This window comes from Cupressus sempervirens, chromosome 5 (assembly GCF_028749045.1).
Source record: "Cupressus sempervirens isolate cs-2001-9-10 chromosome 5, ASM2874904v1, whole genome shotgun sequence".
Taxonomy (NCBI): Eukaryota; Viridiplantae; Streptophyta; class Pinopsida; order Cupressales; family Cupressaceae; genus Cupressus; species Cupressus sempervirens.
The window spans coordinates 425,812,262-425,884,350 of NC_143122.1; positions in this window are offsets into that span (position 1 = coordinate 425,812,262).

A 72,089-nucleotide genomic window follows, 5' to 3' on the forward strand; every position below is an offset into this window, starting at 1 on the left:
TTCACTACACTAAGGAGATAGTCTCAAGTCCCAAATATGATAAAAATACCAGAAGTCATAACCAACATCTAGGTCAAGGAAACACCTGAAAGAAAACTATCTCAAAGGGTACCAAGACACAAGTATCAACTAATCCAAGAGGCAACAAAGACATGTAGGAAATCTACTATGTAAGTGGGCAAGTGTCATCACATGAGCCAACTCTAAGGTTACCATGATAGCCTCTTTGGTCTTTGGCCCCCTAGTCTCTATATGTGGCATTGGTATCCTTTCATACAAATAAGACATACTAAAAAGTAAACTCTAAGGTTACCCTAGTAGTATCTCAAGACTTTGGCCCCCTACTGACTCTATGTGGCACTAATATCTTATTAATTAATTCTAAACCCATTTAATAAAATGTTATCACTTATTAAACAACCTACAATGGGCTACCCATGCAGCCATTTAGGGATTTGGCCTCCATTGGAAGCCACTTCCCAACATGACATATAGATAACCTAACCTAAGCTCAGCAAAAGGAGAAAATCTCATAAGATCATAAAATGCACATCAGTTCTTAAACAAAAAATTAGAAAACATTAAAATATCACTGTTCAAAATCACAAATTTCACCAATACGATCATCTTAATAAGACTGATCCAAAATCTAGTATACATATACCAAACCATGACATCATATGACATTACCAAGAATAAATCATAATAATCACCTCAATCCTAAACAAGCAACTGGAAAGCAATCCAAAGATAATTGATCGAAGACTCAAAGGTTATACAAGAAAAGTCATACCATTCACCTTAGCTCTACACAAGAAATTGGAGAGCACAACAAAATATCTAATCAAACTCATCACAAAAAACATGACACATCATCTTGGTCAACTATAAAAGATCATGTACAAACATCATCACAGAACAAAACCCCCAAGCCTCTGGTAAACATCCTGACTAGTCAAAGTACTAAGTCAAAACTTGAAACCCCTAGTAGAAAACCACACATCACATAAAGTACATACAAAAGTAATTTTCATAATTCATTAGGTTTTGAGAGCACAAAAGTTCAATTTTCACTATGGTTTCAAGTTTTCATTTTTCATTTTCAAGTATTACAGATTCACTAAAGTTTTTAAGTCCATACGAGTCTCAACACTCAACAATTCATAAAAAGTTATTTAAACATTGTTTCATAGATCAATTCATTTTTAAAACACAAGATTCAATATACAACCAAGGTTCTAGTTTCCATCTTCTCAAAGTATTATAATCACCAAGGTTTTAAAATAATAAAATTTTCCTAGTATTATAAGTCATTTTCATATAAAATTGTACCATCAAGCAAAATCCAATTTTACCAATTATTTTTCCAATTCACAAATCACAATTTACTATACAAATACATTTTAATAATAAATTGATTATAGATTTCAATTAAATATTATTAAAATTCAACCAAAATTATTAAATTATTAATGATTATAAATATTTATAAATAAAATAACAATTACCATAATAATATAATTAATAAATTATATTAATTAAATTAATAAAAAAAACTATAATAAAAATGTGTATTAAATTATTTAAAATTTAATAAATTAAAATATTTTTAAAACTATATATAAAAACATTTATTAATTTACAACTTTTAATAAATTTAATTTATAAAAAAATATACTAATTGTTTAAAGGCTCGTTAGCCTATATATAAACTATCACAATAGTTTGTTGTGGCCACAATAAAGAACAACTATGTCAACAATAGTACCTCCTGCCATCGCAATAGTTTTGTTGCCATAACAGTTCTGTTGTATGCATAGTGACACATGGAGGAAAATATTAGAGGATGTGGGGTGTGGTGGCCTACCTCTCACTCACAAATTTTTCATTTTTTATTTTATAAAACAAAACAACTAGGCCCCCCTCCAATATTTTATTTGTTTTCTTTCTATTTAGAAATATAATTACCCAATAATTACCAATTACTATGGTAATCATATTATTAAAAAAAAAATTCAATAAATTTCTAATACAGATCTGATAGAAAAATTATGGATAACTAATCAAATTTTACAACTCAAATCTTGATTTCTTTTCCAAACCTCCATCCCAAATCCACTAAATAAAACAAGGGTTTCAAAACTAAATTTTATTTGTTTATAGATGATTTAGAAATAAAAAATAATAGAATCACAACAACGGTAGGTTTCTTAAATGAAGAATGATAAAATCACATATAAGGGTTTCAAACCAAATATATTTTAAAATAGTTTCAATCAGACACAAAGAAGATATATATTTTTGATGCAAGAATTATTGTGCAAAACTAACGAAATCCTACTTGGATCTGATGCTAAACAACAAATGCACAAAATATGCAAGAATTTTCCTTCCCTTTCGAAAACCCTCTTCTTGAAAGTCGGCTCCTCCAAACTTGTTTGTGGAGAAATGATCTTTGATATCCTAATAAAGAGCTTTCCCCAAATTAGGGCTTCAATTATGCAATCACATAAAACCCTTTTTCATTATTATTTTTATTATTTTAATTTCATGCACAAAATTTATACAATTAAATTAAAATAGACTTTATTAAATTAATGCTTTCTCTCTCTTATTAAATCACAAGACATTCTAAATCAAATATTAAATTAATTTAAATAATAATATTACTTAGAGTTTATTCTTAAAATGAAACTTTAAATAATAATTATTAAATAAAATAAATATAATATGCAAAAATTAAAACTTAATTAAATCATGTAAATTTAATTCTTAAATTTAATTAATTTCTTAATTAATTAAATATAATTAAATTCTAAATTTTCTTTATAAAATTTCCATTAAATTAAATCATAAATTATCTTTTAATTTGATTTAATTATAATTGAAAATCACAATAGACCCACAAGACTAAATACGACAATTCAACTAAAGACAAAAAACATAATAAAACTCTAGGGTCAAAATCACAAATTTATGTCAGTTGATGAATTTAGATGGGTAGAAAACTCAGATACTTGTCCTACTTTCTAGGATAATTGGTTCAAGTTAGGATTTGGACTCAAGAATTATCTCCCTACTTATACCATTGAGATATTGTTGTGATAGGGTACGCTCATCTTAGTAATTTAGGAAAGTTAATACTTGGTACCTGTGATCTACATAAAATCCATGCATGTACATATTCATATATTCCAAACTAAATAGGTAATGGTGGTGAGTGGCACATTGTGTAGATCCCAACTAGCAGGTTTCTATGACTCCCTCCCTCAACCACATCAGAAATGTCAATCATAAAGTAAAACAAACAAGTACACCATACACATACTAGTATGGGCTAAGTATCCATAGATCTGCTTATAAATCATTCCTCTAATTATCATCATGAAATAAGAGAAATCAGTATATAAAATGTATACATGTATCATCATCAAAAGCATAATCTTGAACACATGAAATAACTAAGTAACCCAACACATATATCAACTAAATATGAAATTATTTTAATCTAATCGGGTAACCAAGTACCAATAATCATAAACATAAACAAAAGCTTGTCTAAAAGATTCTAGAAATACTATAGAAAGGTCAACTAGGGGTAGGCATTACAAGGATACTCTTATTAGTTTATTTTGCCTGACCATTTCCTTGTGGATGGTAAGGGAAGGAATATGAAATTTTTATCCCATATTTAGTGCAAATGTTTGTAAATTCTTCTGATCTAAAACACATCCTATTATCAAAAATAATTTTTCTTGGAACACAAAATCTTGTTAATATATTATTCATCAGAAAATCTATAACAACAGTACTAGTATATCTTTTGGTTGGGATAGCTTCAACCCATTTAGTGAAATAGTAAGTAGTGATTAAAATCCAACTGAATCCACTGCTTGACTTATTATTAGTCTCACCTATCAAGTCTATTCCCCACATCTAAAATGGTTCTTGTGCTTGTAATGTCCTAAGGTGAAAAGCTCTATCATATTTTAATTTACCTAAAGACCTTTGACATGCTTCACATTTTTTCACATAGTTACAACAATCTCTAAAACAATGGGGCCGATAATATCTTGCTCTCAAAATCTTCTTTGCAGTAGTTTGAGCACAAAAATTCCCTCCAAAAACTCCTTCATGCAATTGTTTTAGAATAATAGGTCCTTGATAAGTATCAAGGAAGAAATGTAATATGTTATGTCTATTTTTGCAATATAAATCTCCTTCAATAAGAACATATTTTGTTGCATGCAATTTAACTATTCTTTTTTATTTTCACTCTAATTGTCATAGATTTTCATTGTTCTCAAATAATAGACAACATCAATATACCAAGGACAATTTTCTATGCTCAATATGTTTTGATTACGTAAAAACAAGTTTTAAAGGACCCAAAACCTTTAACAAAGTATTAGAGAAATACAAACACAAAAGTTCAGATAACAAAAGGCCTTTGAGAACACAAAGAAAAAGCCATAGAAATAGGAGGCCAAAGTACAACTATGCATAATAAGATAGAAAAATAAAAGCAAAAGGAAAACACCCAGACAGCTATAGGGTCTTCAAAAGGTTTATAGCTTTCATAATATCCAATTTTTTGACTTCCACTCCTTCAATATTCTTGGTGTTGGCCCTTATGTGATTGCTTGGGCCTTGGTCCTCATTCACAATAGGGGAGTCTTGGCCTTTACTCTATTCCATCTTGTTCAATAGGGTATTGAAATTATCAGCCACATTCTTCAAAATAATGCAATTTTAATCTACCAATTTCTTGATTGTATTTTTTATGTTACTCACTCTAGAAACCAGACCATCCATCCTTTTTTCATCTCTTTGCTAAATTGATCAAGGTTCCTATTTTTCATTTTGATTGTTGGCATGTGCTTCATCAAGTTTTTTGCCTCTTCTGCATTGCTAATAACCTCTGATAGCCTATCAATGTGTTGACCTAGCATACGCTCCCCCCTTATTATCTTGTTGAGTTGATCAAAGTCTCTTGATATATCCTGCATTTTCTATTTAAGTGTGCCAATATCCTTTATAATTGATCCCAAGTCACCCATTATGCCCTTTAGGAACCCCTATTCATCCTCTTCCCTTTTATCAAAGTAGTCCTCTTACTCCCCCTATTTGTTTTTATATAGGTTGACCTCCTTGAGATCATTGTCATCTCCTGCATCCTGAGAAATTGCCTTTTTTCTTTTTCATTACATCCTTATAATTAAGGTTTCACCATCAAAGGGGATAGGATCCATTTTCACAACCTTTCTCCTCTTTCTCGAGACCTTTCCCAAGGTTCCTTTCTTCTAAAATTTATTCATCTACTCCTCCTCATAATGACTATCTTGATCCAATTCACTCTCCTTTCCCTTTTTTTCTTCTTGGAAGAGTTTCCCAGATCCCCTTTCTTTTTCTTCTTTAAATCAACCTCATCCACCTCATCCTTAGTATCCATATCAAAGTCCTCAAAATCACTGCCATCAGTCTCATAATCAAGTGATTTCTTACTTTGCCTCAGCCTATCCACCTTTTCTAACTTCACTAGGTTCATTATAAAAACCATTAACCCCTCATGGCATGCATGATCTCCCTCAAGATCATTTTGAAAGTTAAGAATAGAATTACCTAGAGATTGTTTGAGGTAAAAAGGAAAATTTATCCTAACCTTATTCCTAAAATGGTTAACCAACATGAAATGGTGACCATAAATCTTAGTGAAGTTCTCATCTATAGTAAGATACCCAATAATCACAAACATCACAAATCTTCAAGAGCACAAAATAGAACTAGGGCTAAAGTAAGAATTACCTATTTTCACTAGTCTATTACATTCCTTAGTTGAATCTACAAACTCATCAATTGCTTGATCTAAGAGCTTCCTATCTTAGTAGAAGTTGATACCCTCCATATCCAGCCCTATAGCTTTAGCTATGATGTCTTTAAAGACCTCCATTCTTTGATTGACCACCAAAACACTCCCCTCTTTTCATGTCTATATGAAATGCCAAGTTATAAAAGCATTGCTTCCTTTCAATTTTTCCATAAAACTAGTAAAATTCCCTTGCTCCAAAATGTCCCAAATTTTCTTCTTCTTCTTCCACCCTTTGTAACTTGCGGGTTTAATTATTTTTCTCCTTCCTCCCATCTTCTTGTCTCTAATACTAAGTTTCTTTCTTCTTAGAAAAAACCCTTTGTAATAGAAAACCATAGTTGATATTGAAGCCAAGGAAATTAGTGGAAAAATACCCACAATCCATGTGGCATTTATTGGTAATATATTGTCCTTCTTATAATAGCTTGTCGCTTCCCAATTTTGCCCATATAATAATTACCCTTTTCTAGCATATTCATCATTACTAAAACACTTTTGCTTACTTCTAGCTTTGTCATGCTCAATCAATAAACACCCCTCAATAGGTATGATTTCATTGTGGTTTCATATTAACTTTTCATCACTCTTGCATTCCACATTAGCTGCCCGGGTAGCAACTTGGTTCATTTCTCTATAGTTGTGAGTGACAACACAAATTTCAAAGGAATTGATAAGCACAATGGCCTTACCTATAATACTATTTATAGTCCAAGAAGGAATGGTAACTTTCTTAAGACAATTAATTATATTAAGGGAGTCCCCCTCAAGGTATATCTTATTCAAATTCAATTTTTTTGCATAGTTAAGACCATATAGGGCCACACTAGCTTCTGCCACATGATTTGTTTGAGCCTCAATAGGAATGGTCATTCCACCCACTCTATCTCCATTCATATTCCTAATGATGATACCACAACTAGCAATTCATGGGTTTCCCTTTGAGGCCCCATCAAAATTTATCTTATACCAATCCATCGGGTGACAATCCTATCTATAAAGATCCCTAAGGCTAGGACCACTTTGCACCAAACTAATACCATTTAAATTTCAATTCTTCTCAATCATTCTATGCTCAATATGTTATTATCTATTTCCACTTGATTATTTTGTGATGCTTCTAAGTTGGCATCCACCATAAGTTTTTCCAATCCTTGACCTCAAACCAATTTAGTTATTTGAATATTGATGTTAAACTCTTGGATCTGATTAATCCATCTACATCATCTTCTAGTAGTTTCAATCTTGCTAAATATGTATTTAACTGATGCGTTGGGAACATAAGCAATAATGTTAGCACCTACTAAATATGGACAAAAATCTTTAACTTGTTTAACCAAAGCATAAGATTTCTTCTTATTTATATCATAGTTTAACTCATAATTTTGTAGACTCCTACTAAAGAAGGCAATAGGTTGTCCATGCCCTTCTTCATTCTTTTAGAGCATCATAGCAACAGTCGTATGATAAGATGCAAAAGAAAAAACCTGAAAGGGTTTACTAAAATTTGGGGCTTTAAGAAATGATACTTCTTTAATAGCTCTTTTTTATATTTGTAAAAACGTATAAGGCATCATCATCCCAAACTAAATCAGCCCCCTTTTTAACATCTTTGGCATTGGGTTAATAATTTCAAAAAAATTTGATACAAATCTTCTAACAAAGTTGACCTGACCAAAGAATGATTGCATTGCTTTGACTATCTATGGAATTTTTATAGTATCAATGGCCTTTACTCTATAAGTGTCTATTCTAACACCTTCCTTGGAAACTATATCATCTAACAGTTTTCCCTCTATTACTCCATATTGATACTTCTTTGGATTGAGATATACTCCATATTCAAGAGCTCTCTTGAAGATTTTTTCTAAATGATTACAATGATCTCTCGCTTCTTTTTAATAAGCTATCAAATCATCCTAATAAATAGGCAAAATGTGATTAATCAAACCATCGAATGCAACATCCATGGTCCTTTGAAATGTTGCCCATGCATTGGTTAGGTTGAAAGGCATCCTAGCCTATACATATGTCCCCTACGGATTAGTAAATGTCATTTTATATTTTTTAGCCTCTTTAAATTTTAACTAATTATAGCCAGAGAAACTATCCATCATAGATAGAAATTCATTTACTGTAACCTTTTGTAATAGAGCCTCCATATTTGGGAAGGCATAGTTATTCTTTAATGATGATATATTCAAATTCTTGAAATAAACACATAACCTTATATCACCATTCTTTTTTCTAACTGGTACCAAGTTGGAGACCCATCTAGAATATGTTATTGGTTTGATTATTCCAGCATCTCTCAGTCTAATCAATTCTCTTTTTTTTTTAGTGCTAATAATGGGTTTATGGGACACTTCTTTTATCTGAATGGATTAGCATCTAGTTTTAGAAAAAAATCATGTCAAAAGGGATCTTTTCTATGTCCTTTAAGATCATCCTATGTCCAAGAAAAAACATGTTAGTATGTTCTTAGTAAAGAAATCAGAGTTGTTCTAACTTTCTCTGATAATTTTTTAACCAATAAATGCATCTCTTGGAAAACATTCATTTGCTAGATTAATTTTCTCAAATTGATCTTCTATCATGATAGGGATTTGTGTCTTGATCATTTCATGGTCATTGAAAACTCTTTCTAATGTGACCAATCCTTTAGGTATTTTATTAGATTTAAGATGGACTATTTCATTACCCAAAATAGTGTCCTTTCCATACCGACTTTCCACTAATCCATTCTAGTCAATTTCAGTATCTCAATAACTTTCTATACATGTCAAAAAATTTAAAATGTCCCTATCATCTTCAAAAACCTACCAATTATGGAAATTACCTAGTATAGATGGCCTATTTTTTATTTCCACCTAGACTAGATCTTGTAGTGATATATCAATTTATTTAACTGTCATATTAGCCATTAAATCATCTAGAGAATTATCACTCCTATCTATCCCATTGATTGAAAAGTTGTGAAAATGTTCAATTAAATCCCATACATAATTTTTGTATTTTGTTAATCTAGAATATTTGGTTAAAATTTTGGTCCTTGGTATAAAATTAGCTTAGAATCACCAAATACCAATAGTAATTTAATTGTATGATGTTTTGCAATGTCAATTCCTAAAATTAATGTTTCATATTTAACAACATTTTTTGTACATTCAAAGTTAAGCAAGAGTGCATACCTAAAGATTTTACTTGAAGGGGATGTCAAGATTATTCTAGTTCCATTTCCTTCCTTACTACATGCTCCATCAAAATGCAGATGCCATGTTCCTTCATTTTACTCCTACATAAGAATACTAGAATGTCCTATATTCTGGATAGGTCTATTAACATTTATTTGAAAATTGTTTATATTCATTTGAAAAAAAAATTATGTCAGGGTGAAAATGTTCAATGATATATTCAAATCTAGGTTCTTTATCAATTATTATATCCTTACCATTAATAGGAATTTTTGCATAATATAAATCCAATTGTACATGACCCCCAACCAGATTTTACCATACTATAGGAAGCTGAGACATCAACCATAGTTATGTCAATATTATATGAAACATTAGGACAAGAAGGAAACCTAAAGTCAACATTCTTAATAACCCTGATTACTGGGAAAGACCTATTATCCATTGCATAACACTTTCATAAGATATGTCTACTTTTAATCCCAATTCAGTCATAACTTCAGCAGGTATAATAATCATAGCAGCTCCTAAACCTATCATACAATTCCTAACCAACTTATTATTTATAAGAAGAGTTAAGTAAAAGAGGTTAACGTGAGGAATGGTTTCATTTACATTTGTCCCTAAATAAATAATTGGCATGATCCCTTCAACATGATTCTTCCCATGACTTTTATTAGTTTTTGATATAATATTTAGAACTTCCTTGCCATATTAAAGAATTTTTACTATTTATAAGAATGGGATAGAAAATTTTAATTGAGATAGAGCATTAGAAATAAAAGAGTTACTCACTTGTTGCTTACCTATTACCTATTGATCTACCTCTAGTGGTGTTTATTGTAAGGTATTCTAAGAAGGCTTATCCGGTGCAATCCCTTTGTTAAGAGTGGGTTTATCATCTCTTTTTGAGTTTGCATTAATTATCCTATTTCTCAATCTATACTTACTCTTATCCTTTTCAATTGCTGAAATTATGAGAGATTTTCTTTCTTCAATTTCTCTAACTCTTATAATTGGTTCTTCATCTAAGAGAACTTGTTGATCCAAGTATCTCATCATTTGTGTATCAATATCTAACACATTCATCTTTTGAGGAATATTCACCCCAAAAGGGATTTGAGGATAAATTGTTTATTTATGATTCATGTCAAGAATGAAGGTTATCATCACAAACACTCCTAGCCACTAAATTTTTTTATGGAGAATGTGGCATACTATACACTTCACACCATGGACCATTCTTAGCATAATTTTAATTTCTTTGAAGTGGATCTAGAGTATTAGTATTCTTGATAAGTTTACCATCTTTCCATGACATAGTATATGGCATGTCCTCCATCCTATATATTTCTTTATTATAAGGTCTATTGTTTGGTATCAAACAACCTAGGATCTTCTCTTTTTCCAACCCCTACCTATGGCCTTTTTATCATTTTTCATGTTGGAAATTACAATGGCAAAGTAAAATTTGAGAGGGGAAGGGCGGTGAATTAGTACTTCAAAACTTTAAGCATAAAACATTCACCACACATCCATCTCAGAATTTAGCATGTAAACTAAAATAGCTAACTACACATGTTCATCCATAGTATGAAATAAATAACACATAACACAATAAATTTCTTACCTAGAAACCCTCCAATGACAAGGTAAAATTGGAGTGGGGATGAAAACCACAAATCTTCACTACTATAGCTATAAAGTGTAGCCAATTAATGTTAAAATAAGTTTGACCATTAACTATGATCTACCTTGTGAAAGGTTTTCTTTGTTAAAAGATTACAAAGACTATTAGGTCTCACCCTATTAAAGGATTTAAACACCTTGCTAAAAGTGTGCCTTGTTAGAGGACTTTAACTTACAATAACGAAAGCACTTAGTTAATATATTTATGCAAGCCTATTAGGACTACTCTATTAGGAGATTTTCTCTACACCACCTGTTAGAACGATTCAACACCACGATCCTTTGGTTAACACTCTATTACTAGATGTTAGATCTTCTCTTTCCTGATGTATCCTTGATCCTTCTAATCATATATGTCTCCCTTGTCCTCTCTCTACTTTCTTATGTTCTCTTTAACTAATTCTACAATTCATAAAATTATCACAACCTCCATAGACACCATGAATGTTATCTATGCACTTAGCATTTGTCTCTCTTGTGTCTCCTTCTCTTCCTTCATGCATACAAACTATTTAGGGTTTTCTCCTTAATTAAACACAAGTGGTCTAAGGTCAGGAAGGAATCAAAAACTAAGGTTGATCCATATTGTCACTTATAAAATCCCTCAATTTAATTGGTTGCTATTACTACATAGGGATTCATAATATACATCCATCCTTATCTTCTAGAATCGTATACAAAATCATTCAGTTGGCCCAAAAATGGTTTACATAGAAGTTTATGTCATTATAAATAACTATGTCTAGAACTGTTTGGTTGACACTTGAAGTCTCAGATACTTGGCATCCACTATATCTTCAATATTGTAACTTGGCTTCTAAATGACTTAGCACCCACTATTTGCTCAACTCCTGAATCACTTGGCATGTATAGACTACTCAACTCATGAGTGACTTGGTACTAACAATTTTTTCATGACACATACTAGTGCTCGGCACTAACTAGGTATATTACTTGACATGTATTGTCTAGAAACTTATGCTCAACATGCTTTGATCACTCAACTTGCATTAAAATTTTGCTAAATAATGACTAAGTGTTTTGTCACTTTCTTATCAAAACCAATCTGAGATTAACAATTTCCCCCTTTGACATAAGTGGAAAAAACATAATGTCATTCAATACAATATTTATTATGAGCATAACTTGGACAATATATATTTGTGACTTGGTTCACATACAAAATTTCAAAACTTTAAAATTTTGCAAAATGGATGGCTAACAGTCATACCTTATTTCTCCATTACTCAATTATCCCCCTGAGTAAATGTTTCCTTTTTGTATTTGAATCTTATGCTCATGTTGAGTATGTCTTTTGTACCCTATTTCTACATAATTACTCCCCCTTACTCAAAACCTCATAATCCTCCTTTTTTAACACTTATGTCATGGGTGGTACACTAATAGTGTGTTTATCCAAAATGATTTACAGATATCCATTATGATTTTCAACATTGCATCCCAATTATTGCATGCTACCTCTAAAGATTGATATTGAATGTTAAGTCATAATTTGTGGAAAGATGAGAATATTTCTTCATCAAGTCACAACATAGGCTAGTTCCTTGTGAAATACTTCCATGTATGGAGTCAACATGGATTGGATGCTAATCAAGGTATCTTGAATTTTAGAATCTTGTGCTTTCAGCTTGACAAGCCTACCTTGTGTGCATAAAAGTCTTTGAAAATGTGAATGACCTTGACCATGAGATAGTTTTAAGGTATTACCTGTAGTCTTTAGATATCCCTCTAGTTGGTCAACATCCCTTTGAATCTCTTGTGTGAAAATATTCACATCACATAACTTGGTGTAAAGATAGAAAATGTTCTCCAACACGTTCTTTTACACTCTCCATTTTAGTTGCTAAATCAACATGTCATACTTCAATGTCACTAGATATATTTTCAAGTACCTTAGTGTAAAATTTTCTTTAGACCATTCTAAGAGTTTAGTATTGGAATCTAGGTCTTCATCACTAATCTTATCAACAATATTTACCAATTTCTTAATCATTTATTTGTCTTCATTAGTAGCTAGAAGGGTGAAAGCGTGAAGAAAGATATCTTTGATGTCATGAAGCACTTGCTTCTACTTATGCTTCCTTCTTAGCAACTCTTGTTGTCTCTTCCTCTATAGAGAAACCTATATAATTCTTATCTTCTCAATGATGATTGTGTTAAGATCAAACTTTGGTAGTTTAATCACCTCATCTAGGCTTACATCTCCATAAGATATTTCATCTGAGCTCCTTGATGTTTCCACACTTGGCCTGGATATCTACAAGGGTTTAGGATGAGTGCTCAACCTTTGAAGAACTTGACTACTAGTAGGAGTAGTAGAAATTGGTAAGGTAACTAGAGTCTATATGGAAATTTGTTCCTTTGGGGCAATAGTCACCTTCAAATCTTTAGACTTGTCATCTTGTCTCACCTCTATCCACTATGCTTCACCTTGAGTATGTGGAGTAGGTGCAGGACTTGATTCCTAACCTAGTTTAGCTTTAGTTCCATCTTTATCAACTATAACTAAGGCTTGCTTAGTTGAAATTAATAGCACTATAGACAATACAACTTTTTTTGTAGTAATAACACTTTGTTGTTTATTTCTTGCACTTTGGTCTTTTGTCTCTTTTACCTCTATAGCTAGAGGTGGCACATTGGATGTGTCAATTTGTTCTCCTCTACTAATGCCACTTCTACCTTTTCAATTTCATCTGTCTACACCAATACAAGATTTCTGCATAATTATGTTGCTAGGGTGTAATCTCCCAATATATTTTTCAAATCATCATCAACCAAAGGATTGATGTTCTGATCAGAATTATAAGGAGCATCCTTTATTTCTAGTAAGTCCTATTGACTCACTTGGTCTGCATGTGGGGGACTTTTACTCAGCACTTGTACATCTTGTTTCTCTTCTTCAACTGTGGCCTCTTATATTACTACTTCCATAGCACCTCCCATACTACCATCCTTGACTGATACATCTTGTATAGTTTTTGCTATCTCTTGTTCATCTTTCTTAGGGTCTTGCATTTCTTGCTCACCTTTCTCTTTTATAGTAGGAGTGGGTAACCCATAAATATATTTCCAAATGGATATGCTTTTTGTTACCACACCCTCAATATTCTTATTCAAGATATGAAAAGCTCTATATTTAGGGGAAAATTTTAGACTTGTTCTTTTCCATTGCCTTAGTAATCTTCCTTTTGTCTAGTTTTGGCATAACTTGGGCTAGAGTGGATTACCTATTTTGTCTCTCCATTTGAAAGTTATATTTCCATTTTTGCTCATCTCAATCATATAGACTCTTAGGCAATGAGATGGCAATCTTAATAGTCATTGATTTGAATGTAGCCATCATCACATATATAGCTTCCTCAACAATATTTTTTTCAACTTTCCCTAGCTTATCAAAATCAATGTGTGGAAAACGAAATAAATCTACATTTGCTTTTGCATTGTCACACAAATTATCTAAGTCAAAGGAAGGATTATGGCTTACCACCTTGAATTGACTCATGTCATCAAACTATGCTTTCTCATCATCTAACTTGATTGCTAGAGTGTATTTTATTCTTGTGTATGTCTTCTTTGTAGGTTGGCTTGGCTCTATTGACGCAATAGTCCTTTTTCCTTTTGGTTTCTCAACTACCTTAACTTTCTTGGTGGTTGCCCTTGTGCTAGACCTAATAGTAGGTATTGTTGGCTTTTATTGTGAAATTTTTACAAACTTCTTGGTTTTATCCACTTCAAACTCTTTTTCCTTTCTCTTCTTCTTCTCAGTAGGTTTAGGTGGTTCCTCAATTTCTTCTTCCTTGACATCTTCTACATTAACTTCCTCATATTCTCCTTTTCCTTGAGTGAGTTCCAATGGGGCTTGGACTTGTCCATCTTCCTCATCACCTTCATCTTCCACTTCTTCCCATCCTTCAACAAATCTCTCTAGAAGCTTTTCTGCAATTTTGTTCTTCTTCTTAAGAATATTAGATGTTTTCAAGTCAATTGTAATCCTAGACTTGTCCTTATCATAGTTCCCAAATGAGGTGGCACTTTTATCAATTTCTTCTACTAGTAGAGTTGTAATAGCTATAGATGCCTCATCTACATCAATCTCTTATGGCAAGGACTTAAGCCATTCAAGCCTAGGAATAATTTCCTACAAATATTTATAATCTATATCAAATAAGAAGAACACCTCATTATAATGTTTCTCCACTAGTGACATGTGAATCTTTAGTTTATGTTTCATGGATTTCTTAAAATCCTCAAAATAACTAGTCATAACTAACTCAAAATTAAAGGTTCTCTATGAACTCTTCAATCTGAACTATAATAGACCTATTGGTCTTCCAAGAAACTTTTCCAAAAGTTGGAAATGTGTTATGCACATAAAAGAATATATAGACTAGCAAAGAACCAAATTTGAAAGCTACACTCTTTGATTTCCTTATGGCCTCCAAGTTTTTAGATTATTGCTAAAGGTGCAACTTGACAAGGTCATAGGTGTGGTCTCTCTTCACTATCTCATATCCCAAATCTATAGCCATACATGATACATTGTTTAGTCACCTCACATAGTAATATTGATTGGACCTCTTGTTCTATCTTAATAATTCTAACCTATTTAGTTAGGGTAGCATCTTTTCCATCAAATCTACAACTATTGTATCAAACTCACTTGAGTTTCCATTTTCAAACAATTCAATAGTGTCTTCCTCTTGGTAATGAGTGTCATTTTTCTCAATAGCTATCTCTTTCCTTCTCCTCAATGGATGCTATAGTTCTGAACTCTTTCTTGCATGAGTTGGTGTTAGCCAAGTTGGATTTCAATCTTCTAGTTCTCAATAGTCTTTCACAACTTGTAGACTTCCATCTTCAAGATGTTTGCTCCAAAGTTGTGAAGATTTCTTTTTCAAAGAACAAAGCTTTGATACCAATTGTTGAAAATTAAAATGGGAAAGTAAACTCTAAGATGGGGGGTAGGGTGGGGGTGAATCATCACTACAAAAATTTAACCATAAAACATTCATCACACATCCAACACATAATTTAGCATATAGACTAAAATAGCTAACTACACATTTTCATCTAAAGCATGAAACAAATAAAAAACAACAAAATAAATTTGTTACCTAGAAACCCTCCAATGAGAATGTAAAATTGGAGTGGTGGTGACACCCACAAATCTTCACTACTACATCTATAAAGTGTAGCTAATTAAGGTTACAAGAAGTTTGACCATAAACTTTGATCTACTCTATGAAAGGTCTACCATGTTAAAGGCTTACAAAGACTATTACATCTCACCTTGTTAGAGGATTTAAGCACCCTACTAAAAGTATGCCTTGTTAGAGGACTTTAAATTACAATAAAGAAAGCACTCGGTTAAGAGATTTACACAAGCCTATTAGGAGTACTCTATTAGGATATTTTCTCTACATCACCTATTAGAATGATTTAGCACCATGATCCTTCAGTTAGAATTCTATTTCTAGATGTCATATCTTCTCTTTCTTAATGTGTGCTTGATCCTTCTAATTAGATATGTCTCCTCTATCCTCTCTCTACTTTCCTTTGTTCTCTCTAACTAATTTTTTGATACATAAAATTATCACAACCTCCATAGCCACCATGAATTCTCTCTCTACACTTAGCATTCATCTCTCTTGCATCTCCTCTTCCTTCATACATAAATTTTTTTTAAGGTTTGTCTCCTTAAGTAAACACAAGTGGAATAGGGTTAAGTAGGAATCAATGGTTGAGGCTGATCCATATTACTACTTAGACCATCCCTCAATTATATTTTTGCATGTACTACATAGGGATTCATAATATACATCCCTCCTTATCTTCTATAATTGTGAAACAATCATTAAGCCTACCAAAAAATGGTTTACATAGAAGTTTGTACCATTATAAACAACTATATTCAAAATTGTTCACTCAATACTTAAAGCCTTTGATGCTCTACACCCACTATATCTTCAATGTTGTAACTTGGCTTCTAAATGGCTTGACATCCACTATTTACTTAGCTCTTGAATCAATCAACATGTATAGACTGCTTGGCTTATGAGTAACTTAGCACTGACTATCTTCTCAGCACACACTAGTCCTCAATATTGACTAGGTATATTACTTGGCATGTATTGTCTAGCAACTTATGCTTGGCATGCTTTGATCACTCAGCTTGCACTGAAATTTTGCTAAATAATGGTTTAGCAATTTTTCACTACCTTGTCAAAACAAATTTAAGATTAACATTTCAATTGTCATAGACAGTTCGAAGGCTTCTTGCAATGTATTAGGTCTGTGATACCTTATCTCATAATGTATCTTTCTTTAAAAGGTTCTTAAATAAAAATTTACGAGAAAGGAGTCAACAAACCTAATGTCTTGAGGTATCCTATTCAAGACTTTATTGAATCTTTTATTAAATTCAAAAAAAATCTCATTATAATTCTTCTTCATACTGGTTAATTCATGAGACACAAAAGAAGTGTCAGTATGGCTCCCAAATTGATCAAGGAACAAGTCTACAAAATCTTTCCAACTAGTTATATAATTTCTAGGTAACCCTTTGTAACATTTTTCAGCATCATTGGTTAGAGACTGAACAAATAACTTCATGAATACATCTTCATTATGTTCTTCTAATTCTTCAAGCATACTTTTAATATTAGTGACATGCATTTTTGTAGATTGATGACCTTCCCTAAAGAATTTAGGTATAGCGCTCCTTAGGTCATTGGATATAGAATTAGGATATCATGCTATCCCTGAGAAATCTAGTTTCTTATACCATTCTATGTTCATAGGGGTTCTTTCTTATTGGTTATTTTGATTAAAGTTAAACCTCCTCATATTGTTTTGATTATTGTTTTTGTTAACAATATTATTCCTCCATTTGTTCTCGACTCTATCTATTTGGTTCTTATTTCAGCTAAAAAAATAATTCTATTCTTCATTGTTATACAATGGATTTTTATGTATAGTATTGAAAGAGGAATTTTTATTTTGTGAGGATGGGTTTCTTTGGATATTGACCTTTGTCTTTATTCTCTTTTTCTTCAGTATGCTTCAGTGTAGTACTAACATCTCTTCTCAAGCTAGACTTTTTCAATAATTCTTTAGGAACTCTTTTTAATGCCTTTTGAGACCTTCTTGAAGACAATAGAATTTCTAATGCTTCTGTAATCTTTTGAGAATCCTCATTTGTTTCTTCATTATCTTATTCTTCACATGATTCATTGACAATTTGGTGGGCTTCAAATCACCTTGACTTCCATTCAAAAAATTTATTTTCTTCATGTTTAGTATCCATCTAATCTTCATCGCATAAATGTGTTTCTCTATCTACAATTTTTTATAGCCAATTAATAGCATATCCTCTGATTACTTATCTTTTTTTATTCCTAGAGTATATTGTAAATATTTTCCAGAATGCACAGATTTTCTTCCCCACATAAACTTCAAGGATGAATGTTTGTTACTTCTTCTATAAATAATTAAAAACAAAAATAGTAGAGTTGTTATCTTTCTTCAATCAAAATTTTATACTTCAGTAGAGTGCAAAAATATTCTCTTTGAAAAAAAATTTCTTGCCAAGTCTTATGAGTTCTTGCTCCAACAAAGTCACAATTTTACTTTCTCATTTGACTAGTTTGTAAAATTGAAAATCTCTGGGCAACTATACAATGTGAATTGTGAGTGATTCTCCCTAGTAGAGTCTCCAATCTATTGGTGCAATAAATTTTTGGTTGACTTCCTATGAGCTTTCCTACTCAATGTTGCAAAACTCAACACAATTTTATCCAACAAAAAAATTGAATCTTAACTTTATTTGATCTCCACAGTTTAGGCTCTGCAAGAGCTAGGTGGTTGTATCTTAACTTGTTATGAGATAATGATTGTGATTTCATACTTAACAATACTCTTGAGTTGGAAAAATTTCTCAAGGAGAAATTGATTATAATAATAATAATAAATTGTAATAAAGGGGGAGGGTAAAATGTAATGAAAGTGAGCTGACACTTATTATTTACTTTCCACAAAGCTGTCATCAAATTTCAAATTTTTATATGAATAGTGCCTTCCAAATTGGAGAAGAGAGTCAAATTTAATAATTACGGAATAAATCTTATGTCTTGGAGATGGGCATGCCACCATCAACTAATGGGAAGCCAAACTGGGAGATTTTAACAAACCCTGAATAATTGAATTTAAGTTCAAGGTTAAGACCAATTAAACAAAACATATATAAGCTTATGGTTTTTGTGTCCAATAGTTTTCCTCAATTTTTTTTTTGTAAATAGTATAAATCCAATAGAAATTTAAATTTAGAAAATTCAATGACCAATTTCCTATCTTTCATAAAAGAACATATTATATTTTATTAATTCAAAAAATGAGATACACCTAGGTTGTAGCAAGTTATAGTATCTAACTTACATTATAAATCCTATATTCACAATCTATGTATTTCCTTTTCTATCTCTATCTCTTTATCTCTCTATATATACAAGGCCCTGGTATCCTTTCTTATAGAACACAAAAGGGTGCAAAAAGCTTTAGGTCTATACATCCTAACTAACTAAAAACTAACAATAACTTGTAATGGATTAATTACAATTAAAAAGAGATCTCAAAAGAGACTTATAATTCTCTCATCATACCAAGAATTTATTCCAAGTGCTTGGCCACTTTCTCATCTAGTACTTTGACAAGCATATTCAAAGCTTCATCTTTCTTCTCTTCCATTAAGATCTCATGGTAATCACTCTAGTACCAGGAATATGTTGTCCAAAAATCCCATGCAAATGCATACATGTTGTTAATGACATCAAATTGGTCTTCTTCAATTGATGCCAACCCAGGTTGCATGACTGGGTGAGGTAGTACATTCTCATCATGTGATTATACTGGTAAACTAATATCTTCTTCCTTAAGAAAATAAAATGCAAAAACTTGCACAAGAATGTTTTTCTATAAAAGAATAAACTTACCAAATGCCCTTCTATCTATGATCATGGTAGAACAAATTTAATGACCATATTTCCTTTAGATCCTTAGGACAAGACATCCTTAATTAATGTCATACTTGAGAAAAAACTAGACAAATGAAATAAATCCTTGACATAACCTCTTCTGCCAGTTAATTATTGAAATAAATGCTCCTTTTTAATTCTCAAAATTACAGAATGTCAGAGAACCATTAGTATCAAAATTGTGCAATTGGAGACCAAATATATCTTCCTTATCAAATTTGTCAAATTGGAGCACAACTAAATGTCCAGTTCCAAAATTAGTAAATCAAAAAATCATAAGAGACTTATTCCAAAAATCATGAAGTTAGAGTCTGAGAATTTCATATATCCCAAAATCATGAAATCAAAGTATTGTTCAAGGCTAGATCTTGATTTTGCAAAACTTGGCAAGAGCACTCAAATTTTGAGGTTCCATAAAGGGGATCCATGGTCAAAATAGAATTTTTACTAGGGTTGACTCACCCAACCAAAGATAAAAGCATTGATGATTTGCTACAATGATCAGTAGCTTGAAAGTTACACAATGATGCACCAATGAGCTAAGGTACACTACAAATTTTAGCATTTGACAAGATCATTGTGCCAAATCCAAATGGAATACCATCTCTCTAAAATAATAGAGGTTATTATGGATCTTTGCATCACCATCCTTTAGCATTTTTTCTTTAACCAATATCCCTCATGAGCTCTGAGTTACGACCCTTGGAAGATCAATATCCAAATACACTTAAAGCATCTTAGAGACACTTTGATATGTAGTGGTCATGAATGTTATAGGGTCATCGTTGTCAAAACAAGGGTTACTAGGATTGAGTCACCCATCTAGAGCTAACGGTGTTGACTATTTAATGCCACAATTAGCAGTTTGAAAGTTACACAATGTTGCACCAATAAGTTGAGGTACATTGTATGTTTTGGCATTAGGAAAGGTTGTGTCAAATCCAAAAAAAATATGATATCTCTAAACTAAAAGATATTATTGTAGACCTCATCATCACCATCTAGTAGAATTATTCATTTCACTGATAACCCTTACATCCTCTAAGTTATGACCCTTAGAAGATCTATCTCCAAACACACTTAGAGCATCTTAGAGATACTTTAGTATGTAGTGGTCTCAAACATTATAGGGGCATCATGGTCAAAATAGGTGTTTTACTAGGGTTGAATCAACCATCTAGAGCTAATGACACTAAAAATTTGATGCCACAATCAATATTTTGAAAGTTATGCAGTGATACATAATTAAGTTGAGATACACTACATATTTTGGCATCAGGCAAGATTGTTGTGCCAACTCCAAATAGAATATAATCTCTATGAACTAAGAAAGTTTATTGTAGATCTCAAAATCAACATCCTATAGAATTCATCATTTCACAAATATCCCTCATGAGCTCTGAGTTATGACCCAATGAAGATCAATCTCCAAATGCACTTAGAGCATCTTAGAGACACTTCGGTGTGGGGTGGCTGTAAATATTCAAGATCTCTATTTTTAGAATAAGGGTGTCACTAGGGTTCACCTATACATTCATAGCTAATGGTGCTAATGATCATGAACTAGGGTACACTACAATTTTTGATGCAAGGAAGGATAGGGAAAACTAGGGGCAATGGCACACCCATCTCTTTGAACCACCCTACAAGACTTAACACAACATAAGCAAACACAAAGAATAGCAACCAAAAAAGGAAGAAAAATAAAATAATTTAATTGATTCTTCAAATATTCAACATAAATTCCTACCTATAAGGCCTTCTAGGTTACAATCAAATACAAAATACATGCATACACAAAGATCACTAGCAAATCCATACCTTCAAGTTCTGCTCTACAATCCTCTTTAAAATTGCCTTAAAAACTCTTAACTGCCCTAGCTCCTAGCCTAAACACTCTATTTATACTAGCCAAAATGGCTTATAGAAAATTCTATAACATGGAGAAGCCACAATTCAGCTCTCAACAAATATTATATGAAAATAAACCTAACATTAAATACACAAGTCAATACACATTAGCAATTAACTATCTTGAAATTGATGTACGAGAAAAATTGTGATATCTCCTAGCTCTAATTGAGTTAGAACTTTCACTTTGGAATATAGGTATATATCTAGGTTCTTTGGAACCCTTTAAGTGTGAAAATTTTGATTCTTCAAGGAAAATTATGCACCCATTTTGAAAGTTGAGCACATAAAACTATCATGTAGAATTGCCAAAAAATTGATGTTCCAGGAGAATCACCATATCTCTTAACTCATGAGGAGTTAGAACTTGCATTCTAGAAAATAGATAGTAACCTAGGCCCTCTTCAATCCTTGAAGTGTGTATACCTTCATTCATTATGGAAAATTAGTTAAATAGTCTATAATTGGCACCCAGAAACTAGAAAATGCAGTTTCAACAGAATATAGTTTCAGCAGTATGATAAGAACTAAAAACATGCAGGATAGTAATGCAACCCAGGATGCTCCTACATTAGACAACCAATTTTGGAAGAAATTATTCTCTTGAATCATTGAGATTTCACAACCTAAGCTGAATCCAACTTAGATTGAGAAATCCAAGAAGCATCTTCTTCAATCTACTTCTTAGGATAGTCCTTTGATATACCAAATTTGTCATCTGACTTACAATACTTATACAAGTTAGTAATATTGAATATAGTAGATATATCCATGTCATCAAGTAACTCAACTTCATAAGTGTTCCCACTATCAAACTTCTTCAAGATCTTACAAGGTCAAAACTTCTTCATCTTTAGCTTACTATATGTTCTAACTAGAAATCTTCATTTCTTGAAATGGACCATCACCTCATCATCAACTTGAAAATCATGATGTCTTCTAGACTAATTAACATTCTCCTTATACTTCTGATTACTTTGTTCTATCCTTAATGTCACTTTCTTATGTAAAGACTCTATAAAATTAGAAAATTATTCTCCTACATCACTCCTCTTTTCTTCATCAGCAATATCTCTCAAATTTGATACTCCTCTAGGCTGCATTCTAGTAGCAATCTCAAAAGGTGTCTTCCTTGTACTCCTATTCATAGAATTACTATATAAAAATTCAACTTGTGCCAATACCATCTCCCAATTACTTGGTTTATTCCCAACTAAACATCTCAGCAAGTTACCCAAGCTTCTATTCAGAGCCTCTATTTGTTCATTAGTTTGTGGATGGAATGTAGAACAAAACTTCAATTTAGTACCCATCTTCTTCCACAAATTCTTCTCAAAATAGCCCACAAACTTACTATCTCTATTAGAAATAATAATTTTTGGTAATCCATGCAATCTCACAATATCTTTGAAGAAAAGTTCAGTAACATGCTCAGCATTTGATGTCTTCTTACATGGTATAAAATGAGCCATCTTAGAAAATATGTCCACTACAACAAATATGGAACCATACCCCTTCACTGTCTTAGGCATTCCAAGAATGAAATCCATACTAATGTCACTCCAAGGTTTCTTAGGAATAGTAATAGGTGTATACAAACCAATATTCTAACTTACTCCTTTTGCAACTTGACAAACTCCATAGCTCTTTACAAATTTCTAAACATCCTTATACATTTGTGGCCAATAATACTTCTCTTTCAGAAAACTCAATGTCTTATCAATTCCAAAATGTCCAACTAATCTACCACTATGTTTTTCTTAATTAGATTCAACCTCATAGAATTATAAAAATACAATAATACCTTTGAACAACATACCTTATTTAATTAACTACTCATCATACTTACTTATGTGATTTTAGATTTGGTGCTCGACACTCTCTCCATACCTTAGAAAAATTAGGATCAGCATCATACAACTCTTTCATTTCATCAAAAATAAGAATTTCAACCTTCATTTTAGTCAACAAAGAGCATCTTCTACTCAATGCATTAGCAACCTTATTAGTAACTCCAATCTTGTGCTTAATGAAAAATGAAAAATTCTACAAGTACTCAACCCACTTCATATGTCTTTGATTTAATTTATGTTAACTTCCCAAGTATTGTAAAGCTTTATGATCAGTATTTAGCAAAACTCCTTAGGAATCAAATAATGTCTCCACTTCTTTAATTCTTGAACACTAGCATAAAAATCTTGATCATACACAAAATACTTCCTTTTAGAAACATTCAAATTTTTACTAAAGAAGGCAGTAGGCTTACATTCTTGACTTAATATAGCTCCTATTGCATTACCACTTCCCTGGCATTCAAATTAAAATACTTTGTTTCAAAGTCTAAAAACTATTATCGGCTCCATGTGTCCACTTGAATTCTTTTTCATCTCCCCTCATTGGAGCAGTCATAGCATTACAAACAACACTGAAATTATTTATAAAATTCCTATAAAAACTAGCCACCACTCCAAAATTGCTTTAACCTTCTTAGGATCAATCTTCAAAATATTAGCTAAGATCACAAATCCCAAATATACAATCTCCTCTTGCATGAAAGAACACTTTTTTAGATTAATTAACAACTTGTCCTCTTTTAACATCTACAATACTTGTATAATATGCTCAAGATGTTCTTCCTTAGTCTTATTGAATATTAAAATATCATCCAAATAAATAATCACAAAATTACCCAAGAATCTTTTCAAAATTTCATTCATCAACCTCATGAAAGTACTAGGTGCATTAGTCAAACCAAAGGGCATAACCAACCATTTATACAAACCATATTCTGTCTTGAAAGTAGTCTTCTATTCATCACCTTCTTAGATTCTAATTTGATGATATCCACTCTTCAAATAAATCTTTGTAAAGTACTTTGCTCCACTCAAACATTCCGTTATGTCATCCACCCTTGGCATAGGAAACCTATATTTTACTATGATCTTGTTAATAGCTCTAGAATTAGTACACTTTATCCATTCTCCATTCTCTTTAGGTAATAATATAGCAGGTACAACACATGGGCTCAAACTTTCTCTAATCAAATATTTTGGCAACAACTCATGCACTTGTCTATTAAGTTTTTCATTCTTTGCAGGTGTCAATCTATATGGTGCTTTGTTTGGCAAACTAGCTCTAGGAATCAAATCCATACAATGATTTATGCTTCTTACTAGAGGTAAACCATTAGGAATGTCATCAACAACAATATCTTTATATTCATTCAACAATTTAGAAATTCTATTTTGATACCAACTTTTTCTACTTGGTCATTACTACCAACACTTAGTCCTCTAGGAACTATAGCAAAACAAACTTGATTCTTCTTTACTTCCTTTTAAAATTGCTTTCCATTAACCATACAAAATTTTATTATAGTACAACTAACCCCATCCAGACTTTCAATCAAAGGCAACAATGTTTGGTTCTTCCCATTTACCCAAAGAGTATATTGATTCAATCTTCCATCATGTACAACATATCTATCATATTGCTAAGGTCTAGCCAACAAAATATGACAACAATCCTTGGACATAATATCACACAAAACTTCATCAAAGTAATGTCTAATTTTGAAGTTCACAATACATTGCTCACTTACGAATATCTTATACTCATCTTTGATCTATGAAACATGATAAGGTTTGGGATGTTTAAGCCTCTGCAACTGCAACTTTGTAACTAGCTCTTCTGATGCCAAATTTGTTGAATTTCCACTATCAATGATCACCTTGCAATATTTTCCATTCATCTTACATCTGGTCTTGTAAAGACTCCTTCTAAGGACAAGTTCCTCATCACTTCCATTATTACATAAGGTTCTTCTCGCACTCAAATTTTCTCTAGCCTTAGGTCCACTTGGTGAACTCTCAATGTTCTCTTGAATCACAACATCTCTATTGTTCTGCCCACTTTTAGAAGATCTACATTCAAAGGATCTATGCCCTTCTTTACCACATCTAAAACAATTACCATGAAAATCACCTCTAGGATAAGAATTACCTCTTCCTTGATAAGATCTACCTCCTACTTGATAAGATCTACCTCTTCCTTGATAAGATCCAGTACCTCCTTGGTATGAGCTACCACCTTTCCACTTAGTTTTGTCTCTATCCTATACAAAACTTTGAAATCTGCCACCTTCACCATAAGAACTACCTCTACCTCTCTAGAATCTACCACCTCTACCTCTTTTTCTTTGTTCATGCTTCTTTTTCAAGATCTCCTCAACTATCAAGGCATATTGATATGCTTTTTCCACACTTTCCAATTTCAAAAAAGTTATTTCATCTTGAATTCTAGATCTTAGTCCATTTATTTACCTTGCAATTTTTTCAACATCATCATCCACATGTCCATATCTAATGTCCAATTTATAGAATTCCTTAGTATGCTCTTTTACAATCATGTCCTTTTGTTTCAAATTTTGTATCTTTCTCAACAAGCTATCTTGGTGATTAGCAAGAAGGAATTTGTTCTTTACCTCGTTCACTATCTTTATTCAAGTTCTAATCTTCTCCATTCCTCTACTTTGTCTATTAGTTTGGAAATGCTCCCATCATAGTGAAGCATGACCTTTCAACCTGGTAACTACAATCTTCACCTTTCTATTATCAAGAGTGTTTTCATACTCAAACAACTTCTCCATATCTGAGATCTAGTCTAACACAACATTGGTATCTAATTTTCCACCATAAGGAACAACTTCTAGAGTAAGCTTTGAATTTTTCATAGACAACACTCTCAACAATCTTTACTCATCTTGATCTTTTTCAAGTTCTAGATTTAGGTTTGGTGCTACTACTTCATCATCACTTACATCATCAAGTTGTGCTCCTTTGCTCTAGGCTATCTCCACAACATCTAATCTGGTTGCAATTTGTCTCAATTGATCTAATATAGCATTATAAATATTTCATCTACCATGACCCATCTTTATAAATTAGGTTCCTACAAGATCATAACCCTCTACAAGTTATAGGTCAAATCTATAGATCTACCACCCTACAACCAAATCTAAATAAGGGTTGTACATAATACAATCTCCACAAAGGATGAAACTCAAGCTCTGATACCACCCAACACAAGGAATGATATGGAAAACTAGGGCCAATGGCACACCTAGCTCTCTGAACCACCCTGTAAGAGTTAACATAACAAAAGAAAACACAAAGAATAGCAACTGAAGGAGGAAGAAGAGTAAAATACTTTCATTGATTCTTTAAATATTCAACATACATGCCTAGTTTTAAGGCCTTCTATATTATGGCTAGATACAAAATACATTCATACAGAAAGATTAGCAACAAATTCACACTTTCTAGTTTTGCTCTGCAATCCTCTTCAAAACTACCTAAAAAAACTTTTGACTACCCTAACTCCTAGCTTGAACACTCTATTTATACTAGAAAAAATGGCTTATAGATCATTCTAGAAGATGGATAAGCCATAATTCAGCTCTCAACAAATATTAAATGAAAATAAACTTAACATTAAATACACAAGTTGGCTTGCATCAACAATTAACTATCCTAAAATTGATGTCCAAGAAAAATCATGATATCTCCTAGCTTCGATTAAGTTAGAACTCATGCTTTGAATTGTGGATAGATATCTAAGTCCTCTACAACCCCTTATGTGTGAAAAGTCTGATTCATCAAGGGAAAGTGTGCATCTATTCTGAAAGTTGAGCACAGAAAACTGTCGCATAGAACTGCCAAAAAATTGATGTTTTAGGAGAATTGCCATATCTCCTAACTCATGAGGAGTTAGAACTTGAACTCTAGACCATAGATAGTATTGTAGGCCCTCTTCAATATTCAAATTATGAAGTCCTCCATTCATTATGTAAAATTAGTTACATGATCTGCAACAGGAACCCAAAAACTAGAAAATGTAGTTTTAGCAGAACACAGTTTCAGCAACAAGATAAGAATTGAAAACATGCAGGATAGCAGTGCAACTCAGGATGCTCCTGCATCATTTTTGGCATTGAAAAAGATCATGGTTCCAAATCCAAATATAATTTTATCTCTCTAAAATAAGATAATTTATTGTAGACCTTAGCATCACCATCTTGTATAATTCAACCTTTCACCAATATCCCTTACTAGGTCCAATTTATGACCCTCAAAATATTGATCTCTAAAAGCACTTACAAAATCTTAGATACACTTTAGTACGGGATGGTTGCAAATATTCTAAGATATCTATGTTTAGAAAAAGGGTGTGACTAGGGTTTACCTACCTATTTGGAGCTAAGGGCATTGATGATTTGATGCCACAATCAGTAATTTGAAAGTTACATAGAGATGCACCAATGAACTAAAGTACACTACAAGTTTTGGCATAGAGCCAAATCATTGTGCCAAATCCAAAAAAAATGTGATCTCTCTACACTATGTTTTTTTATTGTATACCTTAGAATCATTATCATGTATCATGTGACATTTTAGTAATATCACCCATGTGGTTTGATTTATGACCTTTCGAAGATCAATCTCCAAATGCACTTAGAGAATCTTAGAAACACTTGGGTGTGGGTTGAACACAATTGTTCTAAGCTCACTATGATTAGAATATAGGTATCACTAGGATTCACCCAACCATTCAAGGATAATGGAACTAAAAATTTGGTGCCACAATCAGTAGTTTGAAATTTATGAAGTAATGTACCGATGAACTGAGGTATATTGCAAGTTTTTGTATCGGGTGAGACTACTATGATAGATCCAAATATAATGTAATATCTATGAACTAAGAGAGATTATTGTAGAAATCAACATTACCATCCTATAACATTTGAAATTTCACAAATATACCTAATGAGGTCCAAGTTATGACCCTCAAAATATCATTCTCCAAATGCACTTAACAACATCTTAGAAACACTTTGGTGCAGAATAGATGCAATTATTCTAGGATCTCCATGGTTAGAAAAAGGGTTTCACTAGGGTTCACCCACCCATCTAAGGCTAATGGCGCTAATGCTTTTATGTAAAAATAAGCATTTTAAAAGTTACAAAGTAATGCACCAATGAACTGAGGTATACTGCAAGTTTTGGTATCGTGTGAGATCACAATGCCAAATCCAAAGGCAATGTGATATCTTTGAACTGGGAGAGGTTATTGTAGAACTCAAAATTTCCATCCTATAGAATTTTACATTTCACCAATACCCCTCATGGGATCTAAGCTATGATCCTTAGAGGATCAATCTCCAAAAGTACTTTAGAGCATCTTAGAGACACTTCGGTGCAAGGTGGTCGCAGATGTTCTATGTTCTTTGTGGTTGGAATAGGCATGGCATAGGGTCTAGTTTCCCATCCATAGGTAATGGCACTACTTATTTGATGCCATGATCAACACTTTGAAAGTTATGTAATGATGTATTGATGAACTTGGGTACATTACAAGTTTTTGCATCATGCAAGATCATTGTGCTAGATCCAAGAGGAATGTGATCTCTCTAAACTCAGAGAGGTTATTGTAGACCTTAGCATCACCATCCTATTGTTAGAAAGTAAAGTCTACCAATATAAATAAGAGAGGGGTGAATAATTTATCCAACTATTAAAACACTTATCAACTTTATTATCCTTTAAGCATGTGAACAATATAATCAACAACCATAACAAGATACTCATGCAAAATAACACTAGATATGTTAACTATGGAAACCCTTGATCAAAGGTAAAACCCTAGTAGGGATACTACCCACAAAATTATTTACTAATATAAATGTTTGTTTTTGTAGGATGGACCCTATTAGGAGTCAATAAATACATTCAATACATATCAGTCCTTGTTACGAGACTTTGAATCCTTGTTAGGAGTTGTGCTAACCTTGTTATGAGTTGTAGAAGGCAGATGGACCCACTATACAAATAGCTTTATGGGTAAGATCACTAAACTCACTATCTAAGTGATCTCTATATTATTTATTGTAGAAAAATATAATGAATTATACTTGTACTTCTTTTATCCTCTCAACCAGACTTCCTCTTCTGATCTTGATACTAGATCACCAACTTTGCATTCAATAATCCCTTAGGTTGCTTACTCCCATTTTACATATACTCTTCTTCTATTTGCACACTTCATACTTCACACTCTTCAAACACACTTTCAAACAAGCACACTATTATTCCTCTATACCATATCCTCAAAAGAATTCCTTGAGTCAGCCTTGAGTTTTTCCTAAATTATTATAAAAGGACCTCTTTAAGACAATTAATTATATTACAATTACACAACACTTTTAGCTCACAGTATTTACAACTTCTCATGCATGCAACATTATACCTTGATGTCTTTTGTCGCTATCTAACCTTGCATGTCATGATTCTATCTATGTTAGGAGATACAATACAAACATCAAAAATTGCATCATAGGAAATTTGTTTATGTAATGCTCTATGCAAATCAAGCATATCTCCTACATATCTTCAACTTTCTTCATGTTCACTTAACCACTTTACTAGGACATAATGTAGAGAACATCCTTAATTGTGCTTCATCTAATCTTCAATTCTCCATCCATATGACCTCATTCTCTATTTGCTACTCTCCCAATCTTCATAAACATAATTCTATATTGACATCAATGACAAATAGAGTCATGAATGCAACATGTCAATCATGCTAACAATCTCCCAAATGCTCTAGAAATGATTAGGATAATCCCCAGAGGAATAGCATCAAATTTCATGCAAACAATATCCCCTTTTGCATTGATGGTAACATAGATGAAAAACATCTAAGTTCCAAAAATACCAAATCAAGCTCTGTTGTTGTTGTTGTTCTCATATTTTCAAATCATCTTCATCAATCAAATCTAAAACTCACAAGAATATTGGTCTATCTATATCTCTTTTTTAGGATTAGTATCAGTTGTTCACACTCTGACTCTTAGGAATAACTCTTAGTCTTCTATGCAATATCTCCATAATTAGAGGATCTTCTCTGCCATTCATGTTACTTCTCTCTCCATTCATAGGAGATGTTTTTCATACATTCTCTCCCCCATTGACATAAATAAAAAATTCTTCATTATGTCAATCATCTCCTCCAAGTCTTCAATTAGCTTGAATGTCCAATGAAACTACTCCAGACCAACTACCAAGAGTTCTTGATGAATTTTCTCATTTCAAACACTCCCCCATATAGGAAGCATCAGCATTCAATCCAATCAAACAATAGTTCTATATACCACTAGAATGATGCACTTTTTGCATCATCTACTTAGAAGTAGGTAGTGGAATAACCCAAAGCATACCTCATAATACTCAAATGTATCTGCTTTGTAAAGATATATGTAATATTCTCTTTAGTACTTACATACTCCAATCTAATTTCTTTCTTTGCAACTTTCTCTCTCAAAACATGATACTTAATAGATATATGCTTAGGCTTAGAATACAACACAAGATTCTTAAACATACTCACTATATTTGTGTTATCACAATGCATGAAAAAAGGTTCTGAAAAATCTATCCCACTATACTTCAACATCAGATTCATCCACATAATCTAATTACAATTATTTTTTGCTACTACATACTCTACTTCAACTATACTTTTTGAAATACAATCTTTTTTTGCTCAGCTAAGAAACTAATCTTCCTACTAGGAAAAATGCTCAACCACTAGTGTTTGTTATATCATCCATAGTGCTTTCCCAGTCCACATCAGTATAAGCACATAAAGTGAAATCACTTGATCTAGCATACCATAATCCAAAATCAAGTGTACCATTTAGATATATAAATATCCTCTTTATTGTTACATATTGATATTCTTTAGGATCTACTTGAAATCTTGCTACTATCCTAACTACATTTTTTGTATTTGGTCTGGTGTGAGTCAGATATTCCAAACCTTCAATCATAGATCTATAGTTCTTCTACTCAACTATGGGTGTCTCATCTTTTCTAGATAACTTGTGAATAGTTACCATAGGTGTACCAATAGGCTTACAAATTTCCAAGCCAAATATTTGCAACAAGTCTTTCAAGTACTTAGTTCGTGATATGAAAATACCATCTTTGTTTTGCACAACATATGTTAGTAGTGGTCCTAAACCTTCTAGGGACATATTTTATGATAACATGTATCCATAGGGGTCCCAAGACTCCTAGTGACATATAATAACTGATCATATGGCTCGAGAGGGATCATAGGATAACCTATGACCACTTTCAACATAATCCATGATAACATATGTCCCTAGGGGTCTTGTGAACCTTAAGGACATATTATAACTAATCATATGGGTCGAAAGAGGTCACACAATATCTTATGACACCTTTTGACACATTACATGAAACCATATGTCTCTAATGGTCTTAGGACCCCTGGGGACATTATAATTGATCATATGGGTTGAAAGGGGTCACATGATAATCTATGACCCCTTCAAAAAATTTCATGACAACATATGTCCCTAGGCATCCTACAATCCCTATGGACATATTATTATTGACCTTATGGATCAAAAGGTGCCATAGGATAACCTATGACCTCTTTCAACACTTTTCTTTAAAGAATATATCCCTAGACGTCCTAGGACCCTTAGGGACCTATTTCATTTATTCATATGGGCCATAAGGGGTTAGAGGATAATGTATAACTCCTTTCAACACATTTCATGACAATATCTATCCCTAAGGGTCCTAGGACCCATAAAGACATAATAATTGATCATATGGATCGAAAGGGGTCATAGGATAATCTATGACCCATTTCAACATATCTCATGACCAAAAATTTCCCTTGGGACATATTAAAATTGATCATATGGTTTAAAATGGATTATAGGATAACCTATGACTCCTTTTAACACATTTTATGATAGCATATATCCCTAGGGATCCTAGGACCTCTATGGATGTATTATAATTGACCATATGGGTCGAAAAGGGTCATAGGATAACCTATGACCTCTTTCATTATATTTCATAACAACATATGTCCCTAGGGGTGTTACAACCCTTAAGGACATATTTCATTGATTCATATGGGTTTTAATGGATCATAGGATAGTGTATGACCCCTTTTGACACATTCCATGAAAGCATATGTAACCCTTACGAACATATTATAATTTATCATATGGGTCAAAAGGGGTCATGAGATCATCTATGACCCCTTTAAATAGATTTCATGACAAAATTAGTTTGTAGAGGTCCTAGGAACCCTAAGGACATGTTACAATTGATCATAAAGGGGTCATAGGTTTCAACACTTTTCATGACAACGTATGTCCCTAGGAGTCCTAGCACCCTAGGGACCTATTTCATTTGTTCATATAGATTGAAAGGGGACATAGGATAACCTATGACCCTTTTTGACACATTTAATGACAACATTTTTTGCTAAGGGTTTTAGGACCCCTAGGGGTATATTATAATTGATCATATGGCTCACAAGCAGTTATAAGATAACCTATGACCCCTTTTGACAAATTTTGTGACAAGATATGTCCATAGGGGTCCTAGGACCCCTAGTGACATATAATAACTAATCATGTATTGAAACATGTCATAGGATAACATACAACCCCTTTTGACACATTCTAGAAAAATATGTTCCAAAGGCTCTTATTATACCTAGGGACATATTATAATTGATCATATGAGTCAGAATGGTTCATAGGATAACCTATGCCCACTTTGGACATATTTCATAACAACATATGTCACTAGGGGTCCTAGGACCACTAGGGACATATTATAATTGATCATGTGGATCGAAAGGGGTCATAGATAACCTAAACCCCTTTCAACATATTTTATGAGAACATATGTCCCTAGGACCCTTAGGCACATATTATAATTGACCATATGGGTCTTAAGGGATCATAGAATAAAATATGACCCCTTTCAACATTTTTCATGACAACATATGTCCCTAGGGGTCCTATGACCCCTAGGGACCTATTTCTTTTCTCATATAGGTTGGGAGGGGTCATATTATATGATAACATATGACCTCTTTTGGTACATTTTTTGACAACATATGTCCTACGGGTCTTAGAAGCTTTAAGAACATATTATAATTGATCATATGAGTTGAAAATTTCATGACATCATGTGTCCCTAGGGGTCCTAGGACTCCTAGGGGCCTATTTCTTTTTGTTCATATGGGTCGCAAGGGGTCATAGGTTATCATATGACCTACTTCAACACTTTTCATGATAACATATGTCCATAGGGGTCCTAAGATAGCTAGTGACATATTATAATTGATCATATGAGTTGAAAGGGCTCCCAAGATAACTTATCACCCCTTTCAACACATTTTATGAAAACATATATTCCTAGGGGTCGTGTGACCCGTAGAGACATATTATAATTAATCATATGGGTCAAAAGGGATCATTAGATAACCTATGACCCCTTTAAACATATTTAATGGTAGCATACATCTCTAGGTGTGCTAGGAGCACTAGAGACCTGTTTCATTTGATCTAATAGGTTGTAAAGTGTCATAGGATAATCTATGATCCCTTAGACGCATAGCATGATATCACATACATAAATTATAATTGAGCATATGGGTCAAAAGGGGTCATTGGATAACCCATGATACCATTTGACACATTTCATGACAATATATGTCCCTCATAGTCCTAAAACACCTTTAAACATATTATAATTTATCATATGTGTCAAAAGGGATCATCGGTTAACCTATGACCCCTTTCAACACATTTGATGACACCATATGTACTTAAGGGTCATAGTACCCATAGGGACATATTATAATTGATTAAATGAGTTGAAAGGCGTCATAGGATAACCTATGAATCTTTTCAACATATTTTAAGACAAAATTTATCCTTAGGGGATCGAGAATCTCTAGGGACATATTATAATTGATCATATGGGTCGAAAGGGGTCAGAAGATAATCTATGACCCCTTTCAACACATTTTATGACAACATATCTGCCTAAGTGTATTAGGATCCCTAAAAAAAAAATTCATTTTTTTATATGGCTTCTAAAGGGTCATAGGATAACCTATGACCACTTTTGACACATTAAATAATAACATATGTCCCTATGGGCCATAGGACCCATAAGGATATATTATAATTAATCATATGGATAGAAAGGGGTCATAGAATAACCTATGACCCCTTTTCATACATTTCATGACAACATATATCCCTAAGGGTCCTAGGATCCCTAGGGACATATTATAATTGAGTGTATGGGTCAAAAGGGGTCATAGGTTAACCTGACCTATTTTTACACATTTCATAACAATAGATGTCATAGGGACATTATAATTGATCATTTGAGTCAAAAGGGGTCATAGGATAACATATGACCCTTCCAATACTTTTTATGACAAAATATGTCCTTAGTGGTCATAGGATCTCTATAGACCTATTTCATTTGTTCATATGGATTGTAAGGTAGCATAGGATAACCTATGACCCCTTTCGACACATTTCATGACAACAAATGTCCATAGGGGTCCTAGGACCCCTAGTGACATACTATAATTGATCATATAGATTGAAAGGGGTCATAAGATAACCTACAACCCCTTTCAACACATTTCATGATATGTTCCTAGGGGTCAACATATTATAATTGATCATATGGATCAAAATGGTTCATAGGATAACTTATGACTAGTTTTGACACATTTTATGACAACATATATCCCTAGGCATCTTAGCACTCCTAGGGACCTATTTCATTTGTTCATATGGGTCATAAGAGGTCATAGGATAATCTATGATCTCTTTCAATACTTTTCATGATAACATATGTCCACAAGGGTCATAAGACCCCTAGAGACATGTTATAGTTGATCATATGGGTCAATAGGTGTCATAGAATAACCTTTGACACCTTTCAACACATTTTATGACAATGGATGTCACTAGGGGTCCTAGGACCCCTTGAAAAATTATAATTGATTATATGGGTTAAAAGGGGTCATAAGATAACCAATTCCTCCTTTCATCACATTTCATGACAAAAAACTTTCTTAGGGATCATAGGACCCATAGGGACTTATTATAATTGATTATATTGTTCGAAAGGGGTCATAAGATAAATTATGAGTCATTTTAATACATTCCATGATAACATATGTTGCTAAGGGTTATAGGACCCCTAAGGACCTATTGTAATTGATCATATGGGTCGATAGGGATCATTGGATAACCTATGAGCCCTTTCAACATATTTTATGACAACATATGTCCTGAGGAGTCCTACAACCCTTATGAACTTATTTCATTTGTTCATATGGGTCTTAAGGAGTAATAAGGTAACCTATGACCCCTTTTAACAAATTTTGTGATAAGATATATCCTAGGGATCATATGAACCCTAGGAACATATTATAATTTATCATATGGGTCAAAACGGGTCATATGATAACCCATGACCTCTTTCAATACATTTCATTACAACATATGCCCCTAAGGCTCCTAGGACACATAGGGACATATTATAATTGATCATATGGGTCAAAAGTGTTAGATTGTGGTGATTGATTAGGAAAGTATTGTACATCATAAATTTTTTGAGGCTCAGGGCACCGTCCTTAAAAGAAAATGGGACCCTATTTTATTGGAATTTTGGGCCAACATGTAATTATTAATTATAATCCTCAAGTGGTAAAAATACTTGTATAAAAGAGCTTAGGGTTAGGGATTGTTTCATAGCTATGATGCAAAATTGGTTCTTACAGTAGTATTGAGTTGTAAGGGGTTATAGATTGTAATCAGGTTATAATCACTAGATTGTAATATTAGACTTGCTGTTTGGTGAACATAGCCAAAGATTGGGTGAACCACATTAAATCTTGGTGTCTTGTATTTTTTTTTATGTGATCTAGTATTTTCTATTATTGGTTATATTTGTATGTAATTGTTATTTCTATCTATGTTTTAATCCTAACAACTGATATTAGAGCCTAGTTATTTTTTAGTTATCCTTTGTAGGGGAGTCTCACAGTTGAGTAGGAGTGATGGTAGACAAGGGTAAGCTAAGGATTGATAGGTTTAATGGGCAAAACTTTTAGTTATGGAAGATGCAAATGGAAGACTATCTTTATCAGAAGGATTTATGGAAGTCGTTGGAAGGCAAAGCCAAGAATCATTGATCTATGATAAATGATGAATGGGATCTTTTAGATAGAAAGATACTTGGAAGCATTTGATTATTATTGGAACCATCAATGGAATTTAATATTACAAAAGTGAAGATGATAAAAGAATTGATGCAAACCCTAGTGAAACTATATGAAAAGCCCCCGCTTCAAATAAGGTATTTCTCATGAAGCATTTATTTAATATGAAAATGGCAGAAGGTGGATCTATTTTAGATCATTTAAATGAGTTTAATACTATTACGAGTCAGTTATCTTCTATGGGTATCAATTTTGAGGAGGAAATTAGGGCCCTCTTGATTTTGTGTTCTTTTCTTGAAAGCTGGAATGGCTTGGTAATGGCTATGAGTAATTTTGTTCCTATATCTAGTACCCTAAAATATGATGATGTGATTAGTGTTATTTTGAGTGAGAAAACTCTTAGAAAATCCTCAGGTGGATCTACATCATGAAATGCTTTGAATGCACAAAGTAGGGGTAGAAAAACTGAGAGAGGAATTAATTCTAGAAATTATGGGAAATCAAGAAGAAAGGGGAGGAGGTCTCAATCAAGAGGATTGAATGACTACTGGTACTATAGGAAATTAGGTCATAAAAAAAAAAGTTTTTTGGAATCAAAAGAAAAATGAATGAGATAAACCATATGGAGACAAGGAAGCAAATGTGGTAAGTAACAAATCTGAAGAGGATGCTTTGCTTCTATCTTTAGAAAGTATTGATGATACATGAGTTTTAGATTTTGGTGCTTCATTTCATGCTACACCTCATAGAGGTTAGTTCATTGATTATGTCCAAGGGGATATTGGGCTTGTTTATTTGGGGGATAATGAACCTTGTTAGATTGTTGGAAAGGGAAAAATTAAGATTAAGTTGTAGAATGAGAATCATTGGATAATACATGAGGTAAGACATGTTCCAAGGTTGAGTAAGAATTTAATTTCAATAGGGAAACTTGGTGATGAGGGTTGTGTAGTTACTTTTAATGATAAAAATTGGAAGGTTTCAAAAGGTTCCCTTGTAGTAGAAAAAGGTGTGAAAGTAGGCACCTTATATCTTTGTATAGGTCATATTGTTCCTTCTACTTTAATTATTTTATAGAAAAATGAATGTTTAGGAACAATTGTTGTAGTTGAACAGGGAGAACAAATAGTTGTTATAGATTCTGATACACCACTATGGTACAATAGACTTGGACACATGAGTGAGAAAGGTATGAAAATACTTCATTCAAAGAAAGTTTTACCAAGTCTAAAATGTGTTAATATGGATTGGTTGTAAAACTTGTATGGAAAATAAAGGAGAGTGAGTTTTTTAAAGGCTAGGAAGGAAAACAAAAAGGAGTTTTTTATAAAGCATATAGATGTATGAGGATTGGCTCAGGTATCTTTCCTTGGTAACTCTCATTATTATGTTAGATTTATTGATGATGCAAGTAGAAAATTATGAGTTTATTTCCTTAGACAAAAATATGATGTATTTCAAACTTTTAAGAAATGGAAATGCTTGGTTGAAAATGAGACTGGTAAGAAATTAAAATATTTTAGATTTGATAATGGTGGTGAGTATTGCAATTGTGAATTTAAAGATTATTGCTTGACTAATTGTATTCATAGATAGGAAATTGTTCCAAGGACTCCACAGAAAAATGGAGTGCTTAAACGCATAAACAAGACTATAATGAAGTGTACAAGGAGCATAAGATTACATGTTGGGTTTCCCTTATACATGTGGGCAGAGGCTGTCAACACTATTGTATATTTGATTAATAGAGGTCAATGTACTCCTTTGAGTTGTGGCATTCCAAAGGAATCATGGACTAGTAAGAAGGTGAGTTATTCTTTTCTCAAGATCTTCAATTGTGAAGCTTTTGCTCATATAAATTTTGAAAATAGAACCAAGCTAGAAGCTAAGTCAAAGAAATGTGTATTTTTTGGATATGGAATTAATAAATTTGGTTATAGGCTTTGAGATTTTGAAAATCATAAAATTTTAAGAAACATGAATGTCATATTCAATGAGAAAGTGTTGTATAAAGATCTGTTGCAACAACATGAGAAGAAAGTGTTGGCTATGATTGTTTAATTATGTGTTGTCTTTGATGTTACACAAATGTCATATCGGTTTGCAAAAAATTCTTACCAATCTCAGTTGGTCAACAAAGAAAAAATTAGAGTCTACCGAGCATTCCCAGAAATTACTCTATGGAAACAGTGTCTACCAAGCTCACTTGAGCATCAAAGGATTTCATGACAAAAGTCAATGTTAATCGAACTCAGATGGTTAACAAAGGAAAGTTAGTGTTTACCAAGTTCACTCACTCTCCAAAGGATTTTGCAGGATTTATAATGTTAACTAAGCCTCTGTTGGTTAATACAGGAAATCAATTCTAGAATAGTGTTTACCAAGCAAGGTCAACTAATGCAGGATTTCATTGTTTTGGGAAATAAAGTTTAATTGTTTCAAGTAATGATTGTAGCCAACTGAGGTAATTATTATTGGTAATTGTAACTTGTAAATGAGCTAACTTGACAATTTGAAAGGTATAAATGAAAGTTCAAGTTGAGAATTCTAAAGTGTAATTAATGAGCATGCAAGTGTATTGATTGTTTGAAGAGGAAAGTGTGAGAAAAATTTGAAAGATGGTTAGATATCCTTGAGGAGTAGAAAATTTGTATTCAATCAGAGAGGATCTACTGAAATATAATACAGATCTATATCAACAATTTAGTTACATCTCATTTAGGTCAATTCATTGTTCCTTTCTCACCATTGTAGCAGTGATTCCTAAATCTCTTAATAGAGTTGGATTAATGGACATTTGTAAATCCTCTAACAAGGTTACAATTCTATTGAATTTTTCTAAAGACCTTTTGTAAGGCCACTCTAAAAAAGGTGATTAAATCCTCTAACAAGGTCACACCTAATAGTGTATTTTGTAATCTTTAACTGGGTTGGCTCCTAATAGGGCTCACTTTAGAAGAGTGAAAATTAGTAGCTAGTTACTTGGTGGTTTTTCTCATATTGGGTTTCTACGTTAAATCTAGTTTCTCATGTGTTTATGTTATTTCTTTCATGCTTATATGTTAATCATTGTGAATGCTTAGGATCTATTAAAGATAACATATACTGCATCTACTGAGCTACAACCTTTTTTTTGTATGGTTACCAAGTGACAATAGTAACTAATTTTATAAGACATCTAAGGGATCTATGGATTTGTTTTTGTGGTAACTGATTCACTCCCCCTCTTAGTTACTCCATCTATATTTTCAACAACTGGTATTAGAGCTTTTGGTGCTTGTAGGAAGGATTTTGAGGTTCTAAGCTAAAGATTAGGATGTCTTACAAGAGAGAAATTTCAAGGCTTAACGGGGATAAATTTTCAGCATGGCAAGGTCTCATGAGACTCCATCTAGCTTCCATTAGAGATACAAGATTGAAATATCTTGATGAAGAATATACAACTCTTGCTAGTACATTATCTGTCAATGACATTTCTGAGAAGAAGACTAATAAAACCATGATGATAGACATTGCATTTGCTCTAAACTATGAAGAATTTAATGATATTAAGGACATCAAAACTACCTTTGCTATGTGGAACAAGCTAAAGGAAATCTATGGAGGTGATGACAATGTGAAGAGAGCTAAAGAAGAAAGTGTAATAGGATAATTTTATCAGATGAAGATGAGAGAGGATGAAAACATTGCCAAATATGTTGAAAGAGTTAAAGCAAGTGTCATTGCAATCAAGGCTTATGGAGGAGATATCAAGGAGGAAATAGTTGTAAGTAAAGTTCTTAGAACTTTGCTTCCTATTATGCAATTAGAGTATCTTCAATTCAAGAAAGAAGAAGTGAAGAAAATCATAAGATAAATTTGGAGGCCATAGTAGGAAGATTAACTACATTTAAGCTAGATAACTATGATAATTATGTTCCAACTTCCAATAACATTGAATCAGCATTTGATGCCAAGCTTTCACTTAAAGAAAAGGGCAAGAAGACAAAGGACTCATAGTCAAAAAGTGAAGAAGAATCAGAAGAAAGTTTTGACAATGATCTTGAAGTAGTTGAAGCTCTACTTGCAAGGAAATATTCTAGAGCCAAGGGAAAATACAAAGGTAAAGTTCCTCTAATCTATTTTTCATGTGAAGAAATTGATCATATTGCAACTAGGTGCCCAAACAAGAAAAATAAGGATCAAAAGAAAGGTCATAAGTGTAATGGCAAGAAAGACTTCAAATCATTCAAGGAAAAAGGTAAGAAAACATGCTTTGTGGCTAAGGACTCTAAGGATTCTGATAATAGTGAAGATGAAATTGTTTACATTGCTGTGAAAGATGAATTTGATAATGATGAGGAAGATAAGATGGCACTTATCTCCCATGTAAGAAAAAATGATACATGGATCATAGACAGTGGTTGTTCTTATCATATGACTAGTGAGAAAAAAAAGTTTGAATATTTTGAAGACTATGATGGTGGTAGTGTGAGGTTTGGTAATAACGAACCTTGTTGCATAAAAGGAAGAGACCAAATCTCATTAACCAAAGAACTTGTGTGTGATAATGCCTATTGGGCTGAAGGACTAAAACATAATATGTTGAGTGTGGCACAACTAATAAATATTGGATTCAAGGTGGAATTCATGCATGGAAAGGCAAGACTGTTGTATGACAAAGAAAAGTTGATTGGATCAGGCATACAAACAAAAGGTAACCTATTTTATCTTGAACTTGGTAAATTCTTATGTTTTATTGCTCAAGTTGAAGAAAGTTGGTTATGGCACAGAAGGTTATGTCATGTGAATTTTGATAATATGGTAAAGATAAGAAAATTCAAGAAAGTAAGAGGCATTCCTAGTATAAAGAAACTTGATGTTGGTCTATGCAAGAATTGTTAGATTGGTAAGATGGAAAAGACTAGCTTTAAAAGTAAAAACTATTAGTCTAAAAAAATTTTGGAAATTGTACATACTAATTTGGGTGGACCTATTGGAATTGAGAGCTATACTAGAGGAAAGTTCTTCATTTTTTTTGTTGATGACTACTCTAGAATGATGATTGTCATGTGTCTAAGAGAGAAGTTAGAAGCATTTGAGAAGTTAAAATGGTATTTTGCCAAAGTAGAAAAGGAAACAAAGAAAAGACTGAAATGTTTGAGATCAGACAGAGGTGGTGAATTTATCTCCCATGAATTCAATAAATTTTGCATTGAAAGAGGAATCAAAAGACAAGTATCAGCCCTTGGAACTCCCAAGTCGAATGGAATAGTTGAAAGGAGGAATAGATCTATCATGGATTGTGCAAGGACTCTAATGATTGAGAAGAACATTGCTATCAAATACTAGAAGGAAGCTATCAACATTGCAGTTCATACCTTGAATTGAGTATAGTTGAAGGACTTATTCAAAACCCCCTATGAGTTATGGTATGGTTATAAACTTAATGTAAGTTACCTAAAAGTATTTGGAAGTAAATCTTATATCTCGAAATAATTAAAAAAAAGGAAAATTTAATGTGAAAAGTGATAAAGGTGTATTTTTGAGATATTCTTGCAAAAGTAAGGCATATAGATATTTGAATTTTTCTACTCAAAATCATAGAAAGTGTACATGTGTAAGTTGATGAATTTGTAGAAAGGACTAAAGAAGAAAGTAAAAAGGAACCAAAAGATTACAAGAGATTTTTTTTCATTGAATATGATATAGGGGTATGTGCAAGATCATGGTGTACCAAACTATGGCCTTAAGTGGCAGTGAAAAATCAGCAAATCAGGGTTATGTCAACTTGACACATGATTTTAAAGTGGTTCTGGACTTTATATCAAAAAGTTGTAAGAAAATAATGTGTAGGAAATTGAATCTAGTTTCTAAAATACAAGGCCTTATCTGGAGAAAAAATTATTTGATTGGTCAAAAGTTTGGATTTTAATGCAGTACTACAAAAATTTCAGGGCAAAAATAAAAAGTAGGTGTATGTCTGACCACCTTAATCATAATCAAATGATAATATTTTTAAATATAATTTTAGATATTAAAATTAGACTCATGCCTGGATGTGACGCATATTTTTGGCAATTTTTATTCTAAATAAATAATTAATTATGAATTTTCTACTATACTATTTTCAGAATTAAAAAACTCTCATGTCTGACCAGCTTGACTAGTTCAAAAAAATCAAAATTAAGTTTTTTTTTTTTTCTTCTTATACTAGTCAAAGCATAGAATGTGACGAATCTTTTGGATTTCACAAATCTTATACGGTTTGAAAGTTATAGCTATTTTTCAACCAGTATGTCAATCAGCACTTTATAGCTAACTCCATTAGAAAATAAGTAATAATTACTTACTGAACTCATAATTTGACAAAACTTACATTTATGAAAAGCTAAGAACATTATTAAGAAACCCTTTTCATTACATTAAATTTTGGTTTAAAAAAATTCGTCAGCTACATGCTTGAAGTAAAAAACACATAAGAACATGCCAAAAACACATTTTTGGGATGTTTTAAAGATGACCATATAAGGTTGGTATTGAAAGATATAGTAGGAATTATAATGGTATTAATTGTTTTCATTTAGTATCAGGATGGGTGGGAAAAAAGTGGGAATAGATTTTGAAATTCTTTGAGGCATTTCAAAACTACATATTTTTCAAATCGCCACTTTTTGGCACACCATGATCGTGCACATACCCATAGTGTTGGATACATCTGTCAATCAAGAGATTTTTACTCCTAAGTCTTCATCAATCATCGAGTTGCAAGAAGTTCAAACCAAGTTATAGGAACCTGAGTCACATTTTGATGCTATGAATCTAATTCCTACCAAGTCAAAGTATCCAAAACTTGAAGTTGAAGGTCAAGAGGATGATAATGCAATTCTCTCAAAAGGAAAGGAACCTATATTGGCCAAGTATGTCAGGAGACATCATGCACCAGATCAAATTATTGGAGACAAATCTGAAGGTACTATGACAAGAAGTAAGCTAAAAGGTACTTTATTTACTTGCTAATTTTGAACCTAGAAATGTCAAAGATGCATTGGAAAATGAAATTTGGATTAAGGCTATGAATGAAGAGATAGAAATAATAGAGAAGAACAAAATATGGACTCTTGTACCTAGGCCTAAAGATAAAAATGTGATTGAAACTAAGTGGGTATTCAAGAATAAGTTAAATGAAGATGGTAAGGTATCAAGAAACAAAGCTAGACTAGTATATAAGGGCTACTCTCAAGAGGAAGGAATTGATTATGGAGAAAATTTTTCTCTTGTTACAATATTGGAAGGTGTCAGGACCCTACTTGCATATGCTACATACAAAGGATTTAAGGTATATCATATGGATGTCAAATCTACATTTCTCAATGGTATTCAAGATGAAGAAGTTTACATTGAGCAACCTAAAGGTTTTATTGATCTAGACAAAAAGGATGTGGGTTGCAAATTACACGAAGCATTGTATGGTCTAAAACAAGCCCCTAAAGCATGGTATGAGAGATTGTATAACTATCTTATTCAAATTGGTTTTTAGAGAACTTATGATAATAGTAGCTTGTATATCAAGGAAGGACCAGATAACAAGATTATTTTGGCATAAATATTTGTGGATGATACTTTGTTTACAGGGAATGATGATCTATGCAAAGAATTTTTAGAACAAATGAACAAAGAATTTGAGATGTCTATTTTTGGTGAGATTAAATTATTTATTGGTCTTTAGATTTAGTAGAGAAAGAATGGTATCTACAACACTTAATCTAAGTACATCAAGGAGATACTCAAGAAGTTCAGTATGGAAGATTCAAAACTAGTTGGAACTCCCATGTGTACTGGACTAAAGATTACCAAAGATGATGATTCAAAAGAGGTAGATTAGACCTTATTTAGATCAATGATTGAAAAATTGTAGTATGTAGTTCATAGAACACCTGATATTACAAGGCCTGATATTACTCTTGTAGTTGGTATAGTGGCAATATTTTTAGCAAAACCTAGAGAAAACCACATGATGGCAATCAAAAGGATCTTGAGATATTTGAAAGGCGCTGAAGATTATGGATTGTGGTATAAATTAGGAGGAAATTTGGACTTGAAAGTGTTTACTGATGCTGATTGGGTAGGAAACATTGATGACAGAAAGAGTAAAAGTGTTGGAGAATTCTCTCTTGGAAAGAGGTTGGTGTCTTGGACAAGTAAAAAGAAAAATTGTACATCCTAATCTATAGCTGAAGCAAAATATGTTGTAGTAGCAGTGAACTATTCTAATATTGTTTGGTTTAAACAGTTACTGGAAGGCATGAAGGTTGAGACCAAAGATCTAGTTGTTATGTTTTGTGATAATAAAAGTGCAATTAACATATCAAAGAACCCAGTGATGCATTCCAAAACCAAGCATATTGCAATAAAATATCACTTTGTTAGAGAATTGGTGCAAGACAAGGAGATCAGATTGGAATATGTCCATTCAAAAGAATAAATTGTTGACATATTCACCAAGCTGTTACCTAAGGATGCATTCTTGAATCTAAGAGGTAAGTTAGGGGTCATTCCCCTATCTAAAGCTCACTAAAATAAAGTTTTAGTGATGCATCAATAGGAACCAAGTTGAAGATCTATCAGTTGATGTATCATAGTCATGGAAACATTACATATGAATCAGTTTTTAAGGTACATTATTACTCATTTGGTATGTGTTTTCTTTGGCATGTGTTGTCAAAGATGAAGAGTTTACTATCATATCTTTCTAAAATTTGAATTTGTATGAAGGAGAATTTGCTGTTTGAGGAAGAAGCTATGCAATTCCTTCACAGAGGGAGATTACTACATTAGAGAAGTTTGTGGCATAAAATCTAAGAGGGAGAAAATTCTATCAGAAAAAGACTTGTTTTCAAATTTCATTGTGCTATGATATGTTGTGTTGCCATCAATGAGAAAGAGGGAGATTGTTGGATACAATTGTTTAATTGTGTGTTGTCTTTGATGTACCACAAATTTCATATGAGTTAGCAAAAAATTCTTACCAAGCTCAATTGCTCAGCAAAGAAAATTTCAAAGTCTACCAAGCATTATTGGAAATTACTCTATGGAAATAGTGTCTACCAAGCTCACTTGGGCATCAAAGGATTTTGAGGCAGAATTTAGTATTAACCGAGCTCACATGGTGATGTAGAGCATCTTAAAAATCAACCAATGAGTGGGATATATGTTGATCCCTTCAAAATACATTTAATAAACTCCATAATTAGAGGCATCTTACAAGGTAAAACAAAGTATTTTCCAACACAAAAATATTAACCTTTCTCCATTCATATGTCCTAATTTCTATATCTGATTCCATTGTTCATAAGTTTCAATATTCAATGTTTCTTTCCAGGCCCTTTGGAGGAATTGTTTGAAATTAGGAATACTAAAATATATCCAAAGATGATCCAAAAAGAATAAATCCATTGCAAGTTATAGTCTTTTCACTTAGACCCATTTTCTCACTATCTAAATATACAGATTATATAGGGTTTTCAGGTTGTACATGGCTGTACAAGGCCTAAAACTAGCACAAATCCAAAAAAACCAATCAAAATATTAATAGTTGAAGAAACAAAAATTCTCCAAAATGATGACCATTACAAACATTTTATAGTAATTTTGATAGTTGAGAACTTTTGAACCAACTTACATTCTTTAACCCTTTTTACACTTTTTGCAAAGTTTTAAAGTTGCAACATTTAAGCAACATTTACATTTTAGAAATTTTGACCTCACAACTTTGTTCCAACCTTACAAACATATCATGATGGAATATTCATAAACATTTACAATATTTTTATCCTTCATTGGGTTTAAAAACATATTTTGACCTCTTGACCAATTCATGACCTTATTAGGACAACTAGAGCAAATTGATAACTTTTACAATTTATGACAGCATGGCTTCATAGCCTTTACATCTTGACTCAAATACAACATAAATGACTCAAATGGATTTAAATATCTCAAATAAGAAATCTTAGCTTTCTCTTGTTTTTGTAGTTTATGTGCTCCTACACCACATGGTTAACAAAGAAAAGTTAGTGTTTACTGAGTTCACTCGGTCTCCAAAAGATTTTGTAAGATTTGTAGTGTTAACTAAGCCTTTGTTGGTTAACACAAGAAATAAATTCTAGAATAGTGTTTACCGATTAGGGTTGGCCAATGAAGGATTTCATTATTTTGGAAAATAAACTTTAATTGTTTCAAGTAATGATTGTAGCCAACTGAGGTAATCATTATTGGTAATTGTAACTTGTAAATGAGCCAACTTGACAATTTGTAAGGTATAAATAAAAAGGTCAAGTTGAGAATTCTAAAGTGTAATGAATGAGCATGCAAGTGTATTGATTGTTTGAAGAGGAAAGTGTGAGAAAACTTAGAAGGATGGTTAGATATCCTTGAGGAGCAGAAAAATTGTATTTGATTAGAGAGGATCTAGTGAAGTAGAATAGAGATTTGTATCAACAATTCAATTCATTGTTACTTTCTCACCATTGTAGTAGTGATTCCTGAATCTCTTCACAGAGTTAGTTTAATAGCCATTTGTAAATCCTCTAACAAGGTGATAGTTCTATTGAATTGTTCTAAAGGCCTTTTGCAAGACCATTCCTAATAGGGTGATTAAATCCTCTAACAATGTCACACCTAATAGTTTGTTTTGTAACCTTTAACCAGGTTGTCTCCTAATAGGGCTCACTTCAAAAGAGTGAAAATCAGTAGCTAGTTACTTGGTGGTTTTTCCCATATTGGGTTTCCATGCTAAATCTGTTGTCTCATGTGTCCATGTTATTTCTTTCATACTTAAATGTTAATCATTGTGAATGCTTAGGATTTGTTAAAGATAACATACATTGCATCTACCGAGTTATAGCATTTTTCTATATGGTTACCGAGTGACAATAGTAACTAGTTTTATAAGACATCTAAGGGATCTATGGATTTTTTTTTATGGTAACTGATTCACCCCCTCTCTTAGTTACTCCATCTATATTTTCAATGGAAAGAAGATGATTATGTAGTGTTAGATGATACTACAAAATGATGTAGGAGCATCTAGAGGTATAAGGGCAATCCTGTGTCAACCAAAAAAAATGTACTTAGACTTAGTTTCTGTTTCATGTGTTTTCATTTTTGGATACCCATTTGGGTCAAATAAAGGTTCCAACTCTCACAGTTCCACTATCAGTGTTCTAGGATAGAGTATTTGAACACCTTGGGATATGTGTAAATGCCAAAAAAAGGAGTTTGTAATTGAGCCAAAATTTTGGAGAATTAGAGGGTGTAAATTGGCTAGATGAATGTAATTGTAATTTAGAGCATTCCAAAAAAATAATCAGGTCAAAAGGCCCCATGGTTTGAAAGTTATCGCAGTTTTTTGGTTTCTAGAGATGCTTCAAAATCAGGTTAGGGGCATTAAGTGACCTCAAAAAGGTCTGAGAAACAAGGGACAAGAAAAGCTTGTCCATAGGGCTATAGAGCACTTTGAGAGCTTTTCAAAAATGTAAACAGTTCGTCAATCAGGGCTATAGTTCAAAAGTTATGCCTCCTGAAAGTTTGATTACTATTTCTAGATTCTTCTAATTTTTTGCCAACTTCTAATGCAACTTCTAGAGCCTTCTATTTGGTTGGTGCATGCCAACTAGCACTTTCTAGAATGTATTCCTAATCCTTAAGCCTCTGGGGTCTATTTAAGAACATTTTTGGCATTATAAAAGGAAATTTGGAGTGGAGTTTGAGAGGAGGTACTAAAAGGAGAAATTATCTCCAGATTTATACTATTGTAAGCTCTTAGGGCATGTTTTGAAGTCTATTTTCTCTATATTGAATGTATTAAAATTTTCTTATAGTTAATAAAATTTTTTCTTTCTTGTTGTTTCCATTCTATGCTTGGGTTGTGTCCCCATCAAGTGGTATCAGAGCTAGTTTTCCTGAGTGTGTAGACAGAGCGCCGACTGTGAGGTAGTTTGCACTAGGACTGTGTAGTTGTGGGTTTGAGTTAAGAAGATGCCTCCATGAAGAGAGCATGGTGGAAGGGCCAGAGCTATTAATCTTGAGGAGGTTAGAGTCCTCCAAAGGTAGGTACAAGCATTGTAGGAGGATCTCCATAAAGGAACAAATGTTGCCGCAGGCGACGAAAGTGAGGATGACAATGAAAAAGAAGAAATTGGACCAGAAGGGGAATTTGACAAGGAAGTTCTGAATCAGGTAGAGGAAAGGATTTTTAGGGTCATTACTAAGTTTGGGAAAAGACCTACAATTGATGTGGGTGTATTTTTAGGAAATTTGAAACCAGATGAGTTGATTGACTAGATCAATAAACTAGAAGAGTACTTTGAGTATGAGGATATCGGGGATCCAGATAGGGTTAAGTTTACAAAGGCCAAACTGAAAGGCCATGCCAAAATATGGTGGCAAGAGGTTCAATTGGAAAGAAATAGAAGAGGAAAGGAGAAGATCACAAGGCGAGATCGTATGGTGGAAAAATTAAAGAAGCAATTCATTCCTGTTGACTACGAGCTTGATTTGTTTAATAAGATGCATGGGTTAAAGAAAGTAGGAAAATCAGTCCAAAAATATACAAAGGAGTTTTATCGACTTCTAATTAGAGTGGGGCATGCAGAAGCAAATAAGGAGAAGGTTGCTCGTTATATCAGTGGGTTGCGACTTAGCATCCAGGAGGAATTAAGTCTGGTAAGAATGACCAACGTTGAAGAGGCATACTAGTTTGCCCTACGAGTTAAAGAGAATCTAAATAAAAGGTTTGAAGGGAGACAAAGAGGGCATGGTCAAGGAGGAAGAGGTAGTGGTAGGTCATCTGGAGGCCAAAATGAAACCCAAAAGAAGAATGAAGATGTGGGTACTAGCAGGAACCAGAGGAACGGGGGTTTCAACCACTCCTGAGATCAAGACTTTGGAAATCAGAGAGGAAGAGGTAGAGGACATGGACAAGGAAGAGGAGGCTTCTGTGGTACCTGTTTCCATTGCAATGCAAAAGGTCATCGTGCCTTTGAATGCCCTCCATGACAAGGAAGGATAGATAGGAGAGCTGAGGGTCAAGCTAGGGTTGCTCATGTGGATGAGGATGCACAGTCATCACATTCAGAGGATGCAGAAAGAGGAGAGACTTTAGTAAATGAAAGGGTCCTACTAAGTGGTGAAATTGAACTAGGACAAAGAAGGAGTCTATTTTGTACCAAGTGCAAGTGTGAGGATAAACGTTGTGATGTGATCATTAATGGTGGTATCACTAATAACTTGGTATCAGAGCAGATGGTCTCTAAGCTAAAGCTCAAGAGGGAGAAACACCCCCAACCCTATCAGATTGCTTGGGTGAAGGATGATCATAAGGTCCTGGTAAGTGAACAATGTTTAGTGAAATTCAAAATTGGGAGTTACCATGATGAAGTTCTCTGTGATGTTATTCTAATGGATGTTTTCCATCTATTGTTGGGTAGAACATGGCAGTTTGATAGGCATGCAGTACATGATGGTCATGCAAACACATACTATTTAACAAAGGACGGAGTTCACCTCAAACTGAAGCCCATGAAAAAGGAAGGTGAAAAGGTATGTAGTATTGCTAGGATTTGTCTTGTTGATGGAAGGAAGTTTTTAGATGGCATGAAACATCAGCGTATGTGCTATGCTTTGATTCCTAGGAAAGATAAAGAAGGTAGTAGTGAAATACCACTTGAAGTTTTAGATTTACTAGGTGAGTTTTGAGATATCATCTCTGATAATGTTCCAGAAGGATTGCCATCGGTAAGGCAAATCAGTCATCAGATAGATTTAATTCTAGGAGCTAGTTTTCCTAACAAGGCTGCTCATAGGATGACTCCTACTGAAACTGAGGAGCTAAATAGATAGGTTCAGGAGCTATTGAGGAAGGGCTTGATTCGGGAGAGCCTAAGTCCATGTAAAGTTCCTGTAGTACTGGCACCAAAGAAGGATGGAGAGTGGAGGATGTGTACAGACTCTCGAGCTATAAATAGGATAACCATCAAGTATCATTTTTCTTTGCCAAGAATGGATGATCTTATAGACTACTTGAGTGGAGCTCAGTACTTCACAAAGATAGATCTTAAGAGTGGCTATCATCAGATATGGATTCAAGAAGGAGATGAGTGGAAAACAACCTTCAAGACCAAGGAGGGTCTTTATGAATGGTTAGTCATGCCCTTTGGATTGACGAAGACCCCAAGCACCTTCATGTGGCTTATGAATGAGCTACTTAAGAAGTTCTTGGGAAAATTTGTTATTGTCTATTTGGATAATATTTTAATTTTCAGCAAGACTTTGGAAGAACATTTATTGCATATTCATAGTGTCCTTGAAAGTTTAAGGGAAGAGAAACTATTAATTAATCTGAAGAAGTGTATCTTTGCAAAAAGGGAGTTAGTCTACTTGGGATTTGTTATATCACCTGGAGGTCTCAAAATGGATCCAGAGAACGTAAAAGCCATCTTTGAAGGGCCTACTCCAAGGTCTACTACTGAGGTAAGATCATTCCATGGTCTGGTTAGTTTTTATAGAAATTTTATTAATAATTTCAGTGGCATATGTGCACCCCTGATTGACATAATAAGAGGGGATAGAAAAAAGCTCAAATGGACTGCGACAGTTGTGAGAAGTTTTGAATTGTTGAAGAAGAAGGTGACAGAACAGCTTGTGTTGGCACTCCAAATTTTAGAAAGGTGTTCCACGTGGATTGTGATGCTAGTGGCAAGGCTATTGGAGCTGTATTGAGCCAAGAAGGTAAGCCTATTGCATATTTTAGTGAAAAATTGAATGATGTGAAAAGGAAGTATTATGTTTATGATCAAGAGTTCTATGCAATAGTTCAGGCCTTAAAGAAATGGAGGCATTATTTATTGCCAAAGGAATTTTTTTTGTATACTGATCATCAGGCATTACAGTACCTAAATAGCCAAAGTAAATTGAATCAGAGGCATACGAAGTGCATGGAGTTCTTACAGAGCTATACATTTGTGTTGAAGTATAGAAGTAAAAAATCTAATAGGGTTGTAGATGTATTAAGTAGGAGATAATTGTTGCTTACAGTAATGCAAGTTGAAGTAATTGGGTTTGATGAACTCAAGAATCTATACCCTAACGATCCTAATTTTGCTAAAGCGTGGAAAGCTTATAAAGAGCCTGTTGTTGTAGACAGAACTAAGTGGTTAGACTATCTGATTCAGGATGGTATGTTATTCAAGGGCAGTCAATTATGCATTCCAAGGAGTTCCATGAGGAAAAATTTGATTAAGGAGAAACACAATGGATGGATGGTAGGAAATTTTGGTCAAGATAAGACCATTGCCATTCTTAGACAACATTATTTTTGGCTTCATATTTCACAAGATGTGAAGAAGTTTGTACAGAGTTGTCAGATTTGTCAAGTTGCCAAGGGATTTAGTTACAATACTAGACTATATCAGCCATTGCCTATTCCATCAAAGCCATGGGAGGACATAAGTATGGATTTTGTTCTTGGATTGCTGAGGACACAAAGGGATAATGACTCAGTATTTGTGGTGGTTGATAGGTTCTCCAAAATGGCACATTTCATTCCATGCCACAAAACTCATGATGTTATCCATATTGCAGACTTGTTTTTCAGAGAGGTGGTAAGACTACATGGTCTTCCAAGGAGTATAGTTTCTGACAGAGATACTAAATTTGTGGGGTATTTTTGGAGAACATTGTGGAAAAAGTTGAGAAAAAACTTGAAATTCAGTTCCACACATCACCCGCAGACTAACTACCAAACAGAAGTGGTAAACATAAGTCTCGGCAATTTGTTGAGATGTTTAGTTGGGGATAAGCCCAAGGGATGGGATTTGATTCTACCACAAGCAGAGTTTTCTTACAATAACTCTATAAATAGGAGTACTAGAAAATCACCATTCCAAATTATATATGGAAGTAGCCCAAGGACTGCACCAAAATTGAGGAAGATAGAGCAAGGGGAGAGGACAAGTACTGAAGCAAAATAATTTGCTGAACATATCAAGCGTCTACATGGGGAGGTTTAGGCACACATTACCAAGATGAATCAAGAGTATAAAGCTAAGGCTGATCAAAGGAGAAGACATAAGGAATTCCAAATAGGGGATCTAGTCATGGTACACTTACAAAAAGAAAGATTTCTAGCTGGTACTTACAATAAGCTGAAAATGAAAAAATTTGGCCCCTACAAAATTCTGAAGAAACATGACTCAAGAAATGCATATGAGGTGGATTTTCCAGATGGAATTCACATTTCTCCTATTTTCAACATTGCAAACTTAATAGAGTATCATGATGATGGTGCAGATGAGGAGCCGATGTTAGAGCCATGTCCAATTCTTGCTTCTAAGAAGGAGGAGATAGAAGACATTCTAGATCATTGTGTGGGTAGGAGTACCAAAAATAGGCAGTATGAAGAGTATTTAGTCAAGTGGAAAGGATGGCCGATAGAGGACTCAACTTGGATTTTGGTAGCTGAGGTTTCCCATTTGGGATTTCCTCTACCATTCATAAAGTGATAGGGTCACTTTTCAATCTACCCTAGGTGTCTAATGCAAGAGCATCTAGAGGTATAAGGACAATCTTGTGTCAACCAAAAAAAATTTACTTAGACTTAGTTTTTGTTTCAGGTGTTTTCATTTTTGGATACCCATTTGGGTCAAATAAAGGTTCCAACTCTCACAGTTCCACTATCAGTGTTCTAGGATAGAGTATTTGAACACTTTGGGATACATGTAAATGATAAAAAAAGGAGTATGTAATTGAGCCATAATTTTGTTGAATTAGAAGGTTTCAATTGGCCAGATGAATGTAATTGTAATTTAGAGCATTCTAGAAAAAGAATCAGGTCAAAAGGCCCCATGGTTTGAAAGTTATCATAGTTTTTCAGTTTTTGGAGATGCTTCAAAGTTAGGTTAGGGGCATTAAATGACTTCAAAAAGGGCCAAAAAAAGGGGGATAAGTGAAGCTTTTCCATAAGGCTATAGAGTGCTTTGAGAGCTTTTTGAAAATATAAACAGTTTGTCAATCAGAGCTACGGTTCAAAAGTTATGCCTCCCAAAAGTTCGGTTACCGTTTCTGAATTCTTCTAATTTTTGTGCCGACTTCTAATATGAATTCTAGAGCCTTCTATTGGGTTGATCGATGCCAACTAGCACTTTCTATAATGTATTCCTAATCCTTAACCCTCCGAGGTCTATTTAAGAACATTTCTGGCATTGTAAAAGGCAGTTTAGAGTGGAGTTTGAGAGGAGGTACTAAAAGAAGAAATTATCTCCAGATTTATACTATTGTAAGCCCTTAGGGCATGTTTTGAAGTCTATTTTCTCTGTACTGAATGTATTAACATTTTTTCACAATTAATAAAATTTTCCCTTTCCTGTTGTGTCCATTCTATGCTTGGGTTGTGTCCCCATCACAAAAGCTAATGTTCTAGCCATTCCTCATGATGTGCAACAGCAAATACCACAGACACCAGTGAATGTTAGATGGTCAACAAGGCAAATTAAACCTCTAGAAATATTCTCTCCCTCTTTGTATTCAATTTTACTTATTGATGTTGGTGAGCCTAAATGTTATAATGAAGCTATGTAGGTGGATAATAAGATTTTCAGTGGGAGTTTTCAATGAAAGACAAAATGGACTCTTTGCTTAAGAATAAGACATGGGATTTATGCAAGTTGCTTGCAGGTAAAAATGCTTTACAAAATAAGTGGGTTTATAGGTTGAAAGAAGAGGAAGGAGGTAAGAAAATATTTAAAGCTAGGTTACTTGTGAAAGGATTTCCATAAAAAAAAGGGCATTAATTTTTATGAGATATTTTCTCCTATTGTTAAGATGACTTCTATCTATACTCTTTTAAGTCTTATGGCTACTGAAGATTTGTATTTAGAGCATCTTGATGTTAAAACAACCTTCCTTCCTAGTTATTTGGATGAAGAGATATATATGACTCAGCCACAGGTATTTGTAGTCAAAGGTAAGGAGAACTTAGTGTGCAAATTGAAGAAAAGTTTATATGGCTTGAAACAAGCACCTTGGAAATGGTATCTAAAATTTGACAATTTTATGCATGAGCATGGATACAATAGGTGTCATTCCGATCATTGTGTTTATTTTAAGAGGTTGGATGATGACAACAACATTATTTTATGTTTATATGTTGATGATATGCTTGTAGCTAGGTCTAACATGGATCACATTAAGGGGCTGAAATTCTAATTAGCACATGCATTTTCTATGAAGGATTTGGGGGCATCAAAACAAATCCTTGGTATGAAGATTTGTAGAGATAGGAAAAATAGAAAATTGACACTATCTCAGGCTAATTATGTTGAGAAGGTGTTGCAATGTTTCTCTATAGAGAATGCTAAAGTTGTTAGCACACCTTTACCTCTTCATTTGAAGTTGACTAAGGAGATGTGTCCTAAGACACAAGACAAGGAGGACAAGATGTCCAAGGTACCTTATGCTTCAGCTATAGGAAGCTTGATGTATGCTATGGTATCTACTAGGACAAATATTGCACATGCAGTGGGAGTTGTTAGCAGGTATATGAGTCATCCAGGAATTGAACATTAGAATGTCATCAAATGGACTCTTAGATATTTGAGAGGAACATCTAATAAGTGTTTACATTTTGGGGGCTCTACTACTAATTTACAAGGCTATGTTGACTCGGATTTGGTAGGAGATATTGATACTAGGTAGAGTATTACAAGTTATGTCTTTACTATTGGCGGGGCAATCGTGAGCTAGGTTACTAGGTTACAAAAGGTTAATGCTTTATCCACTACAGAGGTAAAGTATGCAGCTACTACAGAGGTAGCCAAGGAGATGATATGGCTTTAGTTCTTCTTGGAAGAATTGGGATACCCTTAGAAGAATAATTATTTGTTTATAGATAGTCAAAGTGCAATTCATCTTGCAAATAATTTAGCTCTGCATTCAAAGACCAAACACATACAGTTGTGGTACCATTTCATTTGATTATTTTTAGTGGATGGCCAGTTAAAGCTAGACAAGATACATACAAATGACAATCCAACAGATATTTTGACAAGGGTAGTAACAAGGGAGAAGCTGAATTCCTTTTTAGCTTCGAATGGTCTTCTAGACTGAACATAAATAAAAGAATAGCAGAGTCCAAGGTAGTTTGATCTAGTGGGAGCCTCATGGAGTAGCCACATAGCTACAAGATTAGTCTCCAAGTGGGAGATTTTTGTTTATTGTGGAGCCTAATCAATCCCCAAGTGGGAGTTGTTAGATTGTGGTGGTTGATCAGGAAAGTACAATACATACTTCATAAATTCTTTGGGGCTCAGGGCATCACCTTGAAAAACAATTTGGGCCCTATCTTATTAGGATTTTGGGTTGACATGTAATTATTAATTATAAACCTAAAGTGGTAAAAATACTTGTATAAAAGAGCTTAGTGTTAGGGATTGTTTTATAGTTGTGATGCAAAATTGGTTCTTGCAGTGGTATTGAGTTGTAAGGGGTCATAAATTCTAATCAAGTTATAATTATTAGATCATAATAATATCAAACTTGCTATTTTGTGGACATAGCCAAAGATTGGGTGAACCACATTAAATCTTGGTGTCTTGTGTTCTTTTTTGTGTGATATATTATTTTCTATTATTGGTTATATTTACATGTAATTGTTATTTTTATCCATGGTTTAGTCCTAACAAAAAGGGGTTAGAGGGTAACCTATGCTCCCTTTCAACACATTTCATAACAACATATGTCCCTAGGGGTTCTAGGATCTCTAGGGACATATTGTAATTGAAAATATGGGTTGAAAGGGGCTATTGGATCCCTTTCAATGATTTTCAAAAAAATATATACCTATTTCATTTATTCATATGGGTCGTGAGGGGTTATATGATAACCTATAAATCTTTTCGACATATTTCATGACAACATATGTCTATAGGCATCTTAGAACCTCTAAGGACATATTATAATTGATTATATAGGTCAAAAGGGGTCATAGGATGACCTATGATCCTTTTTGACATATTTTATGAAAACATTTTTTCCTAGGGGACTTAAGACCCCTAGGGACATATTATTTCATCATATGGGTTGAAAGGGGTGACAAGATAACCTATTACCCCTTTTGACATATTTCAAGACAACATATGACCCCTAGAAATCTATTTGATTTGTTTATATCGATCATAAGGGGTCGTTGGATAACCTATGACCCCTTTTGACATATTTCATGGAAACATGTGTCCCTACAGATCATAGGACCCATAGGGATATATTATAATGAATCATATGGGTTGAAAGGGGACATAGGATAACCTATGACTATTTGGACACATTTAATGACAACATATGTCCCTAGGGATCCTAAGATTCATAGGGACATATTATAATTGATCATATGGATTAAAAAGGGTCATGGGTTAACCTTTGACCTCTTTTTACACATTTTATGACAACATATGTCCTTAAGGGTCCTAGGAACCCTAAGGACATATTATAATTAATCATATGGGTTAAAAGGGGGAATACGATAATCTATGACCCTTTCAATATTTTTTATGACAAAATATGTCCCTAGGGGTCCTATAATCTATAGGGACTTATCTCATTTGATAAGTAGGAGGTAATTTCCACAACAAGTCAAATTGTGATATTGCTATTAGGATTTAACTGTGTAATTTTGAGTCAAAATCAATGACCCATGTTTCATGAAAAGTGATTCAACATGAATCCATCTCTCATAAGAATAAATGGAACACTTAGCACTCATTGGATCTAGGTGATGCTCATAGGGTTGAAGCACCAGGACTTCAGGGGAGGTCACCCATCCCATTAGTACTCCAGCCTAAGCATGCTTAACTATGGAGTTTCCTCCATGGTTAAACCCAAAACTTGCAACCCAATTTTCAAAACCTTCACCAATTGTTGTGCCTTATGAACTATTCATTGGAAAGCCCCTTAAGCTCATCAATTGATAAATAGGAGGTAATTTCTATAGCAAGTCAAATTGTGATATTGCTATTAGGATTTAACTATGTGATCTTGAGTCAAACTCAATGACTCATGTTTCATGAGTAGTTATTCAACATGAATCTATCTCTCATGAGAATAAATGAAAAAATTACCACTCATTGGATCTAGGTGATGCTCATAGTAGTGAAGCACTGGGACTTCCTAGGAGGTCAACCATCCCAGTACTACTCTACCTTGAGCGTGCTTAGCTACAGAGTTCCCACCATGGTTAAACTCAAAGCTTGCAACCCCATTTGCAAAACCTTCACCAAGTGTTGTGCCTCATGAACCATTCATTGGAAAGCCCCTTAAGCTCATTAATTGATAAGTAGGAGGTAATTTTCATAGCAAGTCAAACTGTGATATTGCTATTAGGATTTAATTGTGTGATTTTGAGTCAAACTCAATGACCCATGTTTCATGAGTAGTGATTAAACATGAATCAATCTCTCATGAGAATAAATGGAATAGTTAGCACTCATTGGATTTGGGTGATGCTCACAAGGGTGAAGCACTGCGAGATCCTAGGAGGTCACCCATCCCAGTACTACTCTAACCTAAGTGTGCTTAAGTATGAAGTTTCCTCCATGGTTAAACCCAAAGCTTGCAACCTCATTTTCAAAACCTTCACCAATTTTTGTGACTTATGAACCATTCATTGCAAAGCCCCTTAATCTCATCAATTGATAAGTAGGATTTAATTTCCATAGTAAGTCAAATTGTGATATTGCTATTAGGATTTAACTATGTGATTTTGAGTCAAACTCAATGACCCATGTTTTATGAGTAGTGATTCAACATGATGCCATCTATAATGAGAATAAATGGAATGCTTAACACTCATTGGATCTAGGTGATGGTCATAGAGGTGAAGCACTGAGACTTCCTTGGAGGTCACCCATCCTAGTACTACTCCAGCCTGAGTGTGCTTAAGTATGAAGTTTCCTCCATGGTTAAACCCAAAGCTTGCAACCCCATTTGAAAAACCTTCACCAAGTGTTGTACCTTATGAACCATTATTTGGAAATCCCCTTAAGCTCATAAATGGATAAGTAGTAGGTAATTTCCACAGCAAGTCAAATTATGATATTGCTATCAAGATTTAACTGTGTGATTTTGAGTCAAACTCAATGACCCATGTTTCATGAATATTAATTCAACATGAATCTATCTCTCATGAGAATAAATGGAACACTTAGCACTCATTAGATATAGGTTATGCTCACATGGGTGAAGCATTGGGACTTCTTAGGAGGTCACCCATCCTAGTACTACTCCAGCCTAAGCATGTAACTTCAGATTTTCCTCCATGGTTAAACCCAAAGCTTGCAACCCCATATGAAAAACCTTCACCAAGGGTCTTTCTAATGAATGGTTCATAAGGCACAACACTTGGTGAAGGTTTTTCAAATGGGGTTGCAAGCTTTGGGTTTAACCATGGAGGAAACTCCATAGTTAAGCACATTCAAGATGGAGTAGTACTAGGATGGGTGACCTCCTCAGAAGTTCCAGTGCTTCATCCAAATGAGCATTACCTAGATCCAATTAGTGCTAAGTGTTCCATTTATTCTCATGAGATATGGATTCATGTTTAATCACCACTCATGAAACATGGGCCATTGAGTTTGACTGAAAATCACACAGTTAAATCCTAATAGCAATATCATAATTTGACTTGCTATATAAATTACCTCGTACATATCAACTGATGAGCTTAAGGGGCTTTCCAATGAATGGTTCATAAGGCACAAAAATTGGTGAAGGTTTTGGAAATTGGGTTGCAAGATTTGGGTTTAGCCATGGAGGAAACTCTATAGTTAAGTACACTTAGGTTAGAGTAGTACTAGGATGGGTGACCTCCCAGGAAGTGCTAGTGCTTCACCCCTGTGAGCATCACCTAGATCTAATGAGTGCTAAGTGTTCCAATTATTCTCATGAGAGATGGATTCATTTTTAACCACTACTCATGAAACATGGGTCATTGAGTTTGACTCAAAATCACACAAATAAATCCTAACAGAAATATCACAACCTATTTCATTTGTTCATATGGGTCATAAGCTATCATAGGATAACCTATGACCCATTTCTCAACATTTTATGACAAAATGTGTCCCTAATGATCCTAGGACCCCTAGGGACATATTATAATTGATCATATGGGTTGAAAAGTGTCATAAGATAACCTATGACACTTTTTGACACTTTTCATGACAACATATGTCCCTAGAGATTTCATTTGTTCAGATGGTTCATAATGGGTCATAAGATATCATATGACCCCTTTAAATACATTTCATAATATCATATTTCCATAGAGGTCCTAAGATTTATAGTGATATTTTATAATTGCTCATATGGGGATCAAAAGAGGTAATAGGATAATGTATGACCCATTTCAACATATTTCATTACAAGAGATGTCCCTAGGGGTCCTGTGACCCCTAGGGACATATTATAATTGATCATATGGGTTGAAAGGGGTCATAGGTTATTCTATGACCCATTTTGGCATATTTCATGACAACATATGTGTAAAGAGGTTCTAGCACCCTTAGGGACCTATTTCATTTGGTCACATGGGTCATAAGGGATCATAGGATAAATTATTATTACTTTTGACTCATTTCATGAAAACATATATATGTCCCCAAGGATCCTAGGACCCCTAGGGACATATCATAATTGATCATATGGGTTAAAAGATTACATAGGATAACTTGTGACCCCTTTTGACACATTTCATGAGAGAAAATGTCCCCAGGGATAATAGGACCCATAGGGACATATTATAGTTAATTATATGGATTGAAAGGGGTCATAGGATAACCTATGACCCCTTTTGACATATTTGATGGCAATAGATGTCCATAGGGGTCTTAGGACCCCTAGTGACTTATTATAATTGATCATATGGTTTGAAAGGGGTCATAGGATAACCTATTACTTCTTTTGACAATTTCAAGATAATATATGTCCCTAGGGGTCCTACAACCCTTACGGACCTATTTCATTCATTCATATGGGCCTTAAGGGGTCATATGATAATGTATGGCCCCTTTTGATACATTTCTTAACAAAAAATGTCCCTAGGGGCATATTACCCCTAAGGACATATTATAATTGATCCATTTTTTGAAAGGGGACATAGGATAACTCATGACCCATTTTGACACATTTCATAATGACATATGTCCTTGGGCATCCTAAGACCCATAGGGACTTATTATAATTAATCATATGGGTCAAAAGGGCTCATAGGATAACCTATTACCCCTTTTCACACATATTTATGGAAACATATGTTTGTAGGGATCCTAGGACCCCTAGGGACATATTATAAATTATCATATGGGTCAAAAGAGGTCATAGGATAGCCTACGACCCCTTTCAACACTTTGCATGGCAACAGATATATGTCCCTATGGAGCCTAAGACCCCTACCAACCCATTTAATTTTTTCATATAGTTAAAAAGGGGTCATATGATCACCTCATAATTCCTAATACTATGTTAAAACATATATCATAGTAGATATTTTTTTAAATGATATATTTATAATGCTATAGATAATATAGAATACTATATAAGTATAATTAATACTTTAAATAATATTATCATAATAATATTTGTTATATTATATAAAATAATAAAATAAGATATAATATTATATGATAATAATAATATTTTTTATATAATATATAATAATAAAATAAGAAATAATAATATACATATATTATTATATCTTAAATATAAAACATATTTAAATAAATTTTTAAATATTTTGGTTTAGAATGTACAACGTGTCCCCCAATATCTAAAATTTGAAACTTTACATTTTGCCGCCAGTTTTTGTGTACCTAAAACCATATCAAGTACCCAATTAGGCTTGGTATTTACCAAGCCTATTTGGTCATTTCAAAAAATGTGCTTGAGCCATGTTTATCTAAAATCTTGATTTTGATTGATCATTTGATGATTCTTTTTTCATCCAAATTCAATGAAACAAAAAGGGTTTCTTGAGAACACTATCAAGATTCCATTGATATAATTATTGTCAAATTATGAGTTTGATAAGTATTTATTAGTTAATTTTGAATGAAGATGCCTATAAATTGTTGATTAACATATTGATTAAAAAAGATCTAGAAATTTCAAATAGAATAATAGTTTTGAAATCCGAGTTGTGTCGCATTCTATGCTTTGCCTACTATAAGAAAAAAATAAGAAAATTTAAATTTAATAATATTTTCAATTGGTTAAGGTGGTCAAACACGAGAATTTTTATATTCTGAAATTATTATAGTAAAAAATGTATATTAATTATTTATTTAGAAAAAAAATACCCAAAAATATGCATTACATCCAGGCATAAGTCTACATCTTATGTTTAGAATTATATTAAAAATATTGTCATATGATTTTGATTAACTTGGTCAAACATACACCTACTTTTTATTTTTTCCCTAAAATTTTTATACTACTAGATTAAAATCGAAAATTTTGATCAATGAAATGATTTTTTTTAGATAAGGCCTAGTATTTTAAAAACTACATTCAATTTCCTATAGATTCTTTTCTTACAACTTTTTTATGCAAAGTTCATAACTACTTTTAAATAACACATCAAGTTGACATAACCCTAATTTGCTTTTTTTTTTTACTACCACTTAAGGCCATAGTTTGGTGGATGATGATCCTACACATACTCGATACTAAGTCAAATTCATGACAATATGTTTTGTGTTGGAGATATACCTATCATAATAATAAAAAGACCTAATCTACCAAATGATTGTTTTCAGAAATGAGGCAATTATAGCAATAAATGACAAGAATGTGAAGAAATTAGTACAACATAACACTATGTCATATTGGAACAGTGGAGGAATGATTTTAAACATGACCAAACAAACTAATGTAAGGTTAATTAGTAATAATTGGATACAAAATGAATTATACTTCAAGAGACAATGGAATATCAATTGGATTCATTCATATTGTATACAAAATGACTATGGAGAAGGCAAACGTGAACATGTGAGATCCTAAAGAAATAATTGTTGGACAACATGAAAAGGATAAAGAAGGATGAGTGCATAGGTTTTCAATTTGGATCATTGATAAACTATAATTTCTTTCATGTATGAAGAGATTTTCTAATATGCCTAGTTATGAAAGGAATTCGAACAAATGTATAATGAATTCAATTACTTAGTGGTTGAGGAAATATCCTAGAAAGAGGTAACTAAGAACATTACTAAGATAATGAAATCCTTTCAATTTAAAATAATTAAAATAGTAAGAATTCCTAGTTCAATTACTGAGAAGTACAAGTATGAGATATGCTTTATGAAAGATACTTATTTTCATATATAGAGATAGTAAACCCTAGGCAACTTTTTGTTGAACCTATATTTTAGAGTGATACAAAAAATGTTGGATTATTATGCAAAATCTATTCTCAAATCAAAGAAATATGAAGAGTGCCCTAGATGGGGGACTTTCGAAGAAAAACATAGTGAAATAAGAAGCTAGTTATACAACAAAGATGTTAAGAGAAGAGTGGACAAGAAAATTTATTAAATACTTAAAGAATCTGGCATGACTACACAAGAATTTCAAGAAGCTATGAAAATAGCTATGGAAATTAAGGCTAGTGGACAATTAGATATAAATTTGGTTAAACCACTTAAAGTTGATGGTTCACTTAGCACCCATACAACAACTAGCACTTCATAGATTTCACCATCTATAGCTATAGCTACTATTATAGCAGAGCAATCACTAGTAGAAGAAGTTAAAATAGCTCAAATACAATCTACATTTGCAATATTTACAAGGAGGTCTACTAGGACTTCACCATCTATTGTTAAGTCAATAGTGATAGAGACTACCCACCAATTATTTTAAGGACCAATATCAAATAAGAGAAAGAAGAATCAGCTAAAATATTTTCAAAGAGGGTAAAAGAAATGGCAACTATACCAAGCCCTAAGAAGAAGCATAAAATTGAAATTTTTTATAAGAGCAAGAATAGGAACCAATATGAAATCAAGGTTCCACTAACAAAAATACCCATGTATTGGTCCCAAGTAGTACTTGGTGGGGGGGCCGAGGTGTGGGGGGGCTAAATCAATACACTCACTTTACAAAATCTACTAGTTAATGCACCAAGATGTTTCACACAACATTATTACCTATTTAACTATTAAGGAAATGATAAATGTTATGCAATAAAACAACACAATGTCCCCAATAGAAGCATATTGTACATGGTGGAATCCCATATTCACGATACCTTAGAGCAGAGTAAAAATAGGATGACAACAAACTAATCTAGATCAAAGAAATCATTGACAGATAGAGACTCTACGAACATCTCATGTTTCCCTAACTACAACCACTAAGATTGCTCACAAGCCAGCATCTCAGTGATAGTTCTAAAACAAGAGTATGCTATGGATGTAGTGTTGGACTAACTACCGGCCTTTCCCTTTCGAATTCATGGCATAGCTTAACCACCTCCTATATTCTATAAGACTAGTGGTTGTATCGAGCATTAACAGGTCGATCTTTTGGTGCAACGACAACTCTAACTTGTAACAAGTGGTATCAAAGCTTGGTCACATGTTCAAATCCCCTTGAGTAATGTTGAGGGGGGAATTGCTAGACTAATTGCCAGCCTTCCCCTTTGGGATTCATGATATGGCTTAATCGCCTTCTATGTTCTATAAGTCTACTGGTTCTATCAGACATTAATAGGTCAATCTTTTGGTGCAACCACAACTTTGACTTATAACATGCAAATATACAAATGTCTATGCAAGATCTATGTGAGAATGTAGATTATACAAGTATAATAACCCTAGAATGCTATGATATATACATGATATAGACTAAAAAAGTGCTAAATGATATCAAATGAACAACACAACAGTGCTAAAAGGATACTAAAATGACATGAAATTACTATAATAACAATGCTAACATGATAACTCTAAATATGCCTATAGTGTAGATGCATCAATTTGCATCCTTTTTTTGAAAATATAAGAGCAGTAACTGAGAGGGAAGGGGTGAATTAGTTACTAGAAAAATAAATCCTAGATCCCTTAGATGTTAGTACAAAATAAACTTTGAAAACTAAACTTTGTTGAAGCTCAGTAAATACACTAAAAATGTTGTAACTTTGTAAATATTGATATTTCTCAGCACACTTAACATGGAAATATTAAGATGTTATTTGTGATTACTTATTACTTTAACTTAGTTGCAAGCACATAAAATAAATAGCATGAACACATTTGACACCAAGATTTAATGTGGAAACTCAATTTGGGAAAACCACTAGTTGCAACTAGTTACTATTTTTCACTCTTCTGAAGTGAGCCCTGTTAGGAGCCAAGCCTATTAAAGGTTACAAAACATAATGTTAGGTGTGACTCTATTAGATGACTTAATCACCTTGTTAGGAGTGGCCTTGTTAGAGGTCTTTAGACAATTTAATAGAACTATCATCTTGTTAAAGAATTTACAATTAGCTATTAAGCCAACTCTGTTAAGAGATTTAGATAACTACTATAATGGTTAGAGAGTAACAATGACTTGACCTAATTTGAATGTAATTGAATTGCTGATTATAGATCTCAATTCTAGCTTATACTTGATCCTTCCTGGTCAAATATATCTTTTTAGCTTCTTAAGGATATTTTGTTGATCCTTATGATTCACTTCCTCTTAGCATCTTCAAATCTTCAATTATCTTCCTTGCATACATACTTCACACACTTTCTAACCCTCATCTTGACCTTTTATTTATTCCATATTATCAAATAAGCTCAAATACAACTTAGAATAATTAATATTCATCTTTTCAATTGGCTAGAACCAACAAATAAATCAATTGAACTCAATATGTCAAAACAAAAAAATCTTTTGTTAGTTGACCCTGCTTGGTAGATACTAACACATAAACAATTTTCCTGTGTTAACCAAGTAAAATTGGTCAAGAGTGTATATTTTCATAGTTCCTTTGATAACTAAGTGAGCCTAGTTAACACTAGTTCCATCCAACATTCCTTCATTAACTGAGTGAGCTTGGTTAACACTCAATTTCTACAAACATTCCTTTCATGCCCAAGTGAACTTGATAGACACTATCTTTTGAACTAAACAAACTCTAGAATGCTTAGTAGCCACAAAAACTATCTTAATTGTCCAAGTGAGCTTGGTATACACTGATTGATAATGATATGACATTTTTTGTAACATCAAAGATAATACACAATTAATCAATTATTTCAACAATCTCCCTCTTTGGATTGATGAAAACACAACATGTCATAATACAATGAAATTTTTGAGCAATAATAAAATAAGGAACATATCCCTAGTTTCATTTTGACTCTCATCCATGAGAACTCCCTCTATTAGTGTGAACTCTTTCTGTCTTTAGTTTCTCCCTCTGTCTAAAAGCTTCTACCTACTAGAACTTCAGCCAAGTTCATTCTCTCCTTAGTTTCATTTTGACTCTCATCCATGAGAAATCCCTCTATTAGTGTGAACTCTTTCTATCTTTAGTGTCTCCCTCTGTCTGAAAGCTTCAGCCAAGTTCATTCTCCCTTATTGACATCTTTTTACAAGATTTCTATGAGATATGATAGAAAACTTCTCCCTCTTTAACATCTCATGCCAAAGATAATGTTTAGTTAATAGAAATGTAACTCAAGTACTAATTCATTTGCAATATGCCCTTGTCAATATTGCACCAACTAATTGATCTTCAATAATTCTATGGTTGATGCATCAATAAACTTTATTTAGTGAGCTTTAGATAGGGGAATGACCCCTAGCTTACCTGTTAGATATAGAAATGCATCCTTAGGTAATGGCATGGTGAATATGTCTGCAATTTTTTCTTTTGTATTTACATATTCCAATCTAACTTCTTTATCTTGCACAAATTCTCTTAAGAAATAATATTTTATAGCAATGTTCTTTATTTTTGTATGCATCACTAGATTCTTTGATATATTGATTGCACTAGTGTTACCATAGTATATAACTATTGGATCCTTGATCTCTATCTTCATACCTATGATCAATTTTTTGAACCAAACAATGTTAAAAAAATTGACTACTACTACCACATATTCTACCTTTGCTATAGATTGAGAGATAAAATTCTATTTCTTACCTATCAAAGACACTAGTCTTTTACCAAAAAAGAATGCTCCACCACTAGTGCTCTTTCTATCATCAATACCTCCTACCCAATCATCATCTGTAAATACTCTTAAGTTCGAATTGCCTCCTATTTTGTATAATAAACCATATTCTTCAGTATGTTTTAGATATGTCATGATTATTTTAACTACCATCATGTGATTTTTTGAGAATCTTGCCACCATACTGACTGCTAAAGCAATATCAGGCCTTATGTGTACTACATATTGCAATTTTCCAATCATTGATCTATAAGTGGTCTAATCTACCTCTATGGGATCATGATTTTTGGAAAGCTTATGTCCTGTAGATATAGGGGTTCCAACTAGTCTTGAGTCTTCCATTCCAAATTTCTTTAGTATCTCCTTGATATCTTTAAATTGAGTAATGTAAATACCATTTTTCTTCTATTGAATCTATAATCCAACAAAGAATTTAATCTCTCCAAAAATAGACATCTCAAATTTCTTACTTATTTCTTCTAAAAATACCTTGCAAAAGTCATCATTTCCTATGAATAAAGTATCATCAACAAATATTTCTAGCAAAACAATCTCTTTTTTGGTCCTTCTTTGATGTACAGACAACTATTATCATTTGTTCTTTGAAAACCAATCTATATCAAGTAGTTATGAAGTCTTTCATACCAAGCTCTGAGAGTTTTCTTGAGACCATATAATGCCTTGTGTAATTTTTAGACCATATTATTTTTGCTAGGATCTACAAAACCTTTAGGCTATTCAATGTAGACTTCCTCATCTAAAGTTCCATTCAAGAATGTAGATTTTACATCAATTTGATAAAATTTAAATCCTTTGTGAGCTGCATAAGCTAGTAAAGTTCTAATACCTTCTAATCTTGCAATAGGAACAAAAGTTTCACCATAATTAATACCTTCTTCTTGAGAATAGCCTTTACATACCAACCTTGCTTTCTTTCTGCATCTTCATTCAGCTTGTTTCTGAATACCCACTTTTTGCCAATTACATTTTTATCCTTGGGTGTAGGGAGAAGAATCCAAGTTTTATTCTTCTCTATCTATTCTATTTATTCATTCATTACTTCAATCTAACTTTGATTATCCAAATCATCTTTAACATTTCTAGGTTCAAATTCAACAAATAAACATGTACCTTTCAATTTGCTTCTTTTCATTGTTCCATCTGATTTGTCTCTAATGATATGATCAAGTGCATGATGCCTTCTGACATATTTTGCTAACACGGGTTCTTTGGATTTGGATTAAGTTTCACTAATTTCATCATGAACTTTATTATTAAGTGTGGGTTCCATTGTTCATTACTCAAGTCCATTAGGATCTGTTTGCTCTAGCTTGATAACCTCTGACTTGAGTTCTTCAGACTATGACTCGAATTGTACTATCTATAACTTGATAGCTATTGGAGATCTTGGGGACTTGAGAGGTGAAGCCTCCTTTCTCTTAGATAGATTTGGAAGGGTATCAAGTTTATAGTAAATAAATCTTTTGTAATCCTCTAACTCTCTATTTCTTTCTTCTTCACTCTTTCCTACAAACTCATTAATTCTTACATGTGCACTTTCTATGATTTTATGAGTGGAAAAATTCAAACACTTGTATGCTTTACTTCTGCATGAGTATCCTAGGAATATACCTTCATCACCTTTGACATCAAATTTTCCTTTTCTAGATTTTTTCAAATATAAAATTTGTTACCAAATACTTTCAAGTAACTTACATTAGGTTTGTAGCTATACCATAGTTCATAAGGAGTTTGATTTGAGTCTTTCTTTAGCTATACTCTATTCATGGTATGATTTGTAGCACTGATTTCTTCCTTCTATTATTTGATTGCAACATTCTTTTCTATCATCAATTTTCTTACACAATCTATGATGGGTATGTCCCTTCTTTTAGCTATACCATTATGCTAAGGTGTACCTAGAGCTGATACTTATCTTTTACTTCCCTTTTCTATGTACAATTCATTGACTTAATTGGAAATGAATTCACCACCTCTTTCTGATCTCAAACATTTTAACTTCTTTCTAGTTTCTTTTTCTTCTCTTGCCAAATACCACTTGAATTTTTGAAAAGATTCTAATTTTTCTTTTAGATACATTACAGTTATCATTCTAGAATATTTATCAACAAAAAAAATAAAAAACTTTACTCTACTATAACTCTCTATTCCAAAAGGTCCACATAAGTTTGAATGTACAAGCTCTAATATTGCTTCAAAATGATAGTTCTTTCTTTTGAAACTAGTCTTTTCCATATTACCAATTTGACAATTTTTGCATAGACCCATATTAGGTTTCTTCAAGCTAGGAATACCTCTTACTCTTTTATGTTTTCTTATCTTAAATAGATTATCAAAGTTTACATGATATAATATTTTTTTTCATAACCAAATTTCTTCTACTTGAGCAATAAAACATGAACTTTCATTGAGTTCAAGATAAAATAGATTACCTTTTGTTTTCTTGCCAAATCCAACCAAATTTTCTTTTCCATCTAGCAGTTTGACTTTTCCATTCGTGAATTTTACCTTGAATCCAATGTTATTCAACTGTGCCACACTTAGTAGATTATGCTTTACTCCTTCAACCCAATAAACATTATCACATATAAGTTAATTGGTCAAAGAGATACATCCTCTTGATTTTATGCAACAAGGTTCATTGTTTCCAAATCTCACACTAGCACCATCATAATATTCCATGTGCTCAATTTTTTTCATGTCTCTAGTTATATGATGTGAGAAGCCATTGTTAATAATCCAAGTATCATTTTTGCTAACATGAGAGATAAGTTCCATCTTATCTCCTTCATCACCAGATTCATCTTTTAAAACAATATATACCATTCATCTTCACTATTATCAGAATCTTTAGCCATAAAACAAGATTTCTTACCTTTGTCCTTGTAGTTCTTGAATTTATTCTTCCCTTCATATTTGTTACTTTTCTTCTCATCCTTGTTTTCTCTATTTGGACACCTAGAAACAATGTGACCAATTTCTTTACAAGAAAAATAGATTAGAGGAAACTTACCTTTGTACTTTCCTCTACCTTTGGAGTATTTCTTTGCAAGTGGGGATTCAACAACTTCAAGATCACTGTAAGAAATTTCTTCTATTTCTTCTTCACTTCTTGATTGATTGGTCTTTGATTTCTTAATCATTTTCTTGAGTGAGAGTTTGTCTTCAAATGTAGACTCAATACCTTTGGAACTGGGAACATTAGTTATCATAGTTATCCAACTCAAAATTTGTCAATCTTCCAACCAGATCATCTAAAGATATTTTTTTGTTTGGATCACATCTCATTTCTTGAATAGTAGACACTCTAATTGCATAGATAGGAAAAAGAGTTCTGAGTACCTTTCTTATGACTGTTTTGTCATCAATGTCTCCTCCAAATGCTTTGATTGCACTCACACTTGCTTTGATTCTTTCCACATATTTTGTAATTTTTTCATCTTCTCTCATTTTCATTTGATTAAAATGGCATCTAAGAATTTCTACTTTACCTCTTCTTATATTTTTCATCTCCTCCATAAATGTCTTTTAATTTGATCCACATTTCATGAGTTCTATTGTAGTCTTTTACTTCATCAAATTCAACATAACCAAGAGCACATGCAATAAAAATCATCATGATGTTATGATTCTTCTTTTCAGCATTATGTTCAACTAATAATGTTCTAGAAGGAGTCTTGTATTCAATATCAACATACTTACAACCTAAATCACCAATAGTTTCTAGATGTAATCTCATAAGTCCTTGCCATGCTACAAAGTTGTCTCGATTAAACTTGGGAATCTCTCTTATGTAAGACATCTTGATCTTTAGCTTAGGTCCTTGAAACCTTCTCTACAAGCACCAAAAGCTTTGATACCAATTGTTGGAAATATAAGAGGATTAACTAAGAGGGGAGGGTTGAATCAGTTACAACAAAAATGAATACTAAAGCCCTTAGATATCAGTACAAAATAAACTCTGAAAATTGAACTCTATTGAAGCTCTCAATAAAAACACTAAAAATATTGTAACTCAGTAAATATTGAGATTTTTGGATGAACACTTAATATGAAAATATTAAGATGTTATTTTTTATTACTTTTTACTTTATATTTGTTGCAAGCATATAAAAGAAATATCATGAACACATTTGACACCAAGGTTTAATGTGGAAATACAATTTGAGAAAAACCACCAATTGTAACTAGTTACTATTTTTCACTCTTCTGAACTGAGCCCTATTAGGAGTCAACCCTATTAAAGGTTACCAAACACACTATTAGGTGTGACCCTATTAGAGGATTTAATCACCTTCTTAGGAGTGGCCTTTTTAGTGGATTTACAAATAGCTATTAAGCCAACCCTATTAAAAGATTTAGATCACTACTACAATGGTTAGAGAGTAATAATGACATGACCTAATTTGAATGCAACTAAATTGTCAATTAAAAATCTCAATTTTGGCTTATACTTGATCCTTGTTGATTGAATATATCTTTTTAGCTTCTTAAGGATATTCTGCTTATCCTTCTGATTCACTTCCTCTTAGCATCTTCAAATCTTCAATTATCTTCAATGCATAAATACTTCACACACTTTCTAACCCTCAACTTGACCTTTATTTTTACATATTCCATATTGTCAATTTGGTTCAAATATAACTTAAAATAATCAATATTCATCTTCTCATTTGGCTAGAACCAATAGATAAATCAATTGAACTCAATATGCCAAAATAAGAAAATCCTTTGTTAGCTGACCCTACTTGGTAGATATAACTCAGAAATGCTTTTCCTATGATAACCAAGTAAACTTAGTCAACACTGCATATTTGTAGTGTTAACAATAGTTCCATCCAATATTCCTTCATTAATTGAGTGAGCTTGATTAAAACTCAACTTCCACAAACATTTATTTGATGCTAGAGTGAACTCAGTAGACATTGCCTTC